The following is a 56212-nucleotide window of genomic DNA, read 5'->3' as shown; positions in this document are numbered from 1 at the left end:
TACTAAATAAAGAATGTTAAATCAAATTTGGTTTCTTCTTACTTGACGTGACAAAACAAGTAAAGCACGTTAACTTTTTCAACATTATTATTCTAATTCCATTCCACTGTGCTAAATTGATAGAGATTACTATATATTTAATTAAGAAATTCTTTTTCTAATTGTATGTAAGAAAATCACAACTTATCTCACAAATATAAAATGTTAAATTAATGATTATTTTCTTACTTAACGTGACGAGAACGAAAAAGAATTGCCAATAAATTTTATAAATATATGCTAATAAAAAATATTACATTAAATTAAATGTTTTTTACTTGACGTGATGAGAAGGAATAACAATATTAAAATAAAATATAAAAAAAAAGTAACTTTTTAATCATGCTATTCTAATTCCATTTTACTGTACTAAGTTGATAAAAGTCAAAGGGTGAACTAACATTTGTTGATTAAACGTTTAAAAAAAAAAACAAAAACAAAAATAAAAAAAATTGTTGATTAATAAGGAAAGTTGGCATATTAAGGAGATGGTTCAACAAAAGAGAAAACAGTTGAATAGGCTACGATGCTGCCACTGGAAGTTTTGTTCTATGGGAGCCGTCCGATCGTCAAAGTCAAATGTGGGGACAGTTTCATCGCAATTTCTACGAAATTACACTTAGAGCTAATTACTTGGCTAATAATTCAGATTACGGAATCCATTAATAACAAATTAACAATAGTGCCGTGGGGTCAAATGGTCAATTTCTAAATGTGGGCCAATATATTTGCCGAGATCGCAAATCAGAATTTTGTGGATAATGGGGCATTAATTACGACTTTGCCCGTCTTCCTTTATGGCGATCCACCCGCAACAGCCAATGCACTTTTCAATTATAAAAAAAGTTAATAATCACTATTTAAAACTAGAGACACATTGAGACTGATTCGTGAGACGAGAATCAATATGTAAATACAGAGTATAATACTTATTCTAATAAATGTAATGTTAAATTAGGAATAAAATATTTTTTACTTATAAAAAAATTATATATTTTTTATGACAAATGTAATAATTTTATATTTTGATGTAAAAGTATTAATTTTTTCATCAAAAGTATTATATTTGATTGGGAATAGAGTTTTCCTCCATAAATTTCAATCCTAAAATATGAGGAAAATTTTTATTTTGGATACCTTACAAAAATACTGTATGAAATTCTTTACCGATCAAAGTTCATTTTTCATATATTTCAATTCTTACCGTGAATTAAATCAGTAGTTAGAAATTGACATTATTATTTGTTGTTTGGATGTTGACTATACATTAATTAAACAAAGATGGAAAAGAAAAATTTAGGGAGTAATTGAATAAACATAATGATATAGAATTAATACATCTATCTTAGGTACACATTGGGTAAATGAAAGCATAATGTGGTTGCATATTTGCTTGTTATGGCAACTTGTACCAAACCCCATTCCACCATAAACACTTCCTCACTCATTCAATTCTCCAAATCTAATTGGTTTGCTATCCACTTCCAACTTTTAGGTGCACCTCAATCCCATTTTATCAAAGTTCAAAAATAATATTGAGAATATTGTAATTGAAGTGAAAAAATCAGAGTTAAAATTCAACTCGTTTATAATTGGACTGCATATTTATATTTTTATATATTATGTTGTTAACATGTCTCTTTACGTGTGTGAACCGATCACTTTTCGATAAGATACATGCAATGTATGAACAGTAAATCTTTTTACCTATAATCTTTTATATTAGTCTAATACTATTAGTAATATATGTGTGTGTGTTTAACGAAATGACAATTTTGATGGGATTGAAATTTTTTAATAATTATTTTTAAAAGACTGTTGTACCGTTGTCAATTTGTCATCATCATTCACCAACAAGATAGATTGTACAAATTTTATCACCAAATATAGTGAATGTGGGGGACACGGTAGAAATTTTTAATGAATTCGCAGCATTTTTCACCCTTTCAATCCCCTTTTTTTTCTTCATTGTTGACAAATGACTTCACCTACTCCAATTATAGCATAGACTGCTTACCGATTTCATTTTTTTTATTGTTTTTTTTTAAAACCCAGCTATCACAATTTTACCAAACTAAATCTTGAACCCATTAAAAAAAAAAAAAAAAAAAAAAAAAAAAAAAAAAAAAAAAAACCAACAACAACAACAACAACAACAACAAACAAAATCTTGAACCCATAAACTCAAGCCCAACACTAGATAGTGACAGAGTTCAAACTCTCGCCATACTATCAATAGCGAGTTTAAATACAACTTCCCAACAATAACTACTAGATCACTGTGGGCTAAGTGCACTCTAGATGAAGCTTGTAAAACCAATAAACACCTCTTACAAGAAATAAAATTTAAAATCTTATAATTATCAAACTAACTATCAAACCAATTTAGTTGAAGTTCTCTACTATTTTATTATATTCTTCAAATAGAATATGGATTACATGCATGTATGTGCAACAGAGTATATTGTATACTGCCGCATTATTGCACAAATTAAATAATTGTAAGATATGTCAAACACAAATAGTCAAATATTATATTGTACTCTTTAGAGTACAAAATAAATCGCGAGCTACACAATCAATTCACTGGTCACTCTATATATGTTTATTTTATTCATAGTTTTTTTTTCCTAATATAATGCTACCTAACTTTGTAGATTTGGATATGGATAGGGTTGTGACATGAATACTAGAATGGATGTACCATCAATATGATATAATGTTGTTGTGCAGGTAAAAAAGATGGAGTGTGTTTCACTTTTCAAGTGCATATGCTATGGCCTATGGGCATAATTTTTTTTTTTATCTAGTTGTGATAGGGCCATTTCTGAATCAGCAACAACTACCATTCATGCCACAACACTAGGGCCGGCTATGATTTTTTTTTTTATTCTCCCAAAAGATTAAATCTGATCACCAATTCTAAGAGAACATTTAGAAGAATGTAAATCACGATGACTGTCAGTGCGTATAAAAAATCTTCTTTTACTTTGGACCGAATCTCCATATTATCTTGCCGAGGTTCAAATCTTGGTCTATTTTTTCAAATACTGTCTACTGAACTATTGAGCTAAACATGTGCGATCAATTTTTTTATTTTATTTTTTTTATATTTTTAATGTAGATGAGTTTTTCTCAATTAAAGTCACTCTAATTAAAAACGTGGTAGATCTCGAATGCACAAACATGAATGTTTGTTTCAAATTTTCAGTTTTTTTTTTTTTTCAAATATTCATTCCTTCATTTTCTGTTTTACAAATTTTAAAAATGTACAAATAAATGCATTTTTATTATTTTATTTTATATTAAAATATATACAAAAAATTAAAGAATTTTTGTAATTAATAAACACGTTATTGCAGTGTAAATGTTGAATATATAACTATTAATGTGCAATCCAACTATCAACTTAGGCTTTAAGTTAAGATAGAGCACATACTTCAATTTGATATGAGAGCCAAACCAAAAGTAATAAATTTGAATCACAAGTTGAAATGGAGTACATGTTTTAATTGTAAATACCCTCTATTTATGTGAAAAACAGTAATGTTTTTGTACTTCTTGTATATATTTGCAGGCCCGGCCCCCACACCACCCATGAAATTTATGTGGAATTTAGATGGCTCAACCACTAGCTGCACCTTCATGATGGCCACCGTTAACCTACACACTAGGTACTGAATAATCACCATCAACTATTTGTTACTTATCCCTAAGGTAAGGATAAAATAATATGAATCTCTTCGAGTTTAATTAAAAATAGGGAAAATGTATAAATATGTCATTGAATTATTTGAGAATAGCAATTAAGCCATGACTTTGAATAAGTTTTAAATTCATCTATGAACTTGGAGAAAATACAATTAGCATTTTAGCAGGTTAACAACATATTTGAGTTGTTATGTGTATATTTTATTATTATTTTTATTATCTTACTAAGCATTTGATCTTCTTCCTGGATGTCATGTTTTTTTTATTATTATTATTTATTGACGTGTCGGGTGCTGTATTTAAAAATAATACAGTATTTTCTTTTGTTTTAAAAAAATAATTGTTAAATTTTATTTTAATAATTTTAAATAAAATAGTTATTTTGAAATTAAAAAAAAAAAAAAAAAAAAGCAGCCTCCATGGTTGGTCGGAGACGAAGGGATCCGGCAAGGAAGTTTTTTTTTTTTTTTTTTTTTTTTTAATAATTATTTTATTTATTTAAAAATAATTATTTTATTTGAAATTATTAAAATAAATTAAAAAAATATTTTTAAATACAGTAGTCGACACGTCAGAAAATAAAATTAGGAAAATATGACATCTAGGAAAAGAGTCAAATGTTTAGTAGGATAATAAAAATAATAAAATAATAAAATAAAAAATAAAATATACATATGACAACTCAAACATGTTATTAACCTGCTAAAAATGTTAATTGCACTTTTTTATCAAGTTCATGGATGAATTTGAAGCTTATTCGAGTTTGGTGACTTAATTGCTATCTTCAAAAATATAATATTTGAATTATAGTTGATTGATTGAAGAAACTTATGATCAGTAAAAAAAAAAATTAAAAATTAAAAATTAATTTAATATGAATCGCGTGTGCGTACATATATACACACATTGAACTTTAGGGATTTGGATTGGAGATTGGAAATGGTTTTATATATATATATATATATATATATATATATATATATATATATATATATATATATATATATATATATAAAAGGTAGGTGAAACATACAAATTAAATATCTCATTTCTAATCAGTATGAATATCAATTCTTAATTAAAGTGTATTTTTAAATCAGTAGATACTTATAAATTCCTTTTACGTATTAAACTATATAGGAGATAATTAACAAATTTAGTGTGTCCAAATCTCATACTACTAAACAAACATCGATTTATCGATTAAATTATTGAACCGTGCATTTGTTGCTATTAATGTTACAATGTATAACTAATATGATAGGTATTTAGATTAAAGGATGTTTGATTTAAACATTATTGGAATGGAATATGGAGAATTATAATTGGAATTAATAAAATACTTACTAATTGGAATTTTAGTATGATTAGTCTCTATATTGGGAGTAAATATGAACTGCAATCAAAATAAATAAATAAAAATATAACACACACATATATATCCACACAAATATACATTGATAGCAAAAATAAAATCAATGTAGGGATAATCATTGACTTCGCTAATGTTAAATTGAGATGAATAGATGAGAGGAAGAGAAGATGATCAGTAAAGTTTGTTACAATTATGGATGTAGTCGACTAGACTGGGTTAAATAACTCTAATTAATCCTAAGCTACCATAGCATAGATGTATGGTGAGATAATAAGATGAATTGAGGATGCCTAGATCAGTTGGTACGTAGAGTCTTTAGCAAATTCAACAACCTTTGCATGATAACATTTTGTAAGCGAATTGACGTAACCAGTTTTGACTAATTGGTACGATAGACGTGGTCGATTGGTTATATGGCATGCCAATATTGTTAGACAAGTCTAGGCCTCTGGCAACCTAGTCCAATAGCATGAGCAGCTCAATTGGTCATAGAGGTAAAGTTTGGAAAGAATGATCAAGGAGTGGTATTCAACCTTTTTTGGGAAAAGTATATAAAATCAAATCTTATATATAGATAGAAAGATATGAATTAAAGTGTTCAACTAAACCCCCATCATAGTTTCTTCAAATAATTAATATTGTTGAGGGTAGATTATCCAAACATCGAACTTAACGGAATTTCTCCGTATCTGCAGGTTAAGTATTCATTGCAGTAAAGATTATATTAACGTTAAGAATTGAAGAGACGTAAACTATAATTAATTGCAACTTGTGCGTATACTAATTACATAGTAGTTAGGAAAAACAATGAATAATAATGTTGTTGTTGACATATGATTTGCGAGTGTCTTGTCCTGTTTGAGACACAAAGCCCCAATCATGTCCCTCCCAGACATATATTATTAGTATTAATTATCGTCATCATTCTTGTTATTATGGGACTACTTTTCTTAGGTTTCAAGCATTATACGTCCCTTTAATCAACGACGGATAGTACAATTGTTTGGATCCATCAGTTAAATTTTTGCTTTAGTTTTTTTTTGGTTGGGTGACGAGAAAATTCTCAATCATTGAGAGTATACATTAGATAAATAATCTCACTTTATAACCTTAGTAAATGACCATAAAGAGATTAAAAAAAAAAAAAGTCAAGTTGTCAATATAATAACGACTAGTTCAAGTAAAAAAAAGTCAATAAGTTGCTTCCACTGAAAGTCAAACTTGAAACCTTATGAGATATATAGAACTCCTTTTGCAAGGCAATCTCAACCAACCTAATTGAATAGTTGACTAGATAACCACAAGATTTTCATTAATTCAACTTTTCGTAGGAGTTGTTCATATTGACATAATAACGTTCTTAATTTCTAGTTTCACAAGCCGACTTTAATTTTGCCCAAAATACATTTTCAAATATTGATTATAAACTTTTTCGTAAATTAAATGATTCCTTTTGCAACTTCCTAGCTAGGTAGCTTATCCATACAAATATTTTAATCTTAATGCCATCTGGTTTCTTAATTATCTACTACTGAATATCTATAATCTTGATACTATATATATGTCTATATGTATATGGTTGCTTTCAATTCTCATATTATATATAAAATCCTAATCCTAATATGAGCTGAGGTGGTAGATTTGCACTTTTACATATGTTATTGAGTAACGTTGAAAAGAAAATCCAAACATTTCGTCACGTTATTAAACAAAATTTTTTAATAATGTTAAACAAAGACGTAGGAATACGCCAAATTTAATGTATGCATGATTTTTAAAGTTATTCAAAAGAATAAGAAGAACATTGTTTTTGGAACCCAATGGCATCCTTTGTTAAACTCAATATTTATAGGAGTGTTAGGTAACAATCGGATTATAGTAACAAATTATATCGCCACAGATAAAATAAATGTAAAAATTGTTTTGGGGATTTAACTTTTAAAACTGAAGTTACTAATAGTATTAAAATAGGATTATGAGTAGTCGATTATAGGCTAAAATTACATTATATTGGGATAAAGGTATTCGGAGAATTGAGGTCGAAAGTGACTATGTGGTGCATGGCTGCTATAAGAGTCAAGGGACTTCAACTACGTAGAAGTAGTATAGGGGTGTGTTTTCGGTTGAATGATTAACCGAATCGAATTTTTTTTTTTTTTTTCGATTAACCGATTAACTGAACTTTTTAAATTAAAATTTAAAATTCTAAAAATAACACTTATATTAATGAATCTAATTAAAATAATACATATAATAATAAATTTATTAGGGAGTTGATAATTTTGATTTCTAATTTCAGTGAGGAACAAGAGTAGTAGGGTTAGATACTTACATTTAACATTATATATATATATATATATATATATATATATATATATATATATATATATATATATTTATTTATTTATTTATTTATTTATTTATTTATTTAAAACTTCGGTTAACCGACACTTTCGAACCGAATTATATTAACCGTTAACCGAAGTTTTAAAAATTCTTTAACCATTAACTGAACCGAAAAGTTCGGTTAAAAAACGGTTAACCGAATATTATCCGTTCGGCCAATTAACCGAAAATTATTCGAAATTTGCACACCCCTGGTCTGCATAGAACCGTGCACTTGAGCCTATCAAATAACTCAATGATCAAATTGGCTCCATGTATTGTTAATACAGTCAGAGAAAAGTCAATTTTTTTGTGTAGATTGAATAGTACTTATAACTTAATTATTGTGACCACTTACTTATCTTATTAGTTTCCTTCATTGTTTTGACAACCCTTTGATGGTACTCTGAACATAATTTTTGCAAATATTGTCAGTGTAAATTGATCTAGATTCATAAATATATAAAAATAAAGAAAGAGAAAGACCAACAATTGTCACGTACAGAGCATTAAATTAAACATGTATTGAGTAGGGGCTAGAGGAATGCAAGTTCCACTTCCATAAATTATGCAAAATTCCACCATTTAATTAATTAGATCATAAAATGGTAACGTTTTTACTCCGTTGAGAATCTCCCTAAAAATTACATATTTTTAATTTATGAGAAAGCTTGCAATCTTACTAGAAGGGGCGTTTTAGGAGAAGTCCGCATTGTGAACATGGTTGGCAAAAAATTACAAGAAAATAAACCAGCCCAAATTATTCATAGTTTGTTAATCGGTTCAAATCAAAAAGACAAATAGACAACTTACGTAAAGAGTCAAATATAAAACTTTATAGTTATCAAAACAACTTATGACCAACTCGTGATATATAATTGTCCGTTTACTAATAAATATGTATTGTACGTACAATTGGTTGGCAAGCATAACATATATGTATGCATTAATGAGTAAGATACAAAGGTCACTGTCGTCCTTACAATGTACTACTCCATTATTACAAGGGATTAGAGACCAAAACTCTTCGGATTCCACGGCAATTCCACCATTCTAAGTATATTTGAGTTAATTTAGGTAAATGATATTTTTAATCACTAAATTGTGATTAAGATGTAGATGTATTTAGTAATTTAATTATTGTAAGTGTAAATTTAATTTCTAGATTAATATAAAAGAGACATATTAAATTGGTTGAATCCCTTAATAACTAAACTCGTTATCAATATGTCACGTAATAAAGTGACTAATTTGGTCCATGACAATTAATTTCTAAGGAAATGTCCGTCTTGCTTGCCCAACATAGTCAAATTAAACACACATAGATCCTTGAACTCCAATCCGCTAATTTTTTTTTTGAATATATTCCCAGGTCATCTAATGAATTTCCGTACCATTAGAATTGCCCGAGCCACACCAATAACGGTTCATAGTACGTTCCAGTGCCCGACATAAAGTATCCGAGATTAGAAAAACACTCATAGAAAAAAGTAGGCATAGCACGTGCCACACTTTTAAGAAGAATCTCCTTACCCGCCCTCCTGAGAAGCTTCTTGTTCTAGGCACCAATTCCCAGCTTAATCTTTTCCTTAGTATAGGTGAAAACAACATGCTTATTCTTACCTACAAATGAAGGCAATCCTAAGTGCTTACCAAAATTTACAGCCTGAGAAACCCCAAGCAAACTTGCAATGAGATTCTGGGCTTCTCCAGTAGTATAGTATTCTTACTAAAGCAAATGCTGGACTTGTGGAAATTAACTGCTTGACCATACATGCTTTCATATGTGTGTAGGCATTACTTTACCACTCCAACTTCATGTGCATTGGCTGATTGGCTTTAAAGAAAAGTATGTTGTCATATGTAAACAAAAACAAAACAAAACAAAACAAAAACAAAAAAAAAAACAAAAAAACAAAACAAAACAAAAAACAAAAGTGAGATAGCAGGGGTCCTCTCGGCTACCCTACAACTATGAATAGAGCTCAAACTCTGAGCCTGTTGTAATAAAAGTGAAAGGGCCTCAGCACAAATGACAAACAGATAGGGTGAGAGTGGATCCCCTACCACAGGTCATGTATGAGATTCACTTGGCCACCATTGCTGACATTGATCATAATAGTATAAGAAACAGTTGTAACATACCTTATAACCAAGTCCACCCATTCCACCGCAAAGCCTAACGCCACCAACATACTTCTCAGAAACGATTGTTCCATTATGTCATAATCCTTAGCCATATCCAACTTTTGTGCCCCCAACCTACCTTTCCCCATTCCTTTCTATTCAGATAATGCCTTATCTCCCCTGCAATCAAAAGCCTGTCAAGAATGAAAACAAATCGAGATAAATTGTGTATCTTTGCATCCGAATCCACTTTATCAAGTCTATCTTACAAGATGAACCCGGGTCCCCATAATAATTTGCCATAATTTGCAATTGACCATATAAACCCAACAAGTAAATGAAAAGTCCAAATAATGGCCCAAATCCGAGTAATTAATTATGTGATTTTATTTATTTTTTTTCAAATTTGTTAGTGGAGTATGGAGCGTTGGATGTTCGGAGCGATGGAGCCAATCCATATACGAACACCAATCAAATGCTTCCAGCGAGGCGTACGGAAACGCCTCAAGGCTCAAACAGTCAAGAAGAAACATTATTATTTAATTTATTTTTTGAAAAAAGAAACATTATTAATTAATTAAATAGGAATTGGAGCGATAGATAGCCGTTACTTTCCTTCTGCAAACTCAAAAAACTAATATTGCAGAGATCCATTTCACGTCTCCACTCGGGGAAATCTCCTGAAGAAAAACAATTTTTTTCACACGAACAGTTCCATCTTGATCCTGGGCTCCAACTTCCGTTTAAGTTTTCGCATTCCCGGGACAAGTTTCTCTTCAAGTTATTTCTCTGGTAAATACTTAGCTTTCTTGTTTATTTGCCCTGTAGAAACTGCCTATCTGTGTTAGTCTGGGTTTTGATAGGCTATTTCGTGTTCCATTTTACTCGCAATTTGGATTAGCTGGGAAAATGCCATTGTTCCCATGACTGCTCTTCTTTTAATATGTGCTTCTTGATTTCTTGATGCCGCTTAAGTGTTGGATGAAATGACACTATTAGTTTCTTTGAAATTTTCCAGAGTTTAATGACTTCTTTTTAGTTAGTTTCTTTCGGGGAGTGTGGGTGATCAGTGATGGTTTCAGAATTTGTGTAGGGTACAAAGGAATTATCTGCCTATTGTTGCTAACTCTTTTTACAGAATGTTATAGTTTTTCTCAAGATGACAATAGGAACGCCTCCATTGTCAAAGATTGGAAGGAGGACTCCTTCACGTGTTGCTGTCAATAGGACTCCCCAGTGTACTCCAGGTAAAGCAAAGGTCAGCGAAGACAAGATTCTTGTTACTATTCGTGTGAGGCCGTTGAGCCCAAAAGAACAAGCTGCTTATGATCTTGTTGCCTGGGATTTCCCTAGTGAGCACACCATTGTTTCAAAGAACTTGAATCATGAACGCCATTCAGGATCGTACTCCTTTGGTACGTAACAAAATTCTGTGGTTCAACCTTGATGACTTTTGTTAGAGATTTTTATCTTTGAAATTTTGTTTTCTTATGTAGTTGTGTATGGGTAACCTACTTGACAGATTTCGTCTTTGGACCAATCTGTTCGACTCGAAAGGTCTATGAAGAAGGGGCAAGAGATGTTGCTCTCTCTGCATTGAGTGGAATTAATGGTAAAGAGCTGATTCTCACTTTTAAATTTTAGTTTTCTATATATTTCACTTGCCTTGACATTTTGCATTCTCCAACAGCAACTATTTTCGCCTATGGGCAGACAAGTAGTGGAAAGACGTTTACAATGAGGGGAATTACTGAAAATGTTGTTAAGGACATTTATGAACACATAAAAAATGTAAGCTATTTATCTCCTATAATATTTTGCTGTTTATTTGTTTCACGGAGAACATAATTCAATGTTGTATTTGAATTTTGGTAGTGAAGAAATTTCTTTGGTTTCATCTGTCTTACAGACGGTAGAAAGGGACTTTGTCCTGAAATTTTCTGCTTTAGAGATCTACAACGAGACTGTAGTAGACCTATTGAACAATGAGTCTGGCTCACTTCGTTTATTGGATGATCCTGAGGTATGTGTTTTTTAAAGGAAGCTGTGTATGATTGCTTTTCTTAATATTGTTTGACTAGAAATTTTGATTTGTGACTACAGAAGGGAACTATAGTTGAAAAACTAATTGAAGAGATTGTTGAGGATGACCAGCACTTAAGGCATCTAATTAAAATTTGTGAAGGTAAGTTCATGTGTCATTGGTACTAGGCAATATAACCTTTTTAAAGCATCTGCATTGAGAAAAATTTTATACTATAAAATTATCTTATGAATTTGATCATGTACTCACAAACACCTATGATTGCAGCTCAAAGGCAAGTGGGAGAAACTGCTCTAAATGACAAGAGCTCAAGGTCACATCAAATAATTAGGCTGGTAAGCTTATTTCTGTGTTCCTCTTTTGGGCTTTCATTGAAGATGTTTTTCATTCTTGTTCCTCCTTACTAAGCTTTACTGCCAATGGATAGATCACAAAAATGGATGTTGTCTGTTCAAAGCCAATGTTAATAATTTAGCTTCTCATAAATCCTGTAAATTCAGTACAAAGCTGCCAATGATTAGTTGCTCTTAATACAAGCTGCTTCTTTCCTTTTCTTCATAATTGTCTTTGTGAATTATGGTAAAAGCATTAAATTATTTATACCTCAAGTCCCTTTACCTCCATGGATAGTGTTGATCATTAACCTACTTTATTTTGAATCCTAAGTGGACATTTCATGACTTTTTCATTAATTTATTCTTCCCAGGCCATTCAGAGCAGTATTAGAGAAAACTCTGGGCAAGTAAAGTCCCTTTTAGCAACTCTGGTATGTCTTTGTCATACAGTGCTAAATTTTCTTAACTTGAGCATGAATTTGGATCTTTCATATATTAATGTTGGCAATGTGCAGAATCTTGTGGATCTTGCCGGTAGTGAGCGTGCTTCACAAACAATTGCAGATGGTACAAGGTTGAAGGAAGGGAGCCACATAAATAGAAGTTTGCTGACTTTGACCACTGTAATTAGGAAGTTAAGGTAAGAGAATGTTTGCAAATGATTGATGGATTTGTGCAGTGCTTAATTTCAATTTAGCTGGGTAATCTACATGGATTATGTGTCTTCCTTTAAGTCTTTTGCATATGAGAATCGTTTTCTATTATTTTCTGATAACCAGTTTCCTTCATGAAGAATTGTAGACTGATTTGATGAATGTGTGCACTATTTTATCAATGGTAGACTACTACTAGTCTCAGCTTTATAAGACTTATTAATACCAATTTAGTTGGGATCAGCTACATGGATTATAGTTCTCTCTTCAGTCATTTTGCATCACAGATTACCTAAATGGTTATGTCTATTATAAGACTTCAACCAATCCCAATTCAGCCTTTTAGTTATGTCACTTGGTCATTCTCTGTAAATTAGTTTGTGGCATCTCTTGATATTTTGTTGTATCAAGTGATTTTGGATTATCTGTCTTGAAATAAGGGGCTGGAGTAATTTACTTGCTGGATTTCTTTTGTAGTGGTGGAAGGAGGAGTGGTCACATTCCCTACAGAGATTCAAAACTGACAAGGATATTGCAGCCTTCTCTCGGAGGAAATGCTCGAACCGCAATCATCTGCACTATGAGCCCTGCTTTAAGTCATGTGGAGCAATCTCGCAACACGCTTTCATTTGCAACCAGTGCAAAAGAAGTCACTAATAGTGCCCAAGTAAACATGGTATGCTTGTAGAACCTTATGTCTTCTAGATTTGATTCTCCTTTATGTCTGGTACTTGCACTAAATTAACTTTCAGAAGGAAATTTTTATGTTTCCTACCTATATCCCTATTTGGGCCAACTGTCAAAGGGTACTAAATAATGATGTGTATTTTTCATTTCCAATATTTAGGTAGTTTCAGAGAAGCAATTAGTGAAAAAGTTGCAAAAAGAAGTTGCTAGACTTGAAGCAGAGCTCCGAACTCCCGATTCCTGTGCTTCTCCATGTCTAAAATCCTTACTGTTGGAAAAGGAAACGAAAATCCAGCAGGTAATGTGAGGACTCTTCAATGTAGTGAGCATCCTAGCTAAAGTTTTACACTTTTACCGGCATTACTAACTGACATGTAGCATCATTTGCTTTCTATCGAGAATGGATTAAATTGTGGCAACTACAAGACTGTTTTGTCTTTCAAGTATCTTAATCATATCTTTCTGCACATGTCACACTTCATCATCAAATGTCAATTTTCTTAACTTCCAAGCTAGCGCGTGCATCTGAGTCACATTAAATTCATTGCTATCTTATTGCAGTCATAACGTCAATTATAGTGTACTAATAATGTCAAGTTGAAGAAGAAGTGATGGTATTATTCTGATGGATGTATTTTGAGTTGCAGATGGAGGAAGAGATAAATGAACTGAAACGTCAAAGGGACAATGCTCAATCCCAACTTGAACTCGAAAGAAGTGCAAGAAAAGAGATCAAGGTAAGGAGAAGGGGATGTATCTCAGCAAACTTGCTTCCCTCTTCCCCCGAACAAAAAAAAAATTAAAAAAAAAAATGCTCCATGATAAACATAAACCAACTGAAGTTTAAGCTTTGGTGTTGCAGGGTTCAGATGATCATGGGCCTTCTCATCAAGTAGTTAGATGTCTTTCTTTTTCCACTGAAAACGAAAAAGATTTTAATGGACCTATCTCAAGAACACAGAGAAGTGACAAGTTATTTGGAAGAAATGCTGCAGTTAGGCAGTCAGACGGTTCTACAGATCTCTCAATGCTGGTGAATGAAATTAGAAAGCTTGAAATGAGGCTGAGGCAGATTGGTGAAGAAGCAACCCATGCACTTGAGTTACTTCATAAAGAGTTTGCATCTCACCGAATTGGGAGTCAAGGTGCCACAGAAACTATTGCGAAATTGCTATCTGACATAAAGGGCACACACACAGTAACTTCTGTTCCAGAGCAAATTCAAATAAAAGATAAAGCTAGCCTCAAAGAGGAGATTGCCCGGTTGAAATCCCAAGAAAGCAACTTTAAAGCTTTGGAGCTGAAGCTCGAGAGTGTCCAAAGATCAATAGACAAATTAGTTATGCATCTTCCAAGTGGTGATGAAACTCCTGAGTCAAGGACCCCATCAAGAAAGAAAAAGGTCCTGAGCAATACTGGCAACATGCCAAATCTAATATGGTCTCCATGTTCACCTATATCTTCTACGCGTGATGTAGTGGATAGTGAAGTTGAGAACAAGGCCCCAGAGGGCGGCGATGAATTTCATGACCAGAGAATTAAGGAATCTAGCTACATCTCGTCAGCGAAGGGTACCCCTGATTCAAAACAATCAAACTCTGTTAGTGTTAAGAAAATGCAAAGGATGTTTAAGAAAGCAACCGAGGACAACATTAGGAACATTAAAGCCTATGTTACTGAGCTGAAGGAGCGGGTGGCTAAGCTCCAATACCAAAAACAGCTACTAGTTTGCCAGGTGACAAATTGTTTCTTCATGCTGATCTATCTTTTTTATGATATGCCTCAGATTAGATTATCTAGTTTATGCTGTAAATAATCTCCATATGCTTTTTTCATATGATCAGGTGTTAGAGTTGGAAGAAAACGATGCTGCAATTGAGCAAACTGAGTATGTCGATCAATCTCCTGCATCATGGCACTTGATATTTGAGGATCAAAGAAAGCAAATCATAATGCTGTGGCACTTATGTCACGTGCCATTGGTGCACAGAACTCAGTTTTATCTGTTGTTCAAAGGAGATCCTTCAGATCAGATATATATGGAAGTTGAGCTCAGAAGGCTGACATGGTTGGAGCAGCATCTGGCAGAGCTAGGAAATGCTAGTCCAGCACTTTTAGGCGATGATCCTGCAAGCTATGTGTCATCAAGGTATATAAATCGAGATTTCCAATTGATTATAGCATTGTCTAGTTAAGACTGTAACATTTTTAACATACAAATTTATGAACACAGCATTAAAGCCCTGAAGCAGGAGAGGGAATACCTAGCAAGGAGGGTGAATACAAAGCTAAGTGCAGATGAGAGGGAAATGCTTTACATAAAGTGGGATATTCCAGTTGATGGGAAACAAAAGAGGAGGCTGTTGTTTGTGAATAAACTCTGGTCTGATCCTCTTAACATGGAGAATGTGCAGCAAAGTGCACAAATCGTCGCGAAGCTTGTGGGATTCTGGGAAACAGAAGAGCCTGTTTCCAGGGAGATGTTTGAGCTCAACTTTGTTTCTCCTTGTGACAAGAAAACATGGTTGGGTTGGAGCCTGATATCTAATCTCTTACACTTGTAAAGAAGAACAACTACCATCATGACTCAACTAGTATTGTGTGTAATATCTCTTACCATGTTTAGAATGAATATGGTAGCCCTGGTTTAGAGCAGTTGCTAATATGAAATTAATAAAATAATGCTGATTTTCAAGAATGAAAGTCAAATTGGTTAGGTTGGTTTTGTAACCACGAGATTCCACGTTTGACTCTCAGTGGGAGCGATTCATTGGTCTTTTTTCTTTGAGTCAATCAGCTATTAGATTGGTTTACCTCATGGTCATTTACCGCTAAGATCACAAGACATAGTTTACTTCCGTGCACACAATCAAATAGTGGTTAAAATGGATATCTAATTTAATTCCCACTCACTATGAGAAAATTTAAATAATGTAATTTAATAATAATAATAATACAAACTTTGTATTACAAAGGCATATCACACTTAAAATCTTAATACGAATACACAACCATTAAAATAATAATAAAGTAATAACCCAAAATTTGTTAATTTTTTTTATAGAGAATTAATACTCTTGTTACAAGTTATGCCCTATATTATCTAATTAGAATAGAATAAGAAATAATAACTAGAAAATAGCAATTTTAACTCTGTAATTATTTGCATATATTGCGGTTTCCTCCTTTAATTATTACTAGTAGTTGCACCCGTGCGATGCACGGCTATATATATTGTATATTATATTCCGTATAATATAATTAGATGAAAAATGATACATTTTGAAAACTTAATAAATTTGAAATGTTGAATTTATAAATTTTATTAGATATTGTTGAATACTCTCTTTGTTGAACCCACAACGATGCACAGGTACCTATATAGTACATAGAAAATTTCGTATAATATAATAAGAAGAAGAAATATACAATTTCAAACCGAACTAAATTTTAAATAATAAATTGTGGAATGTTATTAGACATTGTTGAAGACTTCGGTGTATACAACATTTTTAGTCGTACTAAGACATGATACATTTTTCCCACAAATCAAAATTTTCAAACCCCTTGGGCTACTAACTCTTGAAACAGCTACGTACAATTGTCCATGGTTAAAGACAGGTTTTTTCAACAGCAATCCCACTTTATAAAGTGTTTGTCCTTGACTTTTGTTGATTGTTATGGCATATGATAGCATCAACGGGAATTGCTTCCGTTGAAATTTGAAAGATAATCTTGGATCAGACGGTGTAAGTGACATTCTAGGAATTAATACTCTTGTTCCTACATTTGTACCGCACATGATCTTGCCTTCCAACACGTGATCAGCTAACCTAGTAACAATCAACCTTGTACCGTTGCATAATCCTAGTGTGTGATCAATATTTCTCAAGAGCATAACAGGTGACCCAACTTTCAATGTCAAAACATGATTTGGTACTCCAGAACATCTCAGGCCATTCAAGAATTCGGGAGTGTGCAAATCTGCTAACATGTCAATATTTGAATCTGACTTACAAACAGAATAACAACTAAAGTAAGTCTTACCCTCAGCCGGATTATGATCATTCATGTACTGGTTAATGCTATCTACCACATACAATGTTGGAGCCAAAATTGCACTATCATTAAGATATGACAGATCGTCAATCCCTAGTCTAAAATTAGGGAAGGTGCTATCAACAATTGTAGCAATAGGGTCATCATCGCACTTCAGCAATAAATGTTCTGAAACTGTAATATCTGACTCACCATCACATTGACTACCAACAGTTCCGTCACCTATATTAGCTATCCATTTTGCAAACTCCTCGATCTCTTTACCCTCGATTTGTGATTGTACACTTCTGAGGAGTAGATTCTTAGTTAGCCTAAATACTTTGTAGAATTTCCAGAGATATGAGGAGCTAATGCTTGCCCGGACAATATCCTGTCTGGTACCCTTCGGAATTACTGGTAAAATCCGCCTGAAATCGCCACCGAAAACAACTGTTTTACCACCAAATGTCATATTATAACTCCTTGGATTTTTGAAGCGCAGCAAATCCCTCATAATTCGGTCTAGGGCTTCAAAACAAAACTTGTGCATCATTGGAGCTTCATCTCATATTATCAACTTGCTTTGCACAATAAGTTCTGCTAGTTGACTGCCGTGACTTATGTTACAAGTGGAATCTTCATTAACAGATATCTGTATGGCAAACCGAGAATGTGCAGTTCTGCCACTTCAGTGAGAGAAGGGGTGGGGAGCTTCTGCAAAGGTTGGGATATTACTCTGTCCAAGAAAAAGAATTAATGATGGAGGAGAGAGAACCAATAGAGCAATGACATGCTTATTATATATATATATATATATATATATATATATATATATATATATATATTTTATATAAAATCAGTTTTGATTTTTAAACTCAGAACCTTCCAAATGGAAGTCCAACCTGGGAACCATTGGACCACATAGTCCTGGTAAGGATTAAAATAATTATTTTGTAAGAAAGGAAAATTAAAATAATTATTTTGTAGCAAAAAGGAAAATTAAAATAGAGAGAGGTATATTTATGAACGCTTCCTCCGCCACTTCCAGCCTCTAAGCCCTAGAAACCTCTGCAGCTGTAAACTTGAGCTCGAAAAATCTCACCGGCGGGCGTTGCGTGTTTGAATAAGCTTCAGAAAATGGGGAGAGAGGTGGCTGGACAAAATCAGCCGTCGGCGCTGTCGTACACGGTGGAGCAACTCATCGTCGTCAATCCTTACAATCCAGACATCCTCCCTGATCTCGAGAACTACGTCAATGAACAGGTCCGAATTACAATTAACGTTCAGACCCGATTTTGTAACGCTTCTGATTAACCTACAGATTGATTAAGCTATTTTTTTCTCGTGCTAATGAAGTTTTCGGTTTTCGGTTTAAATTAGGTTTCTTCGCAGACTTACAATTTGGATGCAAATCTTTGCCTTTTGCGTCTTTATCAGGTCAGTTTTAGGTTCTTCATATCCTCTTGTGGACTTGTAGGGATCTAATTTGATGCTGGAATCTATATAAATATTTTAAAAGCTGATTTTTTTTTGGGGTACTGGTCTGGTGATTGTAGTTTGAGCCTGAGAGGATGAGTACACAAATTGTTGCTCGCATTTTGGTCAAGGTATATCAAGTTCTTGTTTTATATTTATAAATGAAAAGCACTGAGTGATATTTCTTTTTAGACAATTGACACTAATCCTAATTTTGTTTACTTCTCTTTGTTAAATTTCTTGTTCTTTTGATTTGAGGCAGGCTCTGATGGCCATGCCAGCGCCAGATTTCAGCCTTTGTCTTTTCTTAATCCCAGAACGAGTGGTATGTATAAGGAGTATATATGAATTCTCATTGTGATATTAATCATATTACTATTTCATATCTAACAGTTTTAAGCCTGGATGTTTTTACAAGTATGCAGTCTCTGATGTTTTTGTTTGTTAAAATTATATAAAATGGATATGAATATAGAATAAAAACCTTTAAGTTGTATAGTTGGTTCAAAACAAACTTTGTATTTTTAATGCTTTTGGTGAAAGATACAATTTCTTTGATCAACTATTATATTTCATACACAGCAGTCCTTTAGTTTTTAAAGGACAACTCAAATTGCCCAGTTTGGCTCATCTGTCAGTCGCCTTTTCTAGTTCTCAGGCCTTAGTGCCAAGTGTTCTTAATTGTTCCACCTTCCCTGTCTTGTTAATACCATTGGGGCATTGGGCAATAAGTATATGTAGTTTAAATGGTTGAATAATGTTTTGTTTTAATGACCAGCAAATGGAAGAACAGTTCAAGACTCTAATTGTTCTCTCACACTACTTGGAGGTATGTTAAAGCTACATAGCATTATTTGCTAATAGCTATCCGTCATGGGAATAATAACTAAGTTCATAGCAACCAATATTTCTATGCAGACAGCAAGATTCCGCCAATTTTGGGATGAGGCAGCTAAGAGTCGTCATATAGTAGAAGTTGTGCCAGGTAGGCCTCTAATAAATTTTCTTGGTCCTTGGGGGCTTGCTTATCAACTTATATATGGTATTACAATATGTTGCACCTCAAACAATGAACAAGTGAAGTTACAACTATTTGGATATTTTTGCAGGTTTTGAACATGCAATTCAAATGTATGCGATTCATGTTCTTTCACTGACCTACCAAAAGGTCCCTCGGTCTGTTCTTGCCGAGGTATGCTTTTTTCTTCTTTTTTTTTAATTTTATTTTTCTGGCACACAATCGAGTGCTTATTGTGAAGATCGAACTAGCATATATGGCATCATTCTCATTTAGTAAAAAATAGTGCCAAGAACATGTAAACTTGCTTGGAACTTGGATGCTACAATGCTATACAATCGTATGGTTTTTATAATATTCTTGAAGATTCTATGAGTCTCTACATCTCTATAATTTTGGAATGTTCTACAAATTTGGGAAAACTATGTAAAAGTGTGAAAAATGGTCGGGACAATGTAGCTAACCTCCGAAATGTGTAGCAAAGTAGCTTATGCGCAACAATTTGCTTTTTTTATATTGTCTGTTTTACTTCAGTCACAAGGTTCTGTATTACAGAGGAGTATTTATTTCTAAGTTTAAAGTTGGGTTTAGATTATTACTCAAGTTCTGTGTGTTTGCATGGAGTCTCTCTTCTCAAATCCACAGTCTTTTTGGCAGAAAAATATTAATTAAATGCTGCTGTATAATTGCCATATGACAGGCCATTAACATTGAAGGTCTTTCTCTGGACAAGTTCCTTGAACACCAAGTGTCAAATTATGGGTGGGTCATAGAGAAAGGTCATGGCAGGGGCCAACTCATCACCATCCCCCAAAATGAGTTCAACCATCCAGCACTGAGGAAAAACACAAGTGATGGTGTCCCGTTGGAACATGTTACCCGCATCTTCCCCATACTTGGCTAGATTGAATACCCACAAATTGGGTAATTCTCTCCTCACTATGTGAGGTTGAAGATGAGTCTGTTGAGCATCAATAGTAACTTTCTCATTTGAATTTGCTTTTTTTTTTTTTTTGTCAGAATGGTAGTTTACATTGCAGTTTGTATCACTACTTGACATGAAATGTTAAATTCCTTTTTGTTCTCTACGACTCATTTGCACTGTCAAAAAATTGTTTTGTTTTTTAAAAAAAAAAAATAATTCATTTTTAAGTATTAATTTCTTTAAAAGTCAATGACCTTGGTTTAGTGGCACGAAGTGACTCTCCCAAATAGGAAGTTATGGATTTGATCCCTAATGAGGGCAATATTGACTCTTTGTGCTTCTGTAGATTAAGAAAGTAGTTATGGATAGATATTACATAATACCAGTTAGTACTCAAAAAAAAAAAAAAATCTACTCTTTAAATTCACCAATACACATACACACACATATATATGAACTGTGTCCTTGAGAATCTCAGGAGCATTCCTGTCATATCCAGATTGATATTCCAGTTTACCAAGAAAATGTCTAAGTCTTTTATTTGCATACATTAAAAACATCACAGGAAACAAAGTTTAATACAGATATATTGTAACATATTTGCAGCATGAACCCTTGTTACCAATACAAACACGTACATGTTATTGAATTAATTGGCCTAAAGACTATACTTAGTGAAGCTCTCACAGGTCAAAACCATGTATATTTACAACAGTAAGTAAACACATTCCAGAAGAAAAGGACGGGAAAAGAAACGAGGAAGGCGCTTGCCCTCCTGAAAGAATTTTTGTAGAATCATCGGCTATGCAGTGTCAGTAGTTCCGTACTAAAGTATAATAAGCTTGCTGATCTCTCTGGAAAATCATACAACTAAGAAACCGCCACAACTGGATTATCCTCCCAGTTTTGGTACCTTCAGAGTATTGATTTGTTCAGCTCAAATGTGCATCCAAATGCAAGAAAATGACATCAATGACAAAGTGTCTCTCCATAGTTAACCCAACATACAAAACTATCTGAAAATTCCTCGAGAACTTCATAAATATGGGTGTCCTTGTAAGGTAGCTCTATTCCAGCATACCTCTTGACCTACAAAGACAGCAGGGGCTTGCTTAATAAAAAACATGCAAAGGAAAGGCAGACAGAGATATATTGAAGGAAGCATAAAACTTCCCCTTGAAAATGCAAATGGGGTGGAGACCCTGAGAATCTAGTTTTGTTTCCTTTGTCTTTAGTACCAAAAATAAATTGAAGGAACATCACGCTGTTACTTTAGATCTTGTTTCATGATGTAGAGAAATGCGCTCAGAAAAAAAAACTGTGTTTTGCAATAAAGTAACACACCAATATACATTCTCTCAGAGTAAACACACACAAAGTGAAACTGGGAATTTATAAGAAATTAACTATAATCAAACTAGGAATTTAAAGGACAAGATGTTCATGTTAGTGCTACTAGTGAAAGGTAGAAGAAAAGGTTACTGACCTTTGTACTAGATTCACCCTCACTGGTGGAAGGGGTAGATTCTCCAGCCATTTCATTGACAACATTATCTGATGACATACCAGCAATTGGAGAGATTGTGTACATCGATCTGCAACCAAGCAAAAATAATGAACTTCCAGTTTTAGCAATAAATTTATTGCATAGTATAAGCAAGTCCAAGTGGAATGAATAAAAAGATTATCTGTCCTGCAATGGACAGTTTTGAGTTCGTTGCAGATATTATCATGAATAACTCTATCCAGCAATTAATGCCATTCATTATTTACCCAATTCATCCATTTCCACAAACCACTATCACGCTTCATAACCACTTTTAAGGCCAACTTAAGAGTCAGGAACACATTACAATATAGTAATCTTTACCTTGACTAAGATCCATAGACATTGTTAAAAGGAAAGTTTTCGATTTGCTTTCCTGAGTTCTCTGATTCTGTTATTATTCTTCTATTTTTAACTTCCAAATCCGTAGCTGGAATTTCTCTAATTTATTCAATAACTTCCCATTTTTCAATTATTAGGTACTTTCTGTTTCCTCTTTCAGTAGTAGCATTCCTTGCCTATATAAACGGTTGCCCTGTTGAAAGAGTGAATAAAAATTTAATATTTTCCAACAACAAATTCTTATCTTTTTGGCATTAGAGCCAGGTTCTAATTAATATCAGACTACTTTACAGGGAGAAGGGTGAACAAGAAGAAATTTTTTGGAACATTGTATCCCTTTCTGTTGAAAGCGAGAACAAGGATTAATATATTCTAGGGGCAGGTTCTACCTTATTGAGATACATTATAAGGAATATGTATGCGGAAAACAAATGACAGAAACACCAATTGCTTCAGCTGAGCTGACTTCCTCACATATATAGACAGCCAAGTCCTAATTTGTGAAATTTGAGCCTAGAATATAACTGAGCTGTTGCAAACTAATTACCTTTCTAATAGCTCATCACAGGAATTTCCAGAAGAAGAAAGCCAGTCTAAGTCAACAAAGTTTGAGCAGTCAGATGCATCCCCATTTTCGTGTTCAATGCATCTATCTCTGGGCAGGTCTGCAAAAAGCTCCCTTGTAGGCATAGAGGGAGTATACCTGAACAGGAAATTAGAAGGTAAAAAGTAAACAAATATTCTCAGTGTGGACAAGAAAGAAATGAAAGTGGGGATTCCTTAACTGCTTATAATATAATACCTAGAACATGTCAAATCACTTCCACATAAATTGATGGGTATTTGTTTCACAAGAAAGAAATTACCTAGAATATGTCAAACCATTTTCACAGGTTGAAATTTCCAGTGTTGATTCAGAGGGCACTTTGCTTCCTTGTGATTGATAAGAAAAGTCAGCATTAGAAAAATCCTTTTCGAAGGTCCTGGTAGGTATGGGCGATTGGCTTTCATGAAGAATATTCCCATCTGAGAATGATCTTTTGAAGGGAGACCTGCTTGAGAAAAGCATACGCCCAGACACATCAGTGTACAAAATGCAAGCAAGAAAAATCACATCAAGATCAAGAAAGGAATTTAAAGTCTATTAATTGTGGAAGGTGAATTCTAAAATGAGAGATTGAGAGCCATGATCTGTTGTGATTGTTCAAGTTGTGTGTTGTCTATTCTGTATCAGTGTCTAAAGGGGAGGAAGGAAAGAACTCTAGAGTTTAAACTTCTACCAAATATACCAAAAGCTGATCATCCTAACATAACCCAGTAAACATGTCCAGCTATAAAAAGTTTACCCATCACTATACCTTCCATATTCATCAACATTTGACTCTCCATGCCTACCGACATTGTAATGCTGGTCAGAGTCCAACTCCCAAATGTCAGGTTTTCCTTCTTGAGGCTGAAAGTGCCCCAAGAATCTGCTCAGAAATTTCCATCACTGGTTAGTCAAATCCAAAGAAATTCACCTCGATCAATATTAAACAAATCTTAGAGCATTCAAGGTAGTTTAGAAGGGAGGATAAGGCATCTGGATAACATATAGAATGCTCTAAACATCTTCCCATTCTTCCAAGCCCCTTAAGCCCAGTGAAAAAAGAAAAAGAAAAAAAGAGTACCAAATAGCAGCAATAATGGACTTACATATTAATAGCATTCTGTTTCTCTGCATCCAAATATGCATTGTTGTAGTATCTCTGAAGAGTTCTGAAGAACTCCTGTGATTGAGTTGCAGCTTTCCACTGGCCCCTTCTCTCAGAGAAAATCTAGAGAATAACAAAATACAAGGCATCAATAGTAGGTTTGGAATGGAAACTGATAAAGAAACTATGTAAATTCACACTTCAGAGAAAATATAAATTGTAAATGCATCCACACTCAATCCAAGTACACTTAACAGAACTGACTGCCAACTAACAAAGTGATGTTTGACTTACCTTATTATGAGCAGCAGAGCCACCATATTGATGAGCTAGTGTATCACCCATTCTCTCATAGAATCCCATTAAATCCTCAGCCAAAGGATCATCAAGGTCAATCTTTGTGGAACTCGTAACCCCCAAAGCACAAAGCTGATGACCCAAAGCAGCCAAACCATATGCATATTGTGCCACATTAGTTCTGTCCAAGCAATCTATGCAATTTGTTCTGAGCACCCCATTCTGTAACATTGGAGGTTTAATGGAAGGATTACCATTAGCTTTCCCTTCAGAACTATCTGAGTCACTATTTTCATCATCACCATGTTTCTCATTATCTGGGTTACAGTGTCTCAATCGGTCCTTATAGCTTGAATCAGAACTCCTGTGCCACGCATAATTGCAAACTCTTCACAGTTTGATTGGTAAGGGAAAACAACAACAATAATAAATAATGAAGAGGAGATCTCAATGCATTTTATCAGCATCCGATATTTTCCTGGACGAGCAAACTTACTCAAGACAAGGCCATCTTGGACCTTCAGATCCTAAGGGTGGTGCGGCTTGACAGTAGAAGAAACCTGTCAAATTCAACGCATATGTAGCCACTTTCCCAAGGAAAAACAGGACATTTGTTGCTTTGCTGGAAAAGGGGAAAAAAGAGAAGTGAAATGAAAATTGGATGCTTAGCAACAAAAATGGGAAAGTGAAAAAAGGTAGAAAACAATACACACCGTCGAGAATGTTTGTGCAAATCCCAGTGCAGGAACCTAAGACGATGTTCTTCTGATAGATTCTTATTGATGGATTCAATTGCCTTAGCAAACTCAGTACGAAGAATGGATTCCCGGGGTCTTTTTTCATGGGTCTGTCAAGAACAGAGATCATGTTAGATGTTTGCGTCTTTTTTTGCTTTTTGTTTGTCTTTTAGTGTGAATTTATGTTAGAAAAATGAGCTGTGAAGTTTGCGTTTATGAGATAAAAGGATCCAAACTCCTCAGTCTTTCACAATTGTGCAATTCCTATAACCAAAATCTTTCATGCAAAACTTGCTCAGAATACATGATAAAAGCTCTTCCAATAGGTAGTAAAATTACAGCATACAGTGATAAAATCTCCCAAACCTTTATTAGATCCAAAATAATTATGGGGTTCCCATATCTCTTGGCGAGGTTCTCAAAATGCAGTCTGGTTGCTTCATAAGTTTGATCTTTCTTTGACACTGAATGAAATAAATATTAGTGTGAAAATATTGGATTAAAAAAGATTAGCCATGTAAGCATGAAGTTTCTGTCTCATACGTATTATATCAGGCTTAATATTTAGACGTGATGTTTCCTGTGACCAAAAGAGTGGAATTGACCCACGATTTTGGACAACAGAGCTAATCTGCATTGGGAAACCTTCTGCAACATCCTCAAATATAATTTGCTCCGTCTCAACATCATTGGCTACTCTGCCCTTTTCATTCACCCCTCGTTTAAGATATCTAATCAAAAGAAAGGAGTTAGTAAGCATCACCAATGAAGTAGAATAGTAAAAAGAAAACTACTGAGCAGATTCCTTATTTTGGTGAGGTAACATCATCAGAACTGTAGTCATAGTTTATGTTTGTCAAGCAAAGACCAATGACAGTCCCTGAAAGTCAAGTGAAGTTGATATATTGTTATCAAGAGCCTAGTTACATAAAATTTCAAAAACAAGGTTCCCCAAAACAGATGGAACATGGATACTTTTGACTTTCCTCAATGTATCATCCATGTACATGCCAGAATGCTGGAAAGCAACCCAGACCACTACAATATGTGATCATATGTGATATATAAGCATTTATATAGTTTTCACTTTTCAGACATATTAGTAATTCTCCAAACTGCTCCATAAACAAAAATGCAAAATTGTATCAAATAACATAATCTTTAACAAGAATCCATTAGATGCATTTAAATACTGACCTTGTGCCAGCATAATGGCGTGAACGTCGCGCAATGAGTGCCAATTTGAAGTACCGCCCAGATATTGAAAAGGTAGACTGGACTCACCAAGCATAAATAGATCAGCATCCATCACATTTATAAGTTTGTAAAGAAAATACAAGACATATGATGCAGCTAAGAGTTGCTTGTCACATTTATAAGTCATCTGACCAACTAGAGATGGAACTGAAGTGAAAACTATCAATTCACATTATTTGAACTTAAATTTTCAGTGCTATCTCAAACAGCAAAGCATATTCTTTTAATAACTAGGCAGGGTAGAGAATTTTAAAAAGAAAATTTCCCTAATAGAAAAATGCTAGCCACCCTACAGACCATTCACCAATTCTAGAAGACAATAGATGAAAAAGATTGATCTTCAGCAAGCCAACAAGACAGCTGACAAAATCACCTGCTTGAAAAATCCATAGACCAATGCAACTGTCCAGAAAGTATTATGGAGGATATTCCGTATTCCACAGGTTAAAAACTCATTCCAGACAAACATGGTGCCATATGGGACTTGCCCCGCTACATTATCACACATGTTTTTCTGTAGACTCCTCATTATGTGGTATGAATAGCTAAAGAAGAAGTCCTTTGTAAGATCCACCATACGCATAAGCTTCTTATATCTACAAATATCCAAAATCAGGAAATAACATGAATAACTACAGACCAAAAAAAAAAAAATCATAAATAAATAGATAAAAGAAAACATCTGCAATCAAATGATAAATAGCAATCACAACAAATAGATTATAACATGGTAACAACTCCAGAGTAGAGAAAATAACAACATTAGAAAGGGAGCATAACCTGTATTCACTCTTATAATTAGCCATCTTTGACTGAACATAAGAACTTGGAAGTGGGATTATCTCGCTCTTAGAGATTGCATATATGGTATGACCACAAATGTCACCAATCTGCCTCCTCTTTGTAATAAGCAACATGTAGTAAGGCCCCAAAAATTTTATGAACCCTGAAAAGATGAGAACAAGGATCGACATCAGATAAAAGTGTCCTGCAGTGGAGGAATGAGGCCAACATACTATCCATACCAACAATGCCATAACATGTGGTGACAAACTTCAATCCTCCTGTAGATCTGTTTCCTTCATGTATTCTTCCCAACAAATCAGAGCACTCAATTGCAGTGTAAGTGGTAGAATCTTCACGAATGTTAAGTTCAGAAGGCTCCGTCCTATCAATTTTCAAAACTCTCCAGTACGTTCTACTCTTGTTCCTCCCTATCATGTAAAACTTCTGCAGAGAAATTATATTAAATGAAATGAATCCCATGCAGGAAAACATTTCAGAAAGTACCACCATTTTTCAAGCAGGAGCGGAGATTGCTAGAGTTATATTTTGCATGATATATACACACACATATGACCCAGTAAATTCATCTCATTGGCCAACCATATGATATGCACCTCATGTCTTAACAGGGAAATTACAAAGTTATTATAAGAAAATAAAAATAAAAAATAAAAACATCCACAACTCAAAATGCATTTACTGGCTTTCTAAGACATCTAGCTGTTTGTGAGCCCGTTATCAGCATTCAAACATTCAAATATGTGGGGTTATAGTTCTACTAAGACAAACAGTCTATCAATCACATATAACAGTTTAGAGAATCCTGTAAAATGTGAAAACTTTATACTAGTGAAACTCGCTAGAGTTTAAGAGCACCAAAAACATTGAAATAATCATAAAAAGAAAAGAAAGGAAACAGAGAATTGGGATGGTCACTTCTTAAGTCATTGAACTTAAGATGTCTGAAGTTTCATACTAAACACCGGACGAAAACAAAGTTATAGCAGAAAATGAATAATTTTTACCGAGCGGGTTTCGTATAGACGAAATTTCTCCATAAACCCCTCCTGAGGCGGATCTGAAGGAGACGACAGGCATTGCTGCTCTCCTTTCCCATTGAAAAAGTGCGTTTCCGGCGGAGAAGGGGGTGGCTCGTTCCCTGAAGCAGCCATTGGCGGTTAAGCAGATCCCCCGAACAAACTCAATGAATCCCGAGCCGAGCCAGCCACCGGGCCAGGGAATCAACTGCTCCAGCATTCAATTCCAAAATTCAAAATCTCCAATCTACCAACTGGTGCATATAAACAAACCCACACGCATCATCATCCCCGTCTGTTGCTTCAGATGCAGCATTTTCCGTTGTATCCTCAAATCAACACGTGCTTGAGTCACTCCCAACCCTAACTCCTGTATCTACGCGTATATAGAAACGAAAACGGAACTTGAGAAACACCTCCCGATCTCTGACGATCAAACAATATGCAACGCCAAATCTAAACCCTGAACAATTACACGGAATATATATAGATAACAAATACAGAAAATGAAGGACAAAAGAAAATATGAAGTGTGATTATCAGTAGGGATGAAGAGGTCGAAATCAAACAAAAATGTGGGAAGTTCTAGAGAAGAGAAAAACTGATAAATCACAGCGAAAGAGAGAAAGAAAGACAGATAGATGGAGCTATATTTTTTTCTTGAGGATGATTGTGATCATAATAATAATATATAATATAATATAATATAATACTATTAATTAATTAATAATAATAATAATAATAATAATAATAATAATAATAAGTAATACTCCTATAATATACTGCTTTATTCATTACTTCGTATACTCGTATTCAATTAAGTAATATTTTTAGTTTTATTACTGAGCCAGGTCGAGGGATTGATTAATCAAGACACTGATTTATGAGATCAACATATTTTCACTGATATTTTTCAACTAATTAATATACTTAAAATTTTAAAAATTTCGATTTCCCCAGTATGATAATACGTGGTATTGGTACTACGGGGATCCGAATGGTTGTTACTCTGTCAATAATGGTTATAGATGCATTATTAGAAATTATGAGAATGATAATAATGGGGCATTTAGCAACTGGACCACTCTATGGAAATTAAAAATCCCACCCAAGTGGAAAACCTTCATATGGAGAGCTATTAGTATATTCTTCCCACTACCAATAATTTGCTTATAAAGAAAGTGTATGTTGATCCGATGTGTGCCATGTGTAGAATCATGAATGAAGACACTATGCATTCATTGGTATTGTGTGGCTATGCAAGCTCCATATGGGCTCAATCCAGCCTACCACTCCCCAATATTATAACAAATATTTTTCATGAATGGTTTAGTGCAATCATAAATGTTCTAGACACTAATGGAATTATTTACGCAGCTGCAATTTTATATCATATTTGGAGAGCACGGAATGGAGCTGTGTGGGATGCCTGTCTACCATGACCAAAGACTGTAATTGTGGCGGCCACTGCCACCATGCGTGCTTAGCGGAGCGTTCACTGCCCAGCCACCGCCTAGCAGCCGCACGGCCAAGCCACTGCCGGACCACCACTCAAAGACCCAACTCCCGTTGCCGGATCACACAGAGCCTCACGTTGCTGCCGACCGGCTGCGTTGTCCAATGCCGCACCAACCCGATCCCCAAATCACTATAGCAAGGCCAAGAAAATGCTATGTGGACGCCGGCTATCACCAAGGAACAAACTCGGCTACAGTCGAGGCGGTCCTACTCGATGCCAGCGATCGTTTTGTATCGGCCTTCAGCGCGCCTATCCTGAGTTGCTTTTCCTCAGTTATGGCCGAAGCATTTGCATGTAAAGAGGCTCTCTCTTGGCTAAGGGCCCGAGGTGAACAATCTATACAGCTTTATATGGATTGTCAAACGTTGCAGTGCTACCTATCTACACTAGACAACCCATCTCGCTCATACATTGGCTATGCCATAGATAGTTGCATAACTTATATGTCTGTTTTTACTTCCTGCTCTGTCGTTTTTATTCCTAGATTACAGAATTTATTAGCTCATACTTTAGCTACGTCAGCCTTTACGCTTCCTTCCGCGACGTACTGAGACGATGTCCCACCTGACTCTATTTCAGTTTATCTATAAATACAACCCATTGGTTGACCTTTAAAAAAAAAGTAATATTTTTAGTTTTATTATTTGTTCCCAAATAAATGATACTCGCTAGTCGCTACTTATATAGAAAGCTTTTATATTTATATACACAATCAGTGTTGGAAAATCCCGTATAGGCCATCTAACGTATAACCATAATAGATTAATAGGTGGTCCTAGGCGATCGACTGGACCGCTTACAGGGCGTTTGGTTGGAAAGAAGGAATTAAAGAGAAAATGAATTGTAATACGGTGAGAAAAGAATAAAGTGGGAATAAAATAGGAATTACAATTACATTGTTTGGTAGGGAAGAATAATGGAAATGGGAGAAGTGATATAAAGACTAAAATACCCTTGTGTATGGATGAATTCAAAGACAAATATGTCATTTCCTTCATTTTCCCTTTTCATTGTATGGATGAATTCATTGAATTGCAATTCATAGGGGGAACCTTCCAAACAATGTAGTTTATCATTTCATTGAATTGTAATTCAATGCCAATGCAATTCATGTCAACCAAACACCCCATTAGGTGTTGATCGCCTAGGCCGCCTAGTTGACCTACTGTTTTTTTTATGCGTTATTTCACTCAAAACGACATCATTTTTAGCAAATAACACTGAATTGTTCAAATTCTAGATTTTTTTAGGTTAATATTTAATTATTAAAGTATTAAATAGTTTATAATTATTAGTCTTTAAAAATTTTAAACATATCTTCAAAAAAAATAAAATACACAGACACCGATTAATCGCCGCCTAGGCGTCCAAGGAGCGCCTAGCAATTTTAACCATGTACATAACAACATAAATTTTAAACATATATTATCGTGTTTCATTCCAGTATTTTTTAAAAAATATAATGGAAAAAGATAAGGTATTTTTATCATTATTTTTAACATAAGTTTTAACCATAAACTCCTTAAATTAAGAACTCTTCACCGCTCATGCTCAGAAAATAGGTGAATAAGTTAAATGATGTTTCTCAACTGATCTAAGAGCCTCCAAATATTTGTTGCACCATGCAACTGCTAAGTGAATATATATATATATATATATATATATATATATATATATATATATATATATATATATATATACACACATATACATACACACACGAGGAAAAGATAGAGAGGACCAAGTTCAAATGAAAACAACCTCTCAGATGAGAACTGTGGATAAATCTGATTCGCTCATCTAGCATGACCAAAAGTTGAAATATGATAAAAGGATGTGTGATGTTCTTTAATTATAATTGTGCATTTGAGAATGCGTTCCGTGCAAAAAGGCACTACATGATTCTCATCACCTTTCTCCTTTGTATCAGACTATCATCTCAAGAGTTTCTAAATGCACGGTCAAGTATTTTCAAATGCACAATCTTAATTATATAAATGACATTGCATTTTTCTTCTTTTTCATTAATTTTTAACATTTGACCATCCTAGATAGATGGATCAAATTTGTCCGCAATTCGCGTTGTTTTTATTTGATCCCAATTATTTATTATTTATCCAAAAAAGAAAAAAGACAAATCATTTTTTTCATGTGCACATTGTAACGTATGTGGTTGTAGATGGTGCTATAAATATGATGAATTGATGAGTGGTATGGCTAAAACGGGGATCATGTGGGACTTTAAAAATAATTATGATAACAAACATAGAGAAATAAAGGGTATATCTACTTTAATTATTTTTTATTTTTTATTTTTAAAATTAAAAATTATAAACAAATGAATTCTCTCCTTTTTTTTTTCTTTTTTTCTTTTTTTAGAATAAATGAATTCTCTCTCTCTCTCTCTCCTTTTAAATTTAAAAAATGAAAAATTTCTCCAACTAGTAAATAACTATTTTCAAAACATAGTTAGACTTGTGAAAGAAACGTAGTTTAATAATAATGTGATGATATAAATGCATTCTAATATCTTCTTTTTTTTTTTTTTTTGAAAATCATCGATGCATTCTAATATTTAAGATAGTGATAAAAACATTTACAAGCATGAAGGAGGGTGTGAAATCCAGAAACATCAACGTGGGAGAATATGATATGCAACTCTTTTGTTTCGAAAAGGCGTATGTACGTGTATAAAATAATCCCGTAAAATTTATGCTTAATATTAAAATATTGATAAATAAAATTAATTAAATATTTAGTTTAAATTATATTTTACCATTTCTTAAGGTAGTAAATTTTAATGAGTTAATTTCATTTAATTTTTGTCCTAAATTTATAGGTGGCAGACCATTTTTAATTTTTTTTATTAGAACATACGGAGTATTCATTTAGTTCTAGTATTATTGTAGTATGACTATTTTTATATACATGTGTGTGTGGAACATATTCTCACTTAAACCTCCTATATATGTGTGTGGGAAAAATGTAACGCATATGTTGCATAAGTTGTGGTGATCATTGAAGAAGTTCAATTCCTTTAAATAATATTTTATATTCGAAATTTGTAAATTGAGTAACATTTATTATGAAGTTTAATTCGCTTATCTAAATTAATAATAACTCAACCAAAAATGTATTATATACGGAGAATATGTTTTTAGTAAAATAAGTTTGAATTCTAAATTTGCATCTCAACAAGCCTAAAAGGTCCTCAAATGCTTTTACGTTAGTGTTTGCAATAGGTCAAATTCATATTTTGTTTTCTATTCATGTATCATGCGACTGTTAATAAAATAAAATTTATAAATTTATTTTGAATTAGTTAATCGGTTGAGCTATACCCAAGATTATACTTTGTAATACTGAATGAGATTATGACATACACTATTATTTAAAAAAAAAAAATGATTGTGTATTAGCTTAATGAGAAGAGTAGTTGGTAGTATAAATATGTAGTTTGCTTTAGGGATTGATGGAGTAAAAGAAACGTAGTTGGCATTAATTGAAGTAGCGTTGGATTAGGGGATGCCATGGGGACAATTGGACAAATGCTCAAAACTCACAACCAATCATTGCTTCATTACTTCGTGGAATCAATCTCAACCATAGATTAACATACAAAAATATCACCCCCCCCATCTCCCCACCCACACACATATTTATTTTTTAGTAGTCACAAAGTGTAGGAGATATGAATCTAACCTTAATTGAAGCACGATTTACCTTCTTTACTCGTCTTCAGAACATGAACGGTGATATTGAGCAGATCAATTGATCATAGCTAGTGATGAAGTTTAAGAATAATGATCCGATGATCCAGGATCTACTAGCGACAGCGTGGGGGCTCCTTACAGCCTCTGTGTTCAGTTGAGATGCTTTGTCTAGGCGTGGGGGTCTTTTTTTTTTTTTTTTTTTTTTTTTGAATACTATAGACTCTATTACAATGTAGTATCTATTATATACTTTTTTCTAACTACTGTAGTCCAAAGAGTCAATACTCAACCACCGGAGTTTGATTCTGTGATATTCCCTCAAGGGGAGTCACAGAGGTACTATCTGAATATAATGTATGGAGATACTTGAAATTGAAGATTCAACATTTTGAGAACAACACAAAGTAAAATAAAATAGGAGGATAATACAATAAATGCATATAACGGTAAAAGTTAATTGCAACTCTAGTATATTATATTATTAGGTGTGTACGATATTGATGCCTTGTTAATTTGGGAATTAGTTGGCTCACACACTGTCTAGTTATTCTATTGCTATAACCTGTACTCCCTCTAGGTGTATGTGTAGCTGTTTTTTTTTTGGGTTTAGGCAAGTTATTCAATGCACCATTGTCGTCCACATCTTTGTACAATTACATCATCAAACAATCGAGAGGTCCTAAAAAATGTTCAACATATCAATTCTTTTAGTAATAAAATAATCATTTTTATATATACCATTTTCTTTAGTAATTTCAATTATCACGACATGTATTTAGGGATAGCAATCGGACAAGGACTATATTTAATTTTTTTTTAATTTAAAAGTACTTTTAATTTTAAATATAATTTTTAAACATAAATTTTATATATTATTAACAAACAACACATTATAAAAATTTTAAATTTAAAATAATTTTAGTTAAGAATCGTTTACTAAACTAGACACGTAAATTTAGACGGAGGGAGTAACTAATATCATTATAGTTTACTACTTTGGTACATAAAATAAAAATAAATAAAATGTATTTACAAATCTGATCTACATCTACAAATTTAATAAGAGTCAATAAAGTTAACCCCTTGACGGGAACTAAAAATGTTAGTGTAATTATTTGTTGAAATCAATGGTTCATATTATTTTTTAGTATTTTTTTATGATTTTATTTCTTTACCATCAATTATATTATTTTGTTTCCTTAAATAACCCTGTTGTAACGGAATATTCCGTTAACTATTTATTATTCTGAACTTACTCATTAATTTCTATAAGAAATGTCTTAGGTTTGAACCCCATCCCAATCAGAAATGCCCATAATCCAACATAATTGTTAAACATATACTATATATTCAACACATATGAGAAAAATTTTATTCATTATCAAAAAATGAAGAAAGAGATATAATTTCATTAGTTATATTATTTTTATTTTCTACAATTTAAAGATCCATTACCTTCAAATTCATTAATCATTTATATTTACTCCATTGTCCATTGTCTTCTTTTTACACTATCTTGTCAATAAATATCAAAGTTATAATACAAAATATGTTATATATTTATTTACTAATTATTTTATTAATACCATAAAAACAGTTTGAAGTCAATAATATTAACTACTTGGAGAGGATTTGTTGACAAAGAAAGTATTCAAATAATCCAAGAAATTAAAGCATGAAACTACCCCGTAATCTAAAAATTCCTACACCATAATCTCATTGCATCACGCTGCCTTCTATGCTACCACAAGTAACCCAATTGCGCATGACACACTACCAATAAAAAAAAGAAGAGGACAATTACTGAAGATGAAGACAATGACAATGCTATCCAAAAGATAATTAAGAAGACTTGAGAAATTAAAATCAAAAGTAGTATTTATTTAAACCATCATTTTTAGACTAAGTATTTAGATTATCGTTATTACAAAGTTGCAAACATTTATTTTAGTGACAATTATAATCAATCATTCATATATCATCTTGCATTCATATACATTGAATTACTTATTTAAATTAACAAATTTAACATTCAATTACATAAACATAAACATCTCATATATATATAATCTTGCATTGATATACTTTGAAGTACTTATTTAAAAATAATCTTTGGGCATGACCTCATTTGCGCAATGCGCGTAAAAACTAGCAAATATATATTATAATTGCAATAACAAGTGTTAACATTAGGTATACCATGAAAACAGAATAAAATTATATATTCCTATTTCATATGGTACCTAATAATTGGTTTGGTATAAACCTAATCCGGATATTATCTACTCCACTATCTCCGACAGTAAGGGAGGACTACATTATCTAATTATCTAATAATCTAAAGTATTAAAGTTACTACTTAGCTTGCAAATGAATGTGTATTTAAAATAGAAATTAATGAAGTATTCAGTAGAATGGAATTGTAATTTCATGATAAATTATTATTTTATCATATCTTTATTATTATTATTATTATTATATAAGAATATTTTAGTTTTATTCACTTCTTCCTTTTCAATTCTCAATCATTCTATTCGTTCATATCAAACAATGTAATTTAAATTTCCACCTTTTATTTTTGTCACGGAATTATAATCCATTTCCCTCATAATTCTCTCCTCCAACCAACGTACTGTAAATATTTGAATAGATGAAACAAAATTTTATTTTTATTTTAATAAAACTAAATATTTAATATAAGTATATAATTTTAAAAATATAGGCCCTGTTTGGTAAAATAATTAGTCTATTGACCAATTTTGGCTTATTTGACCAATATTAAGTATTTAACTTGGTTAAAAACTCACTTTCAAAAAAAAAAAAAAAAAAAAAAAAAAAAACTTGGTTAAAAACTCAATATAAGTGTTGGTTGATTAGTTTTTTGTAACTCCAAAATGCTAAAATTCAAAAAGCTGCTCAAAACAACCTTTTCAATTAGCTTTTTGAGAAAATAAATTATACCAAATAGCTATCAACTAATAGTTAATTTACCAAACACTTTTCTACCATCAACTAATGTTATCAACTAGTTATACTCCTAATTAACTCAATCAGCTAACAACCATTTACCAAACAAGGCCATAATAAAATTCGACAACATCAAAATGTAATATACCTACTAAAAAGAGAAAAATGACTTTTATAGAACTGTCAAAATGTGTTTAGTCATGTTGTTAGTCCACTCCGCCACCGAATGATGTGGGCAAATTATTGTGTGGACCATAACATATTAAATGTACATTATTTATGTATTGAATGTACATTATACAAAATAATATACTTTCAGTACTCAAATAATGTACTTTTCGTGAATCCAATGTATATTAGTAATATATTAAAAGTACATTATTTTTGTACTAAATGTACATTACTTTATAACATACAAAATATGGTCCACACAGCTTATGAACTATGATCCACACAATAATAATTGAATAATACCGATGTCATATAATACTAGATACAAATGAAAATTATTTACTACATACCAATATACGGAGTAATAAAAAAAAAATAGTACTCCGTATTGACCGTATATATTATTGTAAATACTATGATCATACATGCAGGATAGAAAAACCCTAAAATATTATAATTAGACCTTTTCTTCTTCTTCAATCTTTCGTTTAAAAAGAAAAAAAAAAAAATTGTCCATATATGCTGTCTTCATCCTCTCCGATATGACACATGTTCACATGCAGTTGTAAGTCGTGTACATTTGCAGACAAGTGATAACGTTGACTAATCCCATATATATAAAGAATCCAGAATTATCCTTAGCTTAATTTATTACGTTCTCATGACTGATTCTAAACTCTAAAAGGATATAACGTTTATAAAATTTAACTTGATCCTTAGCTTAATGAAAAAGTAAGCTTCAACCTGCCTGGTGTGGGAAAGTAGCTAGGAAGCCATGGATGCAAATAATGATGTTCTTAACGATGGGTAATATAATTAATTAAGCATGTTTTAATTTCCAGTTTACATTAATCTGAAATTTCTCTTCATCAGATCGATCAGATCAGTTTCAAATATGAACAAGCTAAGTTGTGAATTGAATGCATGGTGGGTTATATGTTTCTGCAGTTCAGGGAGAAAGGTGGCGTGTTTCAGGCACACTTCAAGTAATGTTCATTCTGTAATTCTCCCTCCCCAGAAACTTGAATTTGGCTTTGATAATCAAGACTGGGTTCAGAGAGAAGTTGATGAGGTATGATATATATGTCTTTATGATAATGTTTTAATATAATTACTATGTTTTTTTTTTTTTTTGAAAATATAATTACTATGTTTAATTACCTGGTTTAATTTAATTTACTATGTTGTTTGAGAATATATATAGGTGTGTAGTATGGCAGATGATTTGTTCGGTGAGGTGTCCAAAGCTCTTATTGGGACTTTGGAGAAGATCACTGTCAACAATGGAGTAGAAGCACAAGATTCATGTCATCATCAGCAGATTGCTCAACTGGAGGGAATACTGAAAGAGGAGAGAATGAAATTTGAGGTCTTATTCTTCTATACTCTTCAATTCTTCATAAAAATAGATAAATATAGGTGTGCTAGTGATGAGAGAATTGAGCTGTGATAGTGCTCTAAATGGCCTATGAGTCGTTAATTGGGCAGCGAGGAAAGAAAAACACCAGTCATAGTGATATGTCCTCTTAGCGTAGTAACTGCCTTTGGAGCGCTTAATTAGGTATCCATATATATATAGAGAGAGGGGATTATATTCAATTATAAACCCCTTTTAAAATACAAACTGTGTACATGTAAGTATGTTAATGTGTGCACGAGCTTTGATGGATGGTTGTGATTTTTTCTTCCTACGCGCTGTGTGCATGTAAGTATGTTAATGTATGCACGAGCTTTGATAAATGGTTGTGATTTTTTCTTCCTACGCGCTGTGTGCATGTAAGTATGTTAACGTGTGCACGAGCGTTGATGGATGGTTGTAATTTTTCCTCCCACGCGCTGTGTGCATGTAAGTATCTTAGTGTGTGCACGAGCTAATTCCAGAAATTGTTGGCCGTGCGTGCGCCCTGTGTGCATGTAAATGTGTTAATGTGTGCACGAGCTCAAGTTTGTATTTTAAGGGGGTTTGTATTTGAATGCAGCCCTATATATATATATATAGTGTTCCTCTGTTCTGACCCATATATGATCCTTTTGGTTTAAGGAAATGCTAGGAAAAATGCTGAATGGAGAAGATAAAGATGGGCAGCAAGCTGCAATCCACATTCTTGAAATCAATCATCTAAGAAGGCAATTAGTCCTGCAAGCTTACTCCTGGGAGCAACGTTTGCTACAAATTGCCAGTTCTCATCACACTGCAGACTCCCAGGCTGCAAGCTCAAGTAGTAGTCATGGGGAGGGTTATAGAGTTTTCCATTCTGCTTCTAGCTCAACCATCAACGATGAAAGCGATCAAGAGCCCGGGAAAAACCTGCCCGACGCTCTAGATGCTGCCTGGACGGGCAAAACCCGCCTGCAGGCTGCAGCCTCTAAGAAGAGCTCTGCATTAATTCTGGACTCACTACTGTTACATCAAGATGAGCCAAGTAGTAGTAGTATTATATCATATGCTCTTCTCTCACCAGATTACCATGCTCAAATAATGTCTGATGAATCTGAGAAAGTAATCCTGGAATCTTCGGGTTCTGAATCATTTTTTTACACTAATAATGTTCAGCATGCCTGCATTTCCTTCTCAGAAGCTGCAGGCCCTGAGGGGAAAGTAGTGGAGTATAGAGTTACTTGCTATTATGCAAGGCAATTTGAGGCCTTAAAGAAAGCTTGCTGCATCTCTGAGTTAGATTTTATTCGTTCTCTCAGCCGATACACCAATACTTTGGACAATAATCGCCTTATCATTAAGGCGGTGGGTAAGAAGGAGTTAGACTCATTCATCATGTTTGCACCATCTTATTTCAAGTATTTGTCTCAATCAATAGCTAGCAGTAGCCCAACTTGTCTCGCAAAAATCTTTGGCATCTATCAGGTCTGTATTATTAATTTATGAATCATTTTAACTACATATATATATATGGTTTCTCTTCAATTCTTGAATTTTGCCTTGTCTAGATCACATCAAAGAATCTTAAAGATGGGAAAGAATCGAAAACCAAAGTTTTGGTGATGGAAAATCTCATGCTTGGGCATAACATCACCAGAATTTATGACCTCAAAGGATGTTCTGAGCCGCGGCATAATCATCAATATCCAAGTGAAAACAACAAATTTCTATTTGATAAAAACTTGGTTGAAGAAATGCCAATATATGTAGGAAGCAAAGCAAAGAGGCTCCTGGAGAGGGCTGTATGGAATGATACTGCATTTCTTTCTGTAAGTCTCATTCTAGCTAAATCCTTTCTAAGCTACTGTTACTAATTTCATCTTATATATGCAGTCAGTAAATGTAATGGAATATTCGTTAGTCGTTGGTTTGGATGACGAAAAACATGAACTGGTGGTTGGAGTGATCGATTATACGAGACAATACACATGGGACAAGCAACTCGAAACATGGGTGAAGACAGCGTTGGGCGTCGTCCTTGGTGGTACCAAGAATAATGCATCATCTCCTACTGTCATTTCTCCAACCCAGTACAAGAAGAGATTCAGGAAAGCAATGTCTGATTATTTCAGTATGGTGCCAGATGAGGAACTTCAATCTGAACATTAGTTTATGTTATACACTTGGTATGTAAAAATTAGCTTATTTGACACTACATGAACTTTGGCATGTATCAATGTGATGTGAACATTATACAGTTTGCCAATATCAACATTCAGACTATTTAGTACATATTGACCCTGTTTGGTAAAATGGTTGTTAGCTTGGTTGTGTTAATTAGAGGGTATAAATAGTTGATAACATTAGCTGATTGTAAAAAAGTGTTTGGTAAATTAGCTGTTAGCTGATAGCTGTTTGGTATAATTTCTTTTCTCAAAAAGCTAATTGAAAAAGTTGCTTAGAGTAGCTTTTTCAATTTTAGCCTTTTGAAGTTGCAAAAAGCTAATTAACCAAACATTTATATTGATATTTTAACTAAATCAAACAATTAATAGTGGTCAAATAAGCCAAAATTGGCCTATAGGCCAATTGTTCCATAGCCATAGGGCCATAAACAAACTGAACATTAATGAACAGAACTTGTTCATTTACCTTAATAAATGAACATAAATAAACGCTTACCAAACACGAACATTAGTAGTTTACGAAAACTATATTCGCTTATACCCCTACATAGCCCAGAGTATGGCAGATTTCAACTAAACGAAATGACAAACCTTTGCATTATATAAAGGAAAGTTGCTCAAGATTTAGCAGCTGTTTAGTACACAAGACATAAATCTGCAGAAATTACAAATTTGTAATCCAGAAAAAGAAGAAAGTTGCAGACAAAAGTTTGGTTGGTGCCAAACTGCCAATCAGTCCTTCACATCAGTTACACCTTCAGGAGAAATTTGAAACCTTGCTTCAGCTTCAGCTAAACATGGAGAGCTTACTACTTTACAAACGCGCTCTTCTCCTCTTCCCTTTCGAAGAGCCAGCCTGTTAGTTTTTGGAGAGCGATAAGAACTCTGATCTTAGCATCATGTAAATAACGCGTGCACATTTACATACCTTGTTGTAGAAGCGTGCGCCATAATGTTGCCGCCTATGGGTTTGATCTGAGGTCCAGCAAAAATGGCAGAACCGTCGACTTGGGCAACCACTTGGTTAGTAATTACAACTGCAACACCAAACTGCAAGTTCAAATAAGACATAATTAGCGTCAGACATCCTATGCCTTAATATGGGAATGAAACATCATTTGACACAGTTTAGGACAAGCTTTACGAGTGCAATTGTGTTGAGAACAGGTAAGGAAACTACCTCGTCCGCTAATTTCTGAAGGCTTCTTAGGAACTTTGCCAGATGCATTTGCCTGGCAGACAACTCCCCTCGTCCAGAAAAATCAGTCCTATAAAGTGCGGTAGCACTATCCACAATCATAAGAGCAAACCTGCATTGGAAAAGGAAAACTTCAGCTTCACATGACTGAATTCTGAGAAGCCGCTATACACAATTCAGTAAGAAGAAATGGCGTGTTTGGTAAATGGCTGTTAGCTTATTCGGTTAGTGAGTTTGACTAGTTGATAGCATTAGCTGATTGTAGAAAATTGTTTGGTAAATTAGCGGTTAGCTGTTAGCTGATTACATACAATATGACTTTCTCAAAAAGCTTATCGAAAAAGCTACTTTGACCAACTTTTTGAATTTTAGCATTTTGGAATAATAAGTTGTTACAAAAAGCTAATTAATCAAACACTCATTAATTGTTTAACCAAGTCAAACAGCTAATAGTGGTCAAATAAGCCAAAATTGACTAATAGGCTAACTATTTTACCAAACAGGGCCAAAATATTAGTATTCCTCACAGCTCGTGACTCCATGTACCTGGTTTCTACCATCATTGAGGCTGCCTCGAGCAAAAGCCTTGACTGATGATCAGTGTTATAAGCTCGAGCATATGCCACATTTTCTAGAACATCTGCTCCATTCAACCCAAACCTGTAACACATAAGACCATTAAATAGAATAAAAGAAAGTTCAAGCTCACAATGGTATAATAAACTTAGCACACGAGATGCAATGACAGATTTCATTAGATGACCTGTCTGCAATCTGCAAGAGTCTTTGTGGTCTGAAAGTGCCCTCAGCATCAATATACATTGCCTTCCCTTCACCGCCCCCTTGATCTAAGGGAAGCTGATATAGAAAGCAGAGAATGATTTAAACATGTTAATAGCCAACAAACTTCACCAACACTTATCTTTCGATTTTGACAGCAATAGACCACACCACGCTACACCAATATCTATTAAGGAGATAATCATTCTTACTTGGCAAGTAACACATAATGTATGACAAAGCTGAGTCTTCCCAGAGCGGAATTCGCCATAAATTTCAGTGATAGATCCCGTTTCAATTCCCCCTGTCAGTCCCAATAACACGAGCTTATAACCAAACAAAGACATACAAGCGTAATAAGCTAGTGATAAATGAAAATCTACCTTCCAAGACTTTGTCAAGCTCTTTTGATCCAGATGTTATTTGAATGATTTCAAGCCTCTGTGCATGGAGTTGGCTGGCACTAGTAAAACCCAGAGGCACCAATTTTGAAGCTGTTAATATGAGCACAGCAAGCATGTAAGTATGTAACTATGTAAGACTACTTCATTCACAGGCATATTTGCAGCAGAAAAAACAAATAGAATGACAATAATGTGGTTGAAACAATAATCTAAAAGACTGACCTGCCTCTATGATTTTGTCAACTTTAGCTTCACTGATCCCTTTTATTTGCAGAAGGTCTTTTCTAGGAGAGTACACAACTGATTCTACAGTACATAGACCCGCATCCTTAAGTTTCTTTACGTCAATGGCAGAGATTCCAGATTCCTAGAATGAAAAAAAAAAAAAAAAAAAAAAATGATGTCTGGGTAACAGTGCAAACTTGTATATGAGGAATGACGAATGCTTGGTAAGCCTTGTATAGATTGGAGCCCTAAATTATTGAAAATGAAACTTTGAGGAAAGGGTTCAAAAGACTCGAAGTCGGGTCAGATGGAAAAGATTCATTCTTTGTAATATCAACAACAAGAAGGCAAACTAAGGAAAACCCAGCAACTGCAGCGACATAAAACCCTGAAATTCAGCCTCGAGCAAGCAAAATTGGCTTTGAAACAAAAAACCCATTCGCGAATTTTTGACAGAAATCGTGAAATTATTCGAATGTAATGGAAACAAAGTAACCCCATCCCGATTTGAAACAAAACCCAGAAATCTTGGAATCTTGAAGATCCAAAAAGATTTGTTTTTCCTTTATTGCATAGAAGATTGGGATTGGAGTGAACCTGGAGTTGCTCAATCGGGAAAGGGCCGTGTTGAATTTCCTCGACCTCATCTTGCTGCCGTTCTTGCACACTTTTCTGCTGGTTTCTGTGCTGCTGCTCCATTGTTGCTCCAAACTAGTGTGGATGTATTTCGCTTTCGCACGGAGAAAGACGAAAGGGAAAAGATTTTAAAAGCGTTTTAGGCGCCAAAAATTAGAGCGTCGTGGGAGGGATCAAAATGAACCTCTAGCGTAATGGGCAAGCTTTCAAAACAATTCGGGATGATCAGACAAAAGCCCATTTTCACATTTCTCTATAAAATTGTACTTATATTTTATTTGTATCCATATTGTTTTTATAATATATATATATATATATATATATATATTCTTATTTATTTATTTATTTTACTTTAATCTTAAAGTATTTCCAGTGCAAATTTTTTTGAGTAAATAAAAGTAAATGAATAAAAATTTGTGGGATTAAAAATTTGAGTAAAAGTTAGAGTACATATAATATTACTCTTCTTTTATTTTCACTTTTATTGCACAATTTTAAAAGTTTTATTATTTTTATCCTTCTAACATAAAATCACATCATTTGTAACCAATTTGAGTTATTCGGTTGGATATATTTACAATTCAATTACAATATAATTTTTTGACCACCCAAATAACCGTGTTTAGTTGGAGGAAATTGCAATTCTTTTATTTTGTTGAATTGCAATTCATATTATCCCTATATGAATTGCAATTCAATAGGGAAAGGAAATGGAGAAATTATGCTTACTACATTGAAATACAAGTATATGATACAAAAATTTGGGAGAAGTATATGATACAAAAGGGATGGGTGATAGATATGTGATTGTGGTTGAATTGTAATTTAAATTTGCAATACCTATTGTTATTTTGCTATATTACATGTTTTATAAAATATTGGGGTAAAAGTTGAAGAAATAAAAAGTTAATTGGCTATCCCATGAAGAAATTCTATTTCTTTTACTGTCTAGTTATACACTTATACTTCCACCACATACTAATCTAATCGCATTCAAAATTTCAACCGTAATTAAACCGTGGAATTCAGTTATTACAGCCCGGGGACGAAATTGATTCCGGTGGAAGGCAGCCACGAATTGCCGTCGATGAACTTCGCCACCGTGAATTTCTCGGCCTCTTCTTTCCCCATGGCATGAAAACCGGGCCACCCGACTCTCCCACCCAACCCGCCCCTAGCCCCCACGTTCGCGTATTCCCCGAAATAGAGCTCCCTGACGGAGGAGGACGAAGTTCCGGGCCACTCAATCCACCCTCTCGCCGATATCGCGCCGTCGATATCCGATTCCATCACCACCGCTCTCGAGTACGGTTTCCAGGGCCGGCCCAGATACGAGTTGTACGAATTCTTCACCGGAGAAAAATCCGGCCCCGGCGTGATCTTACACTTTTGCACCGAGAACCCGGTGTTTTGGCCCGGATCACTCCTCCCGTTCGCCAGGATAACGTTGTAGGAGCTGGGACGGCGGAGCACCAGATTGCAGGCCTGGAAAACTGCGGCGGCGTTTCCGAAGATGAAATCCACGGTGCCGGAGATGTCACACTCCCGGTAGAACTGGCGGAGGGAGAGCGCGTAGAGCGTGTCTTGGTAACCGGAAATGCTGCACCGGTAGAAAACGGAGTGGTCGGAAGCTACGGTTAAAGCCACGGCTTGATGCGCTCCGGGGCCCGCCGTGTTCTGGAATCCAATATCTTTAGCAATAAACCCATCTCCGGTGATTCCGAAAGTGGCAGAGCCGGTGAGGGAAGAGCCACCACCGACGCTATCGTCCCAGGTAATGATGGTAGAATATTTTCCATCTCCGATCAACGTGATTCCATCTTTACTGCTCCGAATTTTCTCCTTGTAAACTCCAGACTTCACATATATCACGAACCGTTGCCGCCCACTTGCAGCTCCGATGGCCTCCGCCACCGTTCTGAAGTTCCCCGTCCCGTCTTTCGCCACCACAACGTTTGCTTTTGTCTTGTCCGTCGTCGTCTCGAGCAGTCTCAGATCACGACCCGATACCCAGTCGGGAAAGAATCCTCCGTCGTCGTCGTCGTCTATATCCTCCTCCGATAGTTGACGTCCGGCGGCGGAAATTTCAGTATTTCTATTGACGAGTGCCAATGCGTTGCTGGCTAGTTGCGACTGGTAGTCCATGCTACGGGAAATCCGAGCAAACAATTCATCGGAAAACGCATATTGATCAGCCCAGTCCTTGCAAGCTTGTTGGAACGTCACGGCGGCGCTCAGCCATGTTTGGATGTCCTCCTGTCTGTTCTTCCCCGGAGATTCTTTCATCGCCACCAGCGCTTCATTCAGCCGCTGCCGAGCCATTCCCATCAACTCCTCACAATAACCTGAACATTTTTGGAACCACAATATATATACTACGCTCAACATATACTAACATATATATATATATATATATATATATATATATATATATATATATGGTTGAGTAAATAGACAAATTCACAATCACCATGTTACCTTAATTAAATTTAAATTAAGAAGACTAATAGATTGTTCCACTAAGAGCTTGACAGTCTGATCAATTTAGTTAGGGTTGTTTTCTCTTAATCTAAATTTTGGTTAGTTAAAAGACAGACAAATGCAAAAGAGAACAAATTAAAAGATTTGTGGTTTGGATCACCTATTGCCTGTAGTCTGGGTTGTGGCGGCTGTGAAGAAACGAAATGGGAGCTGAGTTGGTCAAAGTGGGCAATATGAAGATCGGCGTGAGCTATTGTCTTGTTGAGAAGCAGGGCCGCCGCAAAATCAACACGTTCGCCGGAGACCAAACCGGACAACGTCTGGACGCACAACCTGGGAAATCTAGTATACCCACATTGGATACGTATCTGATCCTGGGCGGCAACCTGCGAAACAGCGGCGGCGGCGATGGTGGTCACACAGCAGCCAAAAAACAAAACAAGCATTATTACCCAAGTGCGAGTAACCAAATCACTCTTTCCCCCCATTGCATGTAAGTGAACCAACTATAAACACAAATTAAAACCACAGAAATTTAATTTGGTTGGTGGAAAGACAATAATGGAATTATATTGATCGAATTGGAGACTGATTGGTATATATAGGGAGAGTGGAAGCTAAGATGTTACAGCGACGGGCCACCAAATATTCCCACGACACAGTTAGTTTGGTGTTCAATTTCAGACGGCCATTATATTGTTCCACTACTACTTGTCTCTCATCTATTTACAAATGCCTCCTACTATACGTAAAACTATCGATTTACTACTACGTATAGTAGTGTACAAGTAGTCTTTATATATTTGGTAATTGAATTGGTACGGTCCAAGTCCATGTGACTTGGATATGATGCCTCTCATCTTGTATATTGGAAAAATCTACTCTCGTTAATTATATCGTGCACAAGACGCATAATGCATTGTGTGTCCTGACCCAAAACAACATCGTTTTTATAAGTTGTGTAGGGACTTGACACGAAGAACACATTTCCGTCCATTACAGTTTTTTTTTTTTTTAATACTTGTGTTTATGTGTATTCTGTTAAGAGTTTATGTGTATTATGTTAAGAGTTTTTGTGTATATATTCTGTTAAGAGTTTCTGTATATTATGTATTATGTTAGATTATTATGTGTATTATGTTAGGAGTTTATGTGTATTCTACTATACAATTATGTACATTCGAAACATAGTTGTTTTTTTTTTTTTTTTTTTTTGGTTATAGAAGTTAACGGCAAAAAATGAAAACCAGGGCGCAGAATATGCACGATATAATTTGCCAAAAATCTATTGATGAGGGTAATTAGTTCCGATCTAATCATCAACTTTCAGTTTAATTCAATGGAATATAGGCACGACCTATCAGGCAGAATTTATGTGCAACTTATTTGATTTCTAGGAAAATTTTCACTCTTAAGACCTTTGAATTGAATTAGGTTTTATGGTATTAATGAAAGTTGTAGCACTTTGAGTTGACTTTTCAATGGTGCAAAGATCACTTGATTTTGAACATTTCTATAATAAAATATGATCAAAATACTAAATAATGGACAATTTGTGCTAGAATTACAATTCCTTAATCTATTGCTAGCTACACTTTTGTCTTGATTTGCCAATGTGATCAGAACCATTAGAAACATGCACTATTCTTTGGCTCTCCAACAAGTGTTGCATCTATATCCTTAGCTTCTCATTACCTCCCATTGACTCTATACATGCATCCAACATACTCTATAAATCATTCAATTCATCTAAATCATCAAGAATTACATCTAAACACACAAATGAATCAAATGAGGAACACTATGGACAAAAATATAACAAAAAGCAAGTAAAATAAGCTTAAATGAAGGTAAAACTATAAACAATTAATCGCTTATCATTATTTATTTTATTTTACGAATGTATTATTTTGTCCAAATTAAATATTCACCCATTTTACATAGATGATGACGTATGAACTTGATAGTCAAAGATATTATTGTATTAAATTGAAAATCTACGATCAAAGTAATAAAACCGCTATAGTGGCCGGATAAGCTATTTTGATGATTTACTCTTTTAAGATTGATTTCTAAAATGTTGTAAGACACTAGTCCTTGACTTGAAGTTGCAATATTTTAATTTACTCTTCTAATCTTGTTGTTAGAATTTCACTATGCATTTTTCACTAAAGTGCATAAAGTGACTGATGGAACATGAAAATGAACTTTCATCCTCCATGCAATATCCAATTTGGGAGCTAGGTCTCTCCTCAGCCACACGAAAAATTAGTCATGACAAAATTAAAGCATTATGACATGAACCAGCACTACTCAGCAGGTAGCCTCTTCAATCCAAATTTGCCAAAACTAATTTCGTTACAATTTCTGCTTTAATCGATTATAAAAGGATCTTACTTATTCAGAAAATATTTAGTATTTGGTGACAATGTGACATGGACTTTTATTGAAATTATACACCACCTTTTTCTATTCATGTAGGATACTTTAGTTAGGCTACCTATTGATTTACTTTTGTTTTAAGAATGTTTTTTGATTGATTTGACATTTTTACTTTATTTTAGGCAGGATATGGAGGATGGATAAAAATAAGGAAACCCTTTTACAAGAAAAATCATTATTATTTATGAGTTACTAGATTTTCTAGTGCATAGAAGAGAAGTTCTATGTTACACAATTCAAACTTCTTAAAAAGTTTAATTGTGTTTATATTAATACAAATCTACATTCATTTGCAATATAAACAAAGGTTACATAAAAGCCTTTTCGGCACCATTTTTCTCAACTTAAATGAATACATTGTGAGAATATAATCAATTTCTCGTAATCAATTATTAATTTCGAGTGTATAATAATCAAATTAAACCTCTCACTTAAGAAAATCTGAATACAGTTTAACTCAACCTAATTTAAAAGTAGACTCTACATAAAATGATCATTTAAATTAATTTTTCCAACCAAAAACTTTAACAAGAAAAAAAATGGAGAACTATTATATTTGGTGTATATATTTAGCAGACCAATGGTGTTCTTCATATATTTGGTGTATTTATCACAATTTTGTTGGAAATGCATATCTCTTGGGATAAAATGTGACAGAAAAATTAATATTTCGATATTTTCTATATTTAACGAAGCTTAAATGAACTCGATCTCATTTTTGTACCACACTTGAAAAGCTTTCCATATACTTTTGCTAGTCATGTACACCGTATCACTGTCTTTTCTCCTCAATGTGACATGGACTTGTATTATAACTAGATTTCAAGCCATGTTGGTGGCTTTGGAACTTCACACCCATCACCTCTAATAAGTGAAAGTGCCTAACATGACACATCAAATCCTTCTTGAATTGCATTATTGATCGAGTACTTCAATCCTTTTTTATTTCAGATGATTTTCAACAACTAACTTAAGTTGATTTACTTCTATGCGATTTTATGTCAACTAAGATTACAAAGCGAGATTTTACAGAATACACACCTATATATAGTACATATGAGTTTCTCATCATTCAAAAATGGTAATATATATGCATCCTTAAGCTCTTTGCTTTTGATCGATTTTCATGGTTCATTTTGATTTGGATAATTTTTTATATATATAACAAATTTAACTAAATGGTTTTGTGGTATGTTGTTTAAAAAGTGTTCACTCTGAATTAAATAATGGTACCATTGGTTTTATGGGAATTGGCCCAACATAAATCTATAAATTTGGGAGAAAATAAATAGGCACAACAATTTTTATGTAAAAATTACAAATCATTTTTTGACAGAGTCAAATTAAATACATTATGTTTCAAAGAATTTCGTACATATACATTTTGTATAGAGAGCGCAGCTCTAGCTAGGATTTGAATTATGTTTATGGAATTTTTGACATCTAGAGGATGAATTGAAGATCGTTGATCATATTGAAATAATGTCTTTCATGACATGATCAGTGGGATGTAGACTAGGTTGCAATTATCACAATTTATTACTTAATGGATATGTATTTTGGTCTTAGACTGTTTGGGCCTATACCATCAGGTAACAATTGTTATACCATCAACTATGGTCTATATTGTATTGTGAATCCTGATTCAAAAAATTATGTGTTTATTGTTAATGTATTTTGTATCTACTGTTAACCTTTTTTGTACCTGTAAACAAATTGAAATCACATCACATATTAATTACAAACACATAAACTGTTAACTACAGGTACAAGATATGTTAATGTAACTGTTGGTTAACATGTTATGTGTCTGCAGTTCACATATTTTGTACCTGGTTTGCAGTTAATAATTTATGTGTCTTAGTTACGCCCTTTAATTACCATGTGATGTGTTTTCAATTTGTTTACAAGTTCATAAACGGTTAATTACATATACAAAATGTGTTAACGGCAGGTACAAAATTTGAAGGTTATTTTTTAACCAAAATCCAAAATACGGTAAACCATGTTACTGCACCACTTAATTTGTTTTACATATATATCAAACAAAATCTGGTTGATTAATAGAGTAAAAAAATTAATGAAAAATATGATGTAAATTAAACATTTTTCAATTCATATATATTTTTTATCTTAAAATTTTCCCTTGTTTACCGATTCCACATGTCAAATCTTGATTCAAGGCAAGAAATTATATCTATTAATATAAAGGGTGAACAATATTTAATTTAGTATTAGTATTTTTTCTTCTATTTTCTTGTTTTTCCAAATATAATGGAAGAGTATATACCTAGGGTTTAGTTGAGTGTAGTATACTATACATATGATCGAAACAATTATTTTGCTCTTTCTCTTCATATATTAGACTATACTAATTAATAAAATGAGAGATGTAGAGGTTGGTAAACAAAATTTAAAAAAATGTGGGGCCGGGGTAAGATCGAATTGTTGGGGTTACTAAAATTGGTTCACGTTCTATCTATAAACCTAAGTTGCATGAAAATTAACGTTAATAAATATATAACTGAAGTCAAAGGATTCAGTTAATAATTAACTGTTGAAGCCGTAACGCGCCGGACATTCTAACGGTTTGATCCAAGGCTCTCCTTGTATGAAGGGAGCCACCGTGTACGGCGTCGCCTCGTCCTTCTTGATTTCGCCTTTGTAACCGCTCCACTTCACTCTAGCATTGGTCTTCGCCCCGGGGCCGGTGTTCGCGTACTCCGCGTAGTACAGCGTTTTCAGGGCGAAGTCGCCTTTCCACGGCGTGAATCCTTCCGGGTCAATTACGTCGCCGATCTCCGACTCCATGATGATGGTTCTAGAATACTCCTTCCATGGCCGGCCCAGGTAGGTCTTGATCGTCTTCTTCACCGGCTCGAGCTTTTCGTCCGCCAGGATCTTGCAATTCTGCAGCACGGTCCCGGTGGTCTGCCGCTTGTCCGACCGCCCCTGCGCCGTCACGATGTTCTGCTGCTTGTCCAGCGGCTTCCGCGCTAAGATCGTGCAGCTCTGGAACACCGCCGCCGCGTTGCCGAATATGAAGTCCACCGTGCCGGTGATGAAGCAGCCGCGGTAGAACTGCCGGTGCGCCTGCGCGTACAGCGTGTCTTGGTATCCCTCCATTCGACAGCTCACAAATACTGCCTTGTCCGCTTGTACTCTCAGCGCCACCGCTTGGTGCTTCTCCGGCCCCGCCGTGTTCCGGAATCCCAGCGATTGCCCCAGGAATCCGTCTCCCATAACAGCTACACTCAAAACGTACAATTTCAACAAATTAAATTAATTATATACTGGAATAAGGGTCAAATAGGCAACGCAAACCAACATACAATTAGATCACCAAACTAAAAAAGAATGCAATTGGGTCCCTGAACAACACAAACTTATGCAATTTGACCCAAAATTACTTGTTAACATAAATAGGAGGTTACTAAATTTTAAAATAATTTTAATTAAAATAAATATTAAAAAAAAAAAACCGCAGGAGACGAAGAAGTCCTCGTCCGGCAGGTCCCTTTGTCTCCTGGCCGGAGACGAAGTTTCCTTCGTCGTCTCCGGCCATGGAGACGAAGGTCTCCATGGTCGGAGACGAAGGTACCTTCGTCATTGGCTATGGGGTACCTTCGTCATTGGTTATGGGGTACCTTCGTCTCCAACCATGGAGACGAAGAGACCTTCGCCTCCATGGCCTGGCGACGAAGGTCCCTTCGTCTCTATGGCCGGAGACGACGAAGGTAACTTCGTCTCCGGGCAGGAGACGAATGGACCCGCCAAAGACGAAGAAGTCTTCGTCTCTGGCGTTTTTTTTTTTAATATTTATTTTAATTAAAAATTATTTTTAAATTTAGTAACCTCCTATTCAGGTAAACAAGTAAATTTTGGGTCAAATTGCATAAGTTTGTGTTGTTCAATGACCCAATTGCATTCTTTTTGAGTTGAATAGCCTAATTGCATGTTGGTGTACAGTTGAGTGACCTATTTAACCCTTATTCCTTAATTACTTACATTCTATCTCAATAATTTTTTTTTTTATTTTTTTTTGGTGTAACCCAAAATTCCCACTATGGGAGTGTCACATCTAGTCCATTGGCCTGAGTTTCCACTGCTGGCATACTAGGGTTTGGTTCCTAGGGGTAACATTATAGTATCCTTTCAAACAAAAAAAATCACTATGGACATATATATATATATATATATATATATATATATATATATATATATATATATATATATATATATATATATATATATATAGTTAGTGATTAAACCCCGAATGGTAGACACTTTTAAAAATGAAACAACTAGTCTGGAGATTTAAGGTTACTCTCGACCCAAAACCAAGTATCAATCTTGATGCTTGGTTAAGGTGGATGCACCCCTCCCACTCAGCCACCCAGGTTCATGGAAACGGGCACCTTTCTACTAAAGGTGTGTATGAGATAAACCAGTCTAGTTAGTAGAGGACCACAACAAGGTAGGATTATAAGGTAAACTAACCTAAATTATTCATAACTAATTGATTGATTATTCAACCAAGAAGGTCACGGAGTTAAACTTATAACTTGTGACTAAGAAATACATTTTATCACAATTAAAAATATAAACCTACCAAAAGTTGCAGTTTGGTATGTAGGGATTCCATCTACATAGTTTTTGCTGCCAGTGATAATAGACTTTTTAGATCCTTCACCATAAATTGTGAGATTTGCCATCTTTTTGGTGATTTTTACATTTTCTGCATAGATTCCTTCCTTGACAAAAATCACATACCTGCAGTATAAGTAAATTGTTTAAGAATGATGCTACTCTTAGAAATAACGTGGCAAAAATACACTGCTGGAAATTATTGAATTTCCAATCACTTTCTTAAATCAAGTCAAAAACAAAAAAAAAAAAAAAAGGTTGGAAATAGCAATAAAGAAAAAAAATTTCAATACAAAAATGATCTTTCTACTTATTTCAGATGATCAGAAATTCCATGATAGTTGGTACGTACATACCGTCCTGGGTGTTTCTCAGGGATGGCTTTTAAAGCTGCATTAATGGTGGGAAATTTTCCGCCTTTGCCGACAGTAGCGTCGGGTGGCTGTTTGGGAATATCGGCGGCGCCGCCCTTGAGCATTCTGCGTTCTTCGTTGTCCATCCATGTCGGGAATTCCTCGTCGCCGTCGGAGAGAAGATGTCGTTTGGGGTCGGAATCGGGGATATGGAGCGTGGAAAGCACGGAGGAGAGCTGGGAGATCATGGCGAGAGCGTTGCTGGCGATCTCCTCGGAGGTCTTGAGGAATTTCTTAATGGCGGTCTTGTCCGGGCCGTCGGGGAAGCCGTCGGCGCAGTCGTCCTGGAAGGTGATGGCGGCGCTCAGCCAGTTGTTCAGCTCGGGGGTTTTGGCCGTGGGGTTCCCCATCTCCTTGTTGGCGACGCTGGACATGGAGCTCCTCAGTTCCTCCATGGCGTCGCCGAGGAGCGCCTTGCAATCCTCCAACGCGGCTTTCTTCAGCGGCGTGTCGAGCTTGAGGCCGGAGACCTGTTTCACTGCCTTTTGGATTTCCTCGACGGCGACGGCCATGGAAGCCTTGACGAGATCCTTAGGGTTCCGAGCGGCGGAGGCGTTCTCCTTCGCCGCCTTGTTCAGGCTGCCCTCGCAGGTGGTGGTGAAATCCGTTCCGGTGCAGAGCGTTTTTATCATCTTCTCAGACTTCACAAGGTCAGGAGTATCAGAGGAGTCAGACGCGGCGGCGGAGTCGCCGTCATTATGAGACCCTGCCTTAGTGGATTGCTTGCCCTTATCGTCGTGGGGACCTTTCAACACCACAAAATATGCAAAAGCCGCGGCGGCGATGAGGAGGATAATGACGAGCAAAATGGAAGCGGTTATGATCCTCTTCTTCAACTTCGCCGCCCTCTCTCTCTTTCGCCGCTCGGAAATCATGTCGAAATCTTGGAACGCCATTGTGTACTATATATATATTGATTGGCTTGTACGAGGTGGAGGTGGAGGCCCGCAGGCCAGGCAGAGAGCACTCTGCCCTGGATTCAGGCCAATCCAAGGCAGAACGAATGATTTTACGTCTGAAGAGATCGATTAACGCTCGGCGATCTTCGCCTTTCTCTCTTGCTTGGATCAGTTCTTTTATTCTTCCTGGTATTTCATTAGTTTCGGTAAAAGCTTGTTGCCTAATGCAAATTTGTGAGACATAACTAAAATTTTCAGACTCATTACTGCCCAGGGCAAAACTTCTGGTGGATTGGAGACGTTTTAGGACACCCGATCCTCTTTCTCTCCTTAGTAGCCATAGCCATAGGTTCCCTAACTCCCACGTTGTCTGCATGCATGTCTTCCTTAGCTTCCTACCGTTTTTATCGTTAGTTGATGCTCGTTTATATCACCCTTAAATCCTGTTAGCTATGATCCTATGAATAAGATTAGTCTTGTTCGTTGTATGATTTTAATTAATTAGTCGAAGAAATATGTAGTTCATCCTTGGATTGGGCTCAAGGGCCAGGGTTACATAGAACAATAGGCCGAAGTTTTTAATATTTACAAAACTTACTTTGGGTTTGAACAACAGTCTCATTATTATGGGCCTACACAAACTACAAACAATCGTTATAACGTGAACCATGGTCCCTACTTGCAAATTATACTGTGCATCCGTATGCACCATGCATGGTGCATAAGGATGCAAAAACGACGTCGTTTTAATAAAACGCGCGTCTCTTCTTAAAAAAAAAATCAGGTTCGATTCCCAGCAACAACATATGAACTAAAATTCCATAATCGATGAACTATAATTCCATAATCGATGAATTATAATTCCATAATCAATGAACTATAATTCCATAATCTAATCTATGAACTAAAAATTCCAGAATGAATGAATTAAAATTCCATAATCTATAAACTAAAATTTCAGAATCGATGAACTACAATTCCATAATCGATGAACTATAATTCCATAATCAATGAACTATAATTCCATAATCTATGAACTAAAATTCCAGAATGAATGAACAATATAATGTTGTTGCTGGGAATCGAACTTGAATTTTTTTTAAAGGGGAGACGCGCGTTTTTTAATAAAACGACGTCGTTTTGGCATCCGTATGCACCATGCATGGTGCATGCGGATGCACAGCATAACTATTGGTCCCTACTATACTGTAAATCATGGTTTTGACGGTGATCGTTTATTATTGTTCAATTTACGTTACATTTTCTTTTTCTGTAAATCATATATATGTATGTGTTTTGTGTTATGTGTTTTTGTATCTCATGTTATGTAATTTTATACATTAAGCGTATGAATGTACCTGAAATAAAGTAAATATAACATGCGTTTTTGTGTCTTGTACTATGTGTTTTTGTGTGTATTGTGTTATGCGTTTTGTGTCTTATGTTATGTAATTCTGTACCTTAAGAATATTGATTTTGTACCTCAATTAAAGTAAATATAAAACATGTGCATGTATCTAGTGTTATGCGTTTATGTGACTCGTGTTATGCAATTTTGTATCTTAAGCGTAAGAATATTGACTTTGTACCTCAATTAAAGTAAATAATAGTTTAGGACTAAGTTTGAAATTGCCACCAAAGACA

At 34.5% G+C, this 56212-nt stretch overlaps 8 protein-coding genes across 11 annotated transcripts; 3 read left to right on the top strand and 5 right to left on the bottom strand.

Annotated features, from left to right (window-relative positions):
• Nucleotides 1-10278: 10278 nt before the first annotated feature.
• LOC109190248 (kinesin-like protein NACK2) lies at nt 10279-16134 on the top strand. Its single transcript, XM_019340714.1, has 15 exons — nt 10279-10429; nt 10776-11052; nt 11160-11249; nt 11328-11428; nt 11547-11660; nt 11741-11822; nt 11949-12016; nt 12388-12447; nt 12532-12656; nt 13147-13345; nt 13517-13654; nt 14004-14093; nt 14219-15091; nt 15201-15505; nt 15590-16134. Exons 2-15 carry the CDS (start codon nt 10797-10799, stop codon nt 15918-15920), a joined length of 2832 nt encoding a protein of 943 aa, XP_019196259.1. The 5' UTR covers nt 10279-10429; nt 10776-10796; the 3' UTR covers nt 15921-16134.
• A 697-nt stretch (nt 16135-16831) lies between these two features.
• LOC109190351 (ATP-dependent DNA helicase pif1-like) lies at nt 16832-17908 on the bottom strand. The gene has a single exon (XM_019340816.1). It carries the CDS (start codon nt 17906-17908, stop codon nt 16832-16834), a length of 1077 nt encoding a protein of 358 aa, XP_019196361.1.
• A 513-nt stretch (nt 17909-18421) lies between these two features.
• On the top strand, nt 18422-20976 carry LOC109190842 (eukaryotic translation initiation factor 3 subunit K). 2 transcript variants are annotated; one of them, XM_019341476.1, is made up of 8 exons: nt 18423-18657; nt 18775-18831; nt 18951-19001; nt 19133-19195; nt 19649-19699; nt 19789-19855; nt 19980-20062; nt 20589-20976. In XM_019341476.1, the coding sequence occupies exons 1-8, from the start codon at nt 18532-18534 to the stop codon at nt 20790-20792; spliced, it is 702 nt and encodes a 233-aa protein (XP_019197021.1). In that variant the 5' UTR covers nt 18423-18531; the 3' UTR covers nt 20793-20976. The 2 variants fall into 2 exon arrangements, with proteins under 2 accessions (XP_019197022.1, XP_019197021.1); XM_019341477.1 differs by lacking the exon at nt 19133-19195 and having other exon boundaries at nt 18422-18657.
• A 349-nt stretch (nt 20977-21325) lies between these two features.
• LOC109190672 (phosphoinositide phosphatase SAC2-like) lies at nt 21326-29160 on the bottom strand. 3 transcript variants are annotated; one of them, XM_019341222.1, is made up of 16 exons: nt 28498-29160; nt 27712-27916; nt 27467-27632; nt 27060-27282; nt 26627-26703; nt 25973-26160; nt 25796-25893; nt 25406-25539; nt 25189-25314; nt 24690-25080; nt 24397-24518; nt 24060-24173; nt 23568-23753; nt 23249-23404; nt 22300-22408; nt 21326-21902 (listed from the first exon to the last, which is right to left on the bottom strand). In XM_019341222.1, the coding sequence occupies exons 1-16, from the start codon at nt 28642-28644 to the stop codon at nt 21783-21785; spliced, it is 2562 nt and encodes an 853-aa protein (XP_019196767.1). In that variant the 5' UTR covers nt 28645-29160; the 3' UTR covers nt 21326-21782. The 3 variants fall into 3 exon arrangements, with proteins under 3 accessions (XP_019196767.1, XP_019196768.1, XP_019196769.1); XM_019341223.1 differs by having other exon boundaries at nt 24690-25056; XM_019341224.1 differs by having other exon boundaries at nt 26039-26160.
• An 8409-nt stretch (nt 29161-37569) lies between these two features.
• On the top strand, nt 37570-40547 carry LOC109190227 (1-phosphatidylinositol-3-phosphate 5-kinase FAB1B-like). Its single transcript, XM_019340685.1, has 6 exons — nt 37570-37686; nt 37828-37951; nt 38084-38248; nt 38921-39742; nt 39826-40086; nt 40151-40547. The coding sequence occupies exons 1-6, from the start codon at nt 37655-37657 to the stop codon at nt 40424-40426; spliced, it is 1680 nt and encodes a 559-aa protein (XP_019196230.1). The 5' UTR covers nt 37570-37654; the 3' UTR covers nt 40427-40547.
• A 463-nt stretch (nt 40548-41010) lies between these two features.
• LOC109190228 (DNA repair protein RAD51 homolog) lies at nt 41011-43907 on the bottom strand. The gene is made up of 9 exons (XM_019340686.1): nt 43648-43907; nt 43048-43192; nt 42805-42915; nt 42634-42725; nt 42405-42499; nt 42188-42301; nt 41624-41753; nt 41372-41493; nt 41011-41299 (listed from the first exon to the last, which is right to left on the bottom strand). Exons 1-9 carry the CDS (start codon nt 43747-43749, stop codon nt 41176-41178), a joined length of 1035 nt encoding a protein of 344 aa, XP_019196231.1. The 5' UTR covers nt 43750-43907; the 3' UTR covers nt 41011-41175.
• A 689-nt stretch (nt 43908-44596) lies between these two features.
• LOC109190382 (pectinesterase-like) lies at nt 44597-46700 on the bottom strand. Its single transcript, XM_019340846.1, has 2 exons — nt 46328-46700; nt 44597-46031 (listed from the first exon to the last, which is right to left on the bottom strand). Exons 1-2 carry the CDS (start codon nt 46653-46655, stop codon nt 44719-44721), a joined length of 1641 nt encoding a protein of 546 aa, XP_019196391.1. The 5' UTR covers nt 46656-46700; the 3' UTR covers nt 44597-44718.
• Nucleotides 46701-50933: 4233 nt separating this feature from the next.
• On the bottom strand, nt 50934-54932 carry LOC109190602 (pectinesterase-like). The gene is made up of 3 exons (XM_019341121.1): nt 53613-54932; nt 53222-53382; nt 50934-51857 (listed from the first exon to the last, which is right to left on the bottom strand). Exons 1-3 carry the CDS (start codon nt 54563-54565, stop codon nt 51160-51162), a joined length of 1812 nt encoding a protein of 603 aa, XP_019196666.1. The 5' UTR covers nt 54566-54932; the 3' UTR covers nt 50934-51159.
• Nucleotides 54933-56212: the final 1280 nt, after the last annotated feature.

Source organism: Ipomoea nil, unplaced genomic scaffold (assembly GCF_001879475.1).
Source record: "Ipomoea nil cultivar Tokyo-kokei standard unplaced genomic scaffold, Asagao_1.1 scaffold1576, whole genome shotgun sequence".
In the NCBI taxonomy this organism is placed as follows: domain Eukaryota; kingdom Viridiplantae; phylum Streptophyta; class Magnoliopsida; order Solanales; family Convolvulaceae; genus Ipomoea; species Ipomoea nil.
The sequence above is the reverse complement of the archived record's forward strand: the minus strand, read 5'-3'. Positions and strand labels throughout refer to the sequence as shown.

Bases quoted from the DNA above. Each gene is read 5' to 3' on its own strand.
- LOC109190248 (XM_019340714.1), top strand. From the start codon at position 10,797: ATGACAATAGGAACGCCTCCATTGTCAAAGATTGGAAGGAGGACTCCT. The intron at 12,448-12,531 runs GTATGTCTTTGT...GGCAATGTGCAG, and splicing joins AGTCCCTTTTAGCAACTCTG to AATCTTGTGGATCTTGCCGG. The intron at 13,655-14,003 runs GTAATGTGAGGA...TTTGAGTTGCAG, and splicing joins AGGAAACGAAAATCCAGCAG to ATGGAGGAAGAGATAAATGA.
- LOC109190351 (XM_019340816.1), bottom strand. From the start codon at position 17,908: ATGAGGGATTTGCTGCGCTTCAAAAATCCAAGGAGTTATAATATGACA.
- LOC109190842 (XM_019341476.1), top strand. From the start codon at position 18,532: ATGGGGAGAGAGGTGGCTGGACAAAATCAGCCGTCGGCGCTGTCGTAC. The intron at 19,856-19,979 runs GTAGGCCTCTAA...ATATTTTTGCAG, and splicing joins TATAGTAGAAGTTGTGCCAG to GTTTTGAACATGCAATTCAA. The intron at 20,063-20,588 runs GTATGCTTTTTT...GCCATATGACAG, and splicing joins CTCGGTCTGTTCTTGCCGAG to GCCATTAACATTGAAGGTCT.
- LOC109190672 (XM_019341222.1), bottom strand. From the start codon at position 28,644: ATGGCTGCTTCAGGGAACGAGCCACCCCCTTCTCCGCCGGAAACGCAC. The intron at 27,917-28,497 runs GTAAAAATTATT...ATTTCTCTGCAG, and splicing joins GTCTATACGAAACCCGCTCG to AAGTTTTACATGATAGGGAG. The intron at 26,704-27,059 runs GTGATTTTGTCA...TGGTGAGTCCAG, and splicing joins TCTATGGATTTTTCAAGCAG to TCTACCTTTTCAATATCTGG.
- LOC109190227 (XM_019340685.1), top strand. From the start codon at position 37,655: ATGGATGCAAATAATGATGTTCTTAACGATGG. The intron at 37,687-37,827 runs GTAATATAATTA...ATGTTTCTGCAG, and splicing joins AATGATGTTCTTAACGATGG to TTCAGGGAGAAAGGTGGCGT. The intron at 39,743-39,825 runs GTCTGTATTATT...TGCCTTGTCTAG, and splicing joins AAATCTTTGGCATCTATCAG to ATCACATCAAAGAATCTTAA.
- LOC109190228 (XM_019340686.1), bottom strand. From the start codon at position 43,749: ATGGAGCAGCAGCACAGAAACCAGCAGAAAAGTGTGCAAGAACGGCAG. The intron at 42,916-43,047 runs GTCAGTCTTTTA...TCATATTAACAG, and splicing joins TGACAAAATCATAGAGGCAG to CTTCAAAATTGGTGCCTCTG. The intron at 42,726-42,804 runs GTAGATTTTCAT...TGGGACTGACAG, and splicing joins GCTTGACAAAGTCTTGGAAG to GGGGAATTGAAACGGGATCT.
- LOC109190382 (XM_019340846.1), bottom strand. From the start codon at position 46,655: ATGGGGGGAAAGAGTGATTTGGTTACTCGCACTTGGGTAATAATGCTT. The intron at 46,032-46,327 runs GTGATCCAAACC...AAAAATGTTCAG, and splicing joins ACCCAGACTACAGGCAATAG to GTTATTGTGAGGAGTTGATG.
- LOC109190602 (XM_019341121.1), bottom strand. From the start codon at position 54,565: ATGGCGTTCCAAGATTTCGACATGATTTCCGAGCGGCGAAAGAGAGAG. The intron at 53,383-53,612 runs GTATGTACGTAC...CTTATACTGCAG, and splicing joins CCTGAGAAACACCCAGGACG to GTATGTGATTTTTGTCAAGG. The intron at 51,858-53,221 runs GTAGGTTTATAT...TTTTGAGTGTAG, and splicing joins ATACCAAACTGCAACTTTTG to CTGTTATGGGAGACGGATTC.